Source organism: Tachyglossus aculeatus, chromosome 22 (genome assembly GCF_015852505.1).
Source record: "Tachyglossus aculeatus isolate mTacAcu1 chromosome 22, mTacAcu1.pri, whole genome shotgun sequence".
Lineage (NCBI taxonomy): Eukaryota > Metazoa > Chordata > Mammalia > Monotremata > Tachyglossidae > Tachyglossus > Tachyglossus aculeatus.
The window spans coordinates 29,718,902-29,780,702 of NC_052087.1; the positions used below are offsets into that span (position 1 = coordinate 29,718,902).

Genomic DNA, 61,801 nt, shown 5'->3' on the forward strand with positions numbered 1-61,801 from the left:
AGAAAGATTCCCTCCCGGCCTGGACCGGATAAAGCTGGAAGGCCGGAGTGGTAGAGTGACACAGATCCTTTTAGTAGATAAGTATAGGACACAACGTGATTCCCGTTCTTGTTTGTTGCCTGGTCTTGGTTCAGGTCCCTTGGTCCCCGCCAAGGCCCTCCCCTCCCAACCAAGCGCAGATATTCCCTCTTCTAAACCCAGAACTGCTGCATTGTTAAGAGGCGGGGGATTGGAGAGCTTGCCAGTTTTTGAACGAATCCCACCCACAGACCCAGCAGAGAGAACATTTAAATAATTAGTTGGTGAGAGAGGTTTTTTTTTTTTATTTTAGGAAGAATGAAACCCAGAAAGTCACTATCCCGGGTCGTTCATTGCTCCCGTCCACCTCTTCTCTTCCGAGGGCTCAGCCAGAGGCCCGTCCGTCTCTGGTCAGCGCTCCCTGTAAATCAAGCACACCTCCGCAGTAGACCAGGAAGCCTAATTGTCACTTCAACCCACTTCTTCCCCGATGGGCCTGGGACCCTGGTGACGTCTGGAAAACAGGGGCCGACTGTAGCCCGTGGCCGGGCGGGGATGATTTTCCCCAAGGATCCCTGAGGATCCTTTGCAAAACAACTACTCAAGGGCCTCGAGAGGCCCAAATTAATAATAATAATAATGATGATGGTATTTGTTAAGTGCTTACTATATGCAAAGCACTGTTCTAAGCGCTGGGGAAGTTACAAGGTGATCAGGTTGTCCCCACAGGGGGCTCACATTTTTAATCCCCATTTTCCAGATGAGGTAACTGAGGCACAGAGAAGTTAAGTGACTTGCCCAAAGTCACACAGCTGAAAGTTGGTGGAGCCGGGATTTGAACCCATGAAAGCCCGGACTCTTTCCACTGAGCCACGCTGCTCTTGGTGGAAGCTCCTCCTGTAGACTAAGCTCCTGGTGTGTGGGGATGGCGTCTCCCAACTCCACTGTATCAAACTTCCCCGCGTGCTTAGTAATAATAATACTAATAATAATGATGATGATGGCATTTGTTAAGCTCTTACTATGTGCCAAGCACTCTTCTAAGCGCTGGGGGGATACAGGGTGATCAGGTTGTCTCACGTGGGGCTCACAGTCTTAATGCCTATTTTACAGATGAGGTAACTGAGGCTCAGAGAAGTGACTTGCCCAAGGTCACACAGCAGACGTGGCGGAGCCGGGATTAGAACCCATGACCTCTGACTCCCAAGCCCGGGCTCTTTCCACTGAGCCACGCTGCTTCTCTAGACTGTGAGCCCACTGTTGGGTAGGGACTGTCTCTAGATGTTGCCAACTTGCACTTCCCAAGTGCTTAGTCCAGTGCTCTGCACACAGTAAGCGCTCAATAAATACGATTGATTGATTGATTCTCTAGTACAGTGCTCTGCACACAGTAAGCGCTCAATAAATACGATTGATTGATTCTCTAGTACAGTGCTCTGCACACAGTAAGCGCTCAATAAATACGATTGATTGATTCTCTAGTACAGTGCTCTGCACACAGTGAGCCCTCAGTAATACCGCTGATGAGCCGCCGTACTCTCCCAAGCGTTCAGTCCAGCGCTCCGCATGTAGTAATGACTCAATAAATCCGATTGATTGATTCTCAAGTACAGTGCTCTGCACACAGCGAGCCCTCAGTAATACCGCTGATGAGCCGCCGTACTCTCCCAAGCGTTCAGTCCAGCGCTCCGCATGTAGTAAGGACTCAATAAATCCGATTGTTTTGGGGCTCTCCCCTCCGTGTTGTCCGAGGGAAGGCCCGGATCTGCTCTCTCCGCTGCAGCGAGGGGACATACCTGAGCCTCCGTGACTGCTGCCGCCGACCCTTTCACTGAGGCACTGAATGGGAAAGGAAAATCACCGTCAGCTAGTGGGTCCCTTTCTCTGATCAACCTGCAGCAGGACTTCTCACCGGGGAGGAAATCTCAAGCCTGGGGGAAGGATGGGGTCAGGACAAGTTAGCAGGGTTGCCATCCCACTAGTTTCTGGGGTTATGCCCCTGTGGCATCCTTCCTCCAAGCCCGGGACCCCTCGGCCGCCGGTCCTGCCCGCTAAGCGGCCTTCGCGACCCCCCCGGTCGAGGCCCGCGGCTCCTCACCTCGCACCTCGAGGCGGCACTCACACTGGGCCTCGCCCTGGGGGTTGGTGGCCCGGCAGACGTAGGCACCCCCGTCGAAGGGGCACGGCTTGCGGATCTCCAGGGTCAGCACGCCCTGCTTACTGAACGTGCGGAAGCGGGCATCTTGGCTCAGATCCAGCCCGTTCTTGAACCAGGAGATCTTGGGCTGCAGGCAAAGGCCCGCTCGGTGTCAAGAGGCGGGAGGGCCACCAGCCTTACTGACTCCTCGGGCCCCGGGACCTTATTCAGGGGATGGGGCGCGACCACATTTCGCCCCCTGCCCCGAGGCTGAGGGTGGAAGGCTTGAGTTCGGGAGTGCCCAGGCCTGCCTCGCTCCTGGCTCCCCCTTTTAGACTGTGAGCCCACTGTTGGGTAGGGACTGTCTCTATATGTTGCCAATTTGTACTTCCCAAGCGCTTAGTACCGTGCTCTGCACACAGTAAGCGCTCAATAAATACGATTGATGATGATGATGGCTCCCGGGAGAGACAGCCGAAGGAAGGACGGCCCGGGCTTGACCACGCTGCCCGGCGGGGGTCCACCTACCTTGGGGCTACCACGCACAGCACAGCAGAGGACGGCGTTGTAGCCGGCGATGACCGAGCGGTTCACCAGGGGGTGAGTGAACCTTGGGGCCTCGCTGAAATCTAATTCCTTGTAGATGGGGCGCCGATACACAGTGCCTGGGAACGACAGCCCCATCTCCCTCCTGAACAAACCCCGAAGTCCACCCCTTCCTCCTCTTCCAAAGGCCTTTCCCCGGGCCCCGGCATCAGCCACCTTCACCGGCTTCCCTCCCGGGCCCGGGGCAGCCTCGTTCCCTCCTCCATCGCGGGGAAAGCCGGCACAGTGCCTGGGAACGACACCCCGATCTCCCTCCTGAACAAACCCCGAAGTCCACCCCTTCCTCCTCTTCCAAAGGCCTTTCCCCGGGCCCCGGCATCAGCCACCTTCACCGGCTTCCCTCCCGGGCCCGGGGCAGCCTCGTTCCCACCTCCATCGCGGGGAAAGCCGGCACAGTGCCTGGGAACGACACCCCAATCTCCCTCCTGAACAAACCCCAAAGTCCACCTCTTCCTCCTCTTCCAAAGGCCTTTCCCCGGACCCCGGCCTCAGCCACCTTCTCCGGCTTCCCTCCCGGGCCCAGGCACCCTCGTTCCCACCTCCATCGCGGGGAAAGCCGGCACAGTGCCTGGGAACAACACCCCGATCTCCCTCCTGAACAAACCCCAAAGTCCACCCCTTTCTCCTCTTCCAAAGGCCTTTCCCCGGGCCCCGGCCTCAGCCACCTTCTCCGGTTTCCCTCCCGGGCCCGGGGCAGCCTCGTTCCCACCTCCATCGTGGGGAAAGCCGGCACAGTGCCCGGGAACGACACCCCAATCTCCCTCCTGAACAAACCCCGAAGTCCACCCCTTCCTCCTCTTCCAAAGGCCTTTCCCCGGACCCCGGCCTCAGCCACCTTCTCCGGCTTCCCTCCCGGGCCCGGGGCAGCCTCGTTCCCTCCTCCATCGCGGGGAAAGCCGGCACAGTGCCTGGGAACGACACCCCGATCTCCCTCCTGAACAAACCCCGAAGTCCACCCCTTCCTCCTCTTCCAAAGGCCTTTCCCCGGGCCCCGGCGTCAGCCACCTTCACCGGCTTCCCTCCCGGGCCCGGGGCAGCCTCGTTCCCACCTCCATCGCGGGGAAAGCCGGCACAGTGCCTGGGAACGACACCCCGATCTCCCTCCTGAACAAACCCCGAAGTCCACACCTTCCTCCTCTTCCAAAGGCCTTTCCCCGGGCCCCGGCCTCAGCCACCTTCTCCGGCTTCCCTCCCGGGCCCGGGGCAGCCCCGTTCCCGCCTCCATCGCCAGGAAAGCCTGCCCAGGCCGGGGCCTGACCTGTTTTGGGGATGAGGACGGGTTCCTTTGTGGTGGCGGCCGTCTCGCTGGCTCCCACCATGTTGTGGCTGAAGATCCGGAAATAGTAGCTGTTGCCCAAGATGAGCTCGGCCACCACGCAGTGGGTGCGGTTATAATGTTCCAGGACTGTGAACCACTCCTAGGGAGACAGGCACGGCTGGCTGGCAACCTGGGCTAACGCTTCTTGCTGGGCCTAGCCCATCTCCCCATCCCTCTAGTCTCTAAACTCGCTGCGGGCAGGGACTGTGTCCGCTGGTTCGGTTGTATTTTCCCAAGCGCTTACTAAGGGTGCTCTGCATATAGTATGCACTTGATAAATAATAATAATGATAACAATGGCATTTGTTAAGCGCTTACTATGTGCAGAGCACCGTTCTAAGCGCTGGGGAGGTTACAAGGCGATCAAATTGTCCCACGGGGGGCTCACAGCCTTAATCCTGCATTTTCCAGATGAGGTCACTGAGGCCCAGAAAAGTGAAGTGACTTGCCCAAAGTCACCCAGCTGACAATTGGATTTGAACCCACGACCTCCGACTCCAAAACCCGGGCTCTTTCCGCTGAGCCAAGCTGCTTCTCCTGATACCATCGATTGATATCGATTGATCCTGGCCCTGCTCCTCTCCCTCCCGGGGCCGCCCGCTCCGGCTCGGTGGGGAGGAGTGACCGGCTCCACGGGTTTTGCGGGGACCGGTTTCGAGGGGGTTCATTCTTTCAATTTATTGAGCGCTTACTGTGTGCTGAGCACCGTGCTAAGCGCTTGGGAAGTCCAAGATGGCAACATCTAGAGACGGTCCCTACCCAACAGCGGGCTCACAGTCTAGAAGGGGGAGACGGACAACGAAACAATCAATCAATCAATCGTATTTATTGAGAGCTTACTGTGTGCAGAGCACTGGACTAAGCGCTTTGGAAGTACGAGTTGGCAACATATAGAGACGGTCCCTACCCAACAGTGGGCTCACAGTCTAGAAGGGGGAGGCAGAGAACAAAACCAAACATATTAACAAAATAAAATAAATAGAATAGATATGTACAAGTAAAATAAATAAATGGAGTAATAAGTATGTACAAACATAGGTGCTGTGGGGAAAACAGAGTAATAAGTATGTACAAACATACATACATATATACAGGTGCTGTGGGGAAGGGAAGGAGGTAAGATGGGGGGATGGAGAGGGGGACGAGGGGGAGAGGAAGGAAGGGGCTGAGTGTAGGAAGGCCTCCTGGAGGAGGTGAGCTCTCAGTAGGGCCTTGAAGGGAGGAAGAGAGCCAGCTTGGCGGATGGGTGGAGGGAGGGCATTCCAGGCCAGGGGGATGATGTGGGCCGGGGGTCAACCCACGGCGTTAATAAACAGGACATATTAACACAATAAAATAAGTAGAATAAATATGTACAAGTTAGAGTAATAAATACATACAAACATATATACAGGGGTCGGAGCCGGGATAAATACGTACAAACGTATATAGAGGGTTGAGGGGTGGGAGCCGCGGAGGGCGGGAGGGGCGCCTGGCTCACCATGGTTTTCTTGTCAGCCTTCTGCACCGTGTAGCCCCAGATCTCCGTGTTGCCGTTGTCCAGGGGCGGCTTCCACTCCAGAGCCACATTGAAGCCCCAGGCCTCGACCACCCGCACGTCCCGCGGAGGGCTGGGCTTGTCTGCCAGGAGAACGCTCAGTTCAGAGCCCAGTCGCCCAACCCCTCTCTCGCCCCCCGGCTCTAACCCACCAAACAACCCCGTGTGGCCTAGTGAAAAAGAGCCAAGCGCTTAGTACAGTGCTCTGCACAAAGTAAGCACTCAATAAATACGACTGAATGAATGAATGAAAAAGAGCATGGGTTTGGGAGGCGGAGCGCCTGGGTTCTAATCTCGGCTCCTCCACTTTATAGCAGTGTGACCTTAGTCACTTAACTTCTCTGTGCCTCAGTTACCGCCTCTGTAAAACGGGGATTAAGGAAAAAGAGCATGGGTTTGGGAGGCGGAGCGCCTGGGTTCTAATCTCGGCTCCTCCACTTTCTAGCAGTGTGACCTTAGTCACTTAACTTCTCCGTGCCTCAGTTACCACCTCTGTAAAACGGGGATTAAGGAAAAAGAGCATGGGTTTGGGAGGCGGAGCGCCTGGGTTCTAATCCCGGATCCACCACTTTCATGCTTTGTGACCTTAGGCAAGTCACTTAACTTCTCTGTGCCTCAGTTACCGCCTCTGTAAAATGGGAATTAAGGAAAAAGAGCATGGATTTGGGAGGCGGAGCGCCTGGGTTCTAATCCCAGCTCCTCAACTTTCTAGCAGTGTGACCTTAGTCACTTAACTTCTCTGTGCCTCAGTTACCACCTCTGTAAAACGGGGATTAAGGAAAAAGAGCGTGGGTTTGGGAGGCGGAGCGCCTGGGCTCTAATCCCGGCTCCACCACTTTCTTGCTGTGTGACCTTAGGCAAGTCACTTAACTTCTCCGTGCCTCAGTTACCGCCTCTGTAAAACGGGGATTAAGGAAAAAGAGCATGGATTTGGGAGGCGGAGCGCCTGGGTTCTAATGCCGGCTCCACCACTTTCTAGCAGTGTGACCTTAGTCACTTAACTTCTCTGTGCCTCAGTTACCACCTCTGTAAAATGGGGATTAAGGAAAAAGAGCATGGGTTTGGGAGGCGGAGCGCCTGGGTTCTAATCCCGGCTCCGCCACTTTGGAAGCTGCGTGGCTCAGTGGAAAGAGCCCGGGCTTTGGAGTCAGAGTTCATGGGTTCGAATCCCGGCTCCGCCAATTGTCAGCTGTGTGACTTGGGGCAAGCCACTTCACTTCTCTGGGCCTCAGTTACCTCATCTGTAAAATGGGGATTAAGGTTGTGAGCCCCCCCCGTGGGACAACCTGATCACCTTGTAACCTCCCCAGCGCTTAGAACAGTGCTTTGCACATAGTAAGGGCTTAATAAATGCCACCATTATTATTATTATTATTCTTATTTCGTGCTGTGTGACCTTAGGCAAGTCACTTAACTTCTCCGTGCCTCAGTTACCTCCTCTGTAAAATGGGGATTAAGGAAAAAGAGCATGGGTTTGGGAGTCAGAGCGCCTGGGTTCTTATCCCGGCTCCACCACTTTCTAGCAGTATGACCTTAGGCAAGTCACTTAACTTCTCCGTGCCTCAGATACCGCCTCTGTAAAATGGGGATTAAGGGAAAAGAGCATGGGTTTGAGAGGCGGAGCACCTGGGTTCTAATCCCGGATCCACCACTTTCATGCTGTGTGACCTTAGGCAAGTCACTTAACTTCTTTGTGCCTCAGTTACCGCCTCTGTAAAATGGGAATTAAGGAAAAAGAGCATGGGTTTGGGAGGCGGAGCGCCTGGGTTCTAATCTCGGCTCCTCCACTTTCTAGCAGTGTGACCTTAGTCACTTAACTTCTCTGTGCCTCAGTTACCACCTCTGTAAAACGGGGATTAAGGAAAAAGAGCGTGGGTTTGGGAGGCGGAGCGCCTGGGTTCTAATCCCGGCTCCACCACTTTCTTGCTGTGTGACCTTAGGCAAGTCACTTAACTTCTCCGTGCCTCAGTTACCGCCTCTGTAAAACGGGGATTAAGGAAAAAGAGCATGGGTTTGGGAGGCGGAGCGCCTGGGTTCTAATCCCGGCTCCGCCACTTTCTAGCAGTGTGACCTTAGTCACTTAACTTCTCCGTGCCTCAGTTACCACCTCTGTAAAACGGGGATTAAGGAAAAAGAGCACGGGTTTGGGAGGCGGAGCTCCTGGGTTCTAATCCCGGCTCCGCCACTTTGGAAGCAGCGTGGCCCAGTGGAAAGAGCCCGGGCTTTGGAGTCAGAGTTCAGGGGTTCGAATCCCGGCTCTGCCAATTGTCAGCTGTGTGACTTGGGGCAAGTCACTTCACTTCTCTGGGCCTCAGTTACCTCATCTGTAAAATGGGGATTAAGATTGTGAGCCCCCCCGTGGGACAACCTGATCACCTTGTAACCTCCCCAGCGCTTAGAACAGTGCTTTGCACATAGTAAGGGCTTAATAAATGCCACCATTATTATTATTATTATTCTTATTTCGTGCTGTGTGACCTTAGGCAAGTCACTTAACTTCTCCGTGCCTCAGTTACCTCCTCTGTAAAATGGGGATTAAGGAAAAAGAGCATGGGCTTGGGAGTCGGGGCTCCTGGGTTCTAATCTCGGCTCCTCCACTTTCTAGCAGTGTGACCTTAGTCACTTAACTTCTCTGTGCCTCAGTTACCGCCTCTGTAAAGCGGAGATTAAGGAAAAAGAGCATGGATTTGGGAGGCGGAGTGCCTGGGTTCTAATCCCGGCTCCGCCACTTTCTAGCAGTGTGACCTTAGTCACTTAACTTCTCTGTGCCTCAGTTACCTCCTCTGTAAAACGGGGATTAAGGAAAAAGAGCATGGGTTTGGGAGTCGGGGCTCCTGGGTTCTAATCTCGGCTCCTCCACTTTCTAGCAGTGTGACCTTAGTCACTTAACTTCTCTGTGCCTCAGTTACCGCCTCTGTAAAACGGGGATTAAGGAAAAAGAGCATGGATTTGGGAGGCGGAGCGCCTGGGTTCTAATCCCGGCTCCGCCACTTTCTAGCAGTGTGACCTTAGTCACTTAACTTCTCTGTGCCTCAGTTACCTCCTCTGTAAAACGGGGATTAAGGAAAAAGAGCATGGGTTTGGGAGTCGGGGCTCCTGGGTTCTAATCTCGGCTCCTCCACTTTCTAGCAGTGTGACCTTAGTCACTTAACTTCTCCGTGCCTCAGTTACCGCCTCTGTAAAACGGGGATTAAGGAAAAAGAGCATGGATTTGGGAGGCGGAGCGCCTGGGTTCTAATCCCGGCTCCGCCACTTTCTAGCAGTGTGACCTTAGTCATTTAACTTCTCTGTGCCTCAGTTACCTCCTCTGTAAAACGGGGATTAAGGAAAAAGAGCATGGGTTTGGGAGTCGGGGCTCCTGGGTTCTAATCTCGGCTCCTCCACTTTCTAGCAGTGTGACCTTAGTCACTTAACTTCTCCGTGCCTCAGTTACCGCCTCTGTAAAATGGGGATTAAGGAAAAAGAGCATGGGTTTGGGAATCGGAGCGCCTGGGTTCTAATCCCGGCTCCGCCACTTTCTAGCAGTGTGACCTTAGTCACTTAACTTCTCCGTGCCTCAGTTACCGCCTCTGTAAAATGGGGATTAAGGAAAAAGAGCATGGGTTTGGGAATCGGAGCGCCTGGGTTCTAATCCCGGCTCCGCCACTTTCTAGCAGTGTGACCTTAGTCACTTAACTTCTCCGTGCCTCAGTTACCGCCTCTGTAAAATGGGGATTAAGGAAAAAGAGCATGGGTTTGGGAGGTGGAGCGCCTGGGTTCTAATCCCGGCTCCGCCACTTTCTAGCAATGTGACCTTAGGCAAGTCACTTAACTTCTCCGTGCCTCAGTTACCTCCTCTGTAAAATGGGGATTAAGGAAAAAGAGCATGGGTTTGGGAGTCAGAGCGCCTGGGTTCTAATCCCGGCGCCGCCACTTTCGTGCTGTGTGACTTTAGGCAAGTCCCTTAACTTCTCTGTTCCTCAGTTACCGCCTTTGTAAAACGGGGATTAAGGAAAAAGAGCATGGGTTTGGGAGGCGGAGTGCCTGGGTTCTAATCCCGGCTCCACCACTTTCATGCTGCGTGACCTTAGGCAAGTCCCTTAACTTCTCTGTGCCTCAGTTACCTCCCCTGTAAAATGGGGATTAAGACTGTGAGCCCCACATGGGACAACCTGATCACCTTGTATCCTCCCCAGAGCTTTGCACACAGTAAGCGCTTTTAACAAATACCAAAATTATTATTATTATTATTCTCCATGCCTTGGTTTCTTCAACTGTAAAATGGGGGTTCTAGACTGTGAGCCCACTGTTGGGTAGGGACCGTCTCTAGATGTTGCCAACTTGGACTTCCCAAGCGCTTAGTCCAGTGCTCTGCACACAGTAAGCGCTCAAGAAATACGATTGACTGATTGATTGATTGATTCAATCCCTGTTGTCATTCATTCATTCATTCAATCGTATTTATTGAGCGCTTACTGTGTGCAGAGCACTGGACTAAGCGCTTGGGAAGTCCAAATTGGCAACATCTAGAGACGGTCCCTACCCAACAGTGGGCTCACAGCAGGACAGGGACTTGGACCTGATTAGCTTGTCTCTACCCCAGTGCTTAGAACAGTGTGTGACGCTTAGTGAGCAGCGTGGCCCAGTGGAGAGAGCCCGGGCTTTAGAGTCAGAGGTCATGGGTTCAAATCCCGGCTCCGCCACTTCTCAGCTGTGTGACTTCGGGCAAGTCACTTCACTTCTCTGGGCCTCAGTTCCCTCATCTGGAAAGTGGGGATGAAGACTGTGAACCCCACGAGGGACAATCTGATTACCTTGTAACCTCCCCAGCGCTTAGAACAGTGCTTTCCTTCCTTCCCCTTCCTTCCTCTCCCCCTCGTCCCCCTCTCCATCCCCGCATCTTACCTCCTTCTCTTCCCCACAGCACCTGTATATATGTATAGATGTTTGGACAGATTTATTACTCTATTTATTTATTTATTTATTTATTTATTTATTTATTTTACTTGTACATATCAATTCTATTTATTTTATTTTGTTAGTATGTTTGGTTTTGTTCTCTGTCTCCCCCTTTTCGACTGTGAGCCCACTGTTGGGTAGGGACTGTCTCTAGATGTTGCCAACTTGTATATGTTTGTATGTCTTTATTACTCTATTTATTTAGTTTATTTGTACATATTTATTCGATTTATTTTATTTTGTTAATATGTTGAGTTTTGTTGTCTGTCTCCCCCTTCTAGACCGTGAGCCCACTGTTGGGTAGGGACCGTCTCTAGATGTTGCCAACTTGGACTTCCCAAGCGCTTAGTCCAGTGCTCTGCACACAGTAAGCGCTCAATAAATACGATTGAATGAATGAATGAATGAACTTGTACTTCCCAAGGGCTTAGTACAGTGCTCTGCACACAGTAAGCGCTCAATAAATACGATTGAATGAATGAATGAATGAACTTGTACTTCCCAAGGGCTTAGTACGGTGCTCTGCACATAGTAAGCGCTCCATAAATGCGATTGATGATGATGATGATGCTTTGCACATAGTAAGCGCTTAATAAATGCCATCATTATTATTATTGTTATTACTTAATAAATACCACACTAAAAAAAAAAAAAAACAAACCCGAAATCCTAGAGAAAGATGCCTTGACCTTGCCCGGGAAAACCCAAGGACCAGTCTGAAGGAGCCGGACCCTTGAAGGTGGAGGGGTGGGAGGGTGGGGGACAGGGAGAGGGGCTGGGGGGCTACCAGAGCTGGACCCCCTCTGGGCCCTCCTCTCTCCTGGGTCCCCCCCATCCCCGTAAACCTTACTAACCGATGACCTGCAGGACCAGCGTGGCTTTGTCCTCCATGTTTTCGATGCGTACGGCCACCTGGTAGGTGCCCGAGTGTGCCCGGCGGGCGGCACGGATGAAGAGGATGGTGTCCGTGGCACTGTTGCGGATGCTCACCTCGTCGCCGGCCAGCGGTTGCCCCTCTTTGCTCCAGGTGACTTGGGGCCGGGGTTTCCCCTGGGCGTAATAACAATAATAATAATAATAATAATGACATTGGTTAAGCGCTTACTATGTGCAAAGCACTGTTCTAAGCGCTGGGGGGATACAAGGCGATCAGGTTGACCCGTAATAATAATAATAATGATGGCATTGGTTAAGCACTTACTATGTGCAAACCACTGTTCTAAGCGCTGGGGGGATACAAGGTGACCAGGTTGACCCGTAATAATAATAATAATAATGATGGCATTGGTTAAGCGCTTACTATGGGCAAAGCACCGTTCTAAGCGCTGGGGGGATACAAGGTGATCAGGTTGACCCGTAATAATAATAATAATGATGGCATTGGTTAAGCGCTTACTATGTGCAAAGCACCGTTCTAAGCGCTGGGGGGATACAAGGTGATCAGGTTGACCCGTAATAATAATAGCAATAATTATGGCATTTATTAAGCGCTTACTATGTGCAAAGCACTGTTCTAAGCCCTGGTGAGGTTACAAGGTGATCAGGTTGTCCCATGGGGGGCTCACAGTCTTCATCCCCATTGTACTGATGAGGGAACTGAGGCACAGAGAAGTGAAGTGACTTGCCCAAAGTCACACAGCTGACAATTGGCAGAGCCGGGATTCGAACCGATGACTGCTGACTCCATAGCCCGGGCTCTTGCCACTGAGCCACGCTGCTTCTCTGGGCCTCAGTTCCCTCATCTGTAAAATGGGGATTAAGACTGTGAGCCCCACGTGGGACAAGCTGATCACCTTGTATCCACCCCAGCGCTTAGAACAGTGCTTTGCACATAGTAAGCGCTTAACAAATGCCATCATTATTATTATTATTAAACACTGTTCTAAGTGCTGGGGTAGACACCATTCATTCATTCATTCAATCGTATTTATTAATAATAATACTGATGATGGCATTTATTAAGTGCCTCCTACGTGCAAAGCATCATCATCATCATCAATCGTATTTATTGAGCGCTTACTATGTGCACAGCACTGTACTAAGCGCTTGGGAAGTACAAATTGGCAAAACATAGAGACAGTCCCTACCCAACAGTGGGCTCACAGTCTAAAAGCACTGTTCTAAGCGCTGGGGAGGTTACAAGGTGATCAGATTGTCCCATGGGGGGCTCACGGTCTTAATCCCCATTTTCCAGGTGAGGTCACTGAGGCCCAGAGTCACACAGCAGAATCTCCCTCCCTCCGCCCTCTTCGGGTGTCCGTCCTTGGTGGCGGGTCGGGTCGGAGTTGGGGGCCGGTACCTGGAAGGGGATGAGGAGATTGACAGGCTCCCCGACTTTCCTCAGGACCGTCTGGCGCAGTTGCCGTGGCAGCCGGAGCCGGGGCCGCTCTGCGGACACAAGGCAGGGAAAAACCCGGGTCCGGCCGGGCGACACGGGACCCGACGCGGCGAGGCGCGAAGGCGGGCGGCCACCCCGGCTCACTCACGTAAGATCTCCTGGACGGTGACGGGCTCCTTGGTGCCGGTGGGCTGGCTGGGCCCAGCCAGGTTGTGGGCCCGGACCCGAAAGTGCAGCCTGGCCCCCGTGGGCAGCTCCTTCACCACGAGGGTGGTGCGCTCAATCAGGCCCTGCAAGGCGGGCACCCACTCCGACGCTGCGGGGAGAGGCCAAGGCGGTGGTCCCCCTGCTAGACTGCCAGCCCAACAGGCCGAGCTGCTTCTCACGTCGCGACACACACAACCGCACGCTCCCCACCCTTATCCAGCATCATAGTAGGTGATGCGATGCTGGCCCAAGTCACTGGTTTCAGGGTGCAGCATTGGGGAGGAGGGTTGGGGGAGCAGGGATGGACGGGGTCCTCCTTTATCCCCCATCTCCCAACCACCACCGGTGCATTGCGCCAACTTTTGTCCATAGGCTGATGCTATTTATGGTATCTGTTAAGCGGTGACTGTGGGCTAAGGACTGTGCTAAGTAAGTGGCTGGGGTAGATAAGCATAATCAGACTAGACACAGTCCTTGTCCCTCATCAGGCTCGCAGTCTAAGTGGGAGAGAGAATCAGTATTGAATCCCCATTTTACAGATGAGGAAACTGAGGCCCAGAGAAGTAAAGTGACTTGCCCTTGGGTCCACAGCAGGCAAAGAATAGAACCAAGATCAAAACCCAGGTCCCCTGATTCCCTGGTGGGCTCTACCCAACCAAACGTAAGAACTCAATGCTCCAGCCGGGCCAGCTGTGGTTACGAAGGAGGTTTGTAAGAAGAGTGTAATGCCCGATGTCTTTTAGACTGTGAGCCCACTGCGGGGTAGGGACTGTCTCTATATGTTGCCAATTTGTACTTCCCAAGCGCTTAGTACAGTGCTCTGCACATAGTAAGCGCTCAGTAAATACGATTGATGATGATCTCCCTCGTCCTTCCTCTCCAACACATTCACAGGGAACGGAAAGCTAGATACAGGAGAAAAGGGCACAGGGGGGCTCGGGAGGAGGGCATCATATAGACACAGCACTAGGGTAGGGTGGATGTGGCCAACTTGGACGTCCCAAGCGCTCAATCAATAGGACGGAGCGGTACCCGCCGTAGAGGGGCCCGCATCCGCTCCGGGCGCTGGGGCAGCAAGAGAGGGCAAGAGGGGCAAGGGTGGGACTCGGAGGGGGAGGAAGGAAGACGACGAGGGTGGGGGGTGGCCCAAAGGGAGGGACGGTTGCCCCGGGACTTCCAGGGGGGCACAGGCAGCGTGACTCACAGCCTTCTTTGCAGTACTCCACGCTGTAGCCGTCCAGGCCTCCTGCCCCCAGCCGCTCGGGGGGCCTCCACTTGAGGGAGACGGTCGTGTCCGAGACGTCCTCCACGGCCAGGTGGGTGGGCTCGCCGGGAGGGCCTGCGGGGGCAAGGGGCGGAGGGCCCTAGGTGGGCTCATGGTGCCCTTCTAGCCTGTGAGCCCACTGTTGGGTCAGGCCCGTCTCTAGATGGTGCCGACTGGGACTTCCCAAGCGCTTAGTCCAGTGCTCTGCACACAGTAAGTGCTCAGTAAATACGACTGAATGAAATGGACTCTGGGGGCCGGGATCAGCAATTCACGCTACTTCCAGTCCCTCTATCGCAAAGCTGAGCAGGAGTCAGGCAGGCTACAGCGAGGCCGCGACACCTTCCGCAGCAGACAGGCAGACCCTTCTTCCCAGCCACACTTTCCACCCCACCTCCTCTTCCATAATACTACTATCCTTCTCGTCTGTGAGCCCACTGTTGGGTAGGGACCATCTCTATATGTTGCCAACTTGGACTTCCCAAGCGCTTAGCACAGTGCTCTGCACACAGTAAGCGCTCAATAACTAGCTCTCTTCCTCCCTTCAATGCCCTACTGAGAGCTCACCTCCTCCAGGAGGCCTTCCCAGACTGAGCCCCCTCCTTCCTCTCCCCATCTTCCACCTATCCATCCCCCCCGCCTTACCTCCTTCCCCTCCCCACAGCACCTGTATATGGGTATATATGTTTGTACGTATTTATTACTCTATTTTATTTGTACACATTTATTCTATTTATTTTATTTTGTTAATATGTTTTGTTTTGTTCTCCGTCTCCCCCTTCTAGACTGTGAGCCCACTGTTGGGTAGGGACCGTCCCTATATGTTGCCAACTTGGACTTCCCAAGCGCTTAGTCCAGTGCTCTGCACACAGTAAGCGCTCAATAAATACGATTGAATGAATGAATAAATAAATACGATTGAATGAATGAATTACTGTGAGCCCGTTGTTGGGTAGGGAGCGTCTCTATATGTTGCCGACTCGTACTTCCCAAGCGCTTAGTACAGTGCTCTGCACACAGTAAACGCTCAATAAATACGATTGAATGAATAATTGTGGTATTTATTGATAATAATAATAATGGTATTTGTTAAGTGCTTACTATGGGTGAGGCACTATACTAAGCACTGTGGTAGATACAATCTACTCCCCCTCCTCCCCCTCCCCATCTCCCCCGCCCTACCCCCTTCCCCTCCCCACAGCACCTGTATATATGTTTGTACAGATTGATTTCTCTATTTTACTTGGACATATTTACTATTCTATTGATTTTATTTTGTTAATATGTTCTGTTTTGTTGTCTGTCTCCCCCTTCTAGACTGTGAGCCCGCTGGTGGGTAGGGACCGTCTCTAGATGTTGCCAACTTGTACTTCCCAAGCGCTTAGTACAGTGCTCTGCACACAGTAAGCGCTCCATAAATACGATTGAATGAATGAATGAATGAATGACAACCTGATCACCTTGTAACCTCCCCAGCGCTTAGAACGGTGCTTTGCACATAGTAACCGCTTAATAAATGCCATTATTATTATACAAGCAAATCGGGTTGGACACAGTCCCTGGCCTGCGTGGGGCTCACAGTCTCAATTCCCATTTTACACACGAGGTAACTGAGGCACAGAGAAGTAAAGTGACTTGTCCAAGGTCACACAGCCGATAAATGCCGGAGCCGGGATTAGAACCCATGATCTTCTGACATCTTCAGGCCCATGCTCTATCCACTACGCCATGCTGCTTGTTCATTCATTCATTCATTCAATCGTATTTATTGAGCGCTTACTGTGTGCTGAACACTGGACTAAGCGCTTGGGAAGTCCAAGTCGGCAACATCTAGAGACGGTCCCTACCCAACAGCGGGCTCACAGTCTAGAAGGGGGAGGCAGACAACAAAATAAAACATAGTAACAAAATAAAATCAATAGAATAAATATGTACATATATATAGGTGCTGTGGGGAGGGGAAGGAGGTAAGGTGGGGGGATGGGGAGGGGGAGGAGGGGGCTCAGTCTGTTATATAATCTGTTATATAGTACTCTCCCTAGAGCTTATTACAGTGCTCTGCACACAGTAAGTGCTCAATAAATACAAGTGTTTGGTAATTTTCAGGGAGAAGAAAATAACTCTGCTACTGAGGGAAAAATGGTATTTGGTGCCTGAATTCTTCAGCTTGTCAAACGGTCTGAATTCATTAGGAAATAGCCTAATTTTCTGACTCATAGTGGAGTCCAAGCCTTCAGAGTAGCCCGTAAAAACCCGAACATTCTTCCCTTTCCCTCCAGGGAAGTAGCAGCATTCAATCGTATTTGTTGAGCGCTTACTGTGTGCAGAGCACCGGACTATGCGCTTGGGAAGTCCAAGTTGGAAACATCTAGAGACGGTCCCTACCCAACAGCGGGCTCACAGTCGAGAAGGGGGAGACAGACAACAAAACAACACATATTAACAAAATAAAATCAATAGAATAAATTGGGTACAGACAAAAAAAATAGAGTAATAAATACGTACATACTATGTGCCAGGCACTGTACTAAGTGCTGGGGTAGATACAAGCTAATCAAGGTGGACACAGTCCCTGTCCCAAACTGGGCTCACCATCTCAATTCCCATTTCTCCCCCTTTTAGACCGTGAGCCCACTGTTGCGTAGGGGCTGTCTCTATATGTTGCCAACTTGTCCTTCCCAAGCACTTAGTACAGTGCTCTGCACACAGTGAGCGCTCAATAAATACGATTGATCGATTGATTGATTGATTTTACAGATGAGGTAACTGAGGCGCAGAGAAGATAAGCGACTTGCCCAAGGTCAAACAGCAGACAAATGGTGGAACTGGGATTAGAACCCAGGTCCTTCTGGTTCCCAAATCCAATAGGCCGAGCTGCTTCTCACGTCGCAACACACACACGGACACACAAGCGCACACCCTCCACTCCTATGTCCCTCGTCCTTCCTTCCCAACAAATTCACAGGGAACCGAAAGGTGGATACAGGAAAAAAGGGCACAAGAGGACTTGGGACAAGGGCATAATATAGACACAGCACTAAGTTGGCAACATATATTTTCCCTAGCATTCTGTTCAGTGTTCTGCACACAGTAAGCACTCATTCATTCATTCATTCATTCAATCAATCGTATTTATTGAGCGCTTACTGTGGGCAAAGCACTGTACTTAATAATAATAATGATGGCATTTATTAAGGCTTACTATGTGCAAAGCACTGTTCTAAGCACTGGGGAGATTACAAGGTGATGATGCCGATGAAGATGGCATTTATTAAGCACTTACTATGTGCAAAGCACTGTGCTAAGTGCTGGGGAGGTTACAAGGTGATGATGATGATAAAGATGGCATTTATTAAGTGCTTACTATGTGCAAAGCACTGTTCTAAGCGCTGGGGAGGTTACAAGGTGATGATGATGATGATGAAGATGGCATTTATTAGGTGCTTACTATGTGCAAAGCACTGTTCTAAGCGCTGGGGAGGTTGCAAGGTGATCAGATTGTCCCACGGGGGGGGCTCACAGTCTGAATCCCCATTTTACAGATGAGGGAACTGAGGCCCAGAGAATAATAATAATAATGGCATTTATTAAGCGCTTAGTAGGTGCCAAGCACTGTTCTAAGCGCTGGGGAGGATACAGGGTGATCAGGTTGTCCCACGTGGGGCTCACAGTCTTATTCCCCATTTTACAGATGAGGGAAGTGGGGCCCAGAGAATAATAATAATAATGGCATTTATTAAGCGCTTACTATTTGCAAAGCACTGTTCTAAGCACTGGGAAGGATACAAGGTGATCAGGTTGTCCCACGGGGGCCTCACAGTCTTATTCCCCATTTTACAGATGAGGGAACTGAGGCCCAGAGAAGAATAATAATAATAGGATTTATTAAGCGCTTACTATGTGCAAAGCACTGTTCTAAGCGCTGGGGAGGATACAAGGTGATCAGGTTGTCCCACGGGGGGCTCACCGTCTTATTCCCCATTTTCCAGATGAGGTAACTGAGGCCCAGAGAAGTGAAGTCACACAGCTGACAAGTGGCGGAGACGGGATTTGAACCCGTGACCTCTGACTCCAAAGCCCGGGCTCTTTCCACTGAGCCACGCTGCTTCTGTACTTAGCAGATATATATGTATATATCACCTGTATATATGTATATATGTTTGTACATATTTATTACTCTATTTATCTTACCTGTACATATCTATTCTATTTATTTTATTTTGTTAGTATGTTTGGTTTTGTTCTCTGTCTCCCCCTTCTAGACTGTGAGCCCACCGTCTCTATATGTTGCCAACTTGTACTTCCCAAGCGCTTAGTCCAGTGCTCTGCACGCAGTAAGCGCTCAATAAATACGATTGATTGATTGATTAGCACTTGGGAGAGTACAATATAACAGTAAAGTCCAGTGCTCTTCACACAGTAAGCGCTCAATAAATACGATTGATTGATTGATAAGCACTTGGGAGAGTACAATATAACAATAAAGTACAGTGCTCTGCACACAGTAAGCGCTCAATAAATACGATTGATTGATTGATTGATTAGCACTTGGGAGAGTACAATATAACAATAAAGTACAGTGCTCTGCACACAGTAAGCGCTCAATAAATACGATTGATGATTGATTGATTGATTGATTAGCACTTGGGAGAGTACAATATAACAATAAAGTACAGTGCTCTGCACACAGTAAGCGCTCAATAAATACGATTGATTGATTGACTGATTGATTAGCACTTGGGAGAGTACAATATAACAATAAAGTACAGTGCTCAGCACACAGTAAGCACTCAGTAAATATGATTGATTGATTGACTGATTGATTAGCACTTGGGAGAGTACAATATAACAATAAAGTACAGTGCTCTGCACACAGAAAGCGCTCAATAAATACGATTGATTGATTGACTGATTGATTGATTAGCACTTGGGAGAGTACAATATAACAATAAAGACAGTCCAGAGGGGGAGACAGACGTTAATATAAATAAATCAGAAATCAATGCAATTGATCGGTTGATTGAGGAAGGAGAGGGGAGGGAATATAACAATAAAGTCCAGTGCTCTGCACACAGTAATCGCTCAATAAATACGATTGATTGATTGATTGATTAGCACTTGGGAGAGTACAATATAACAATAAAGTACAGTGCTCAGCACACAGTAAGCACTCAGTAAATATGATTGATTGATTGACTGATTGATTAGCACTTGGGAGAGTACAATATAACAATAAAGTACAGTGCTCTGCACACAGAAAGCGCTCAATAAATACGATTGATTGATTGACTGATTGATTGATTAGCACTTGGGAGAGTACAATATAACAATAAAGACAGTCCAGAGGGGGAGACAGACGTTAATATAAATAAATCAGAAATCAATGCAATTGATCGGTTGATTGAGGAAGGAGAGGGGAGGGAATATAACAATAAAGTCCAGTGCTCTGCACACAGTAATCGCTCAATAAATACGATTGATTGATTGATTGATTGATTGATTAGCACTTGGGAGAGTATAATATAACAATAAGGACAGTTTAGAGGGGGAGACAGACGTTAATATAAATAAATCAGAAATCAATGCAATTGATCGATTGATTGAGGAAGGAGAGGGGAGGGAATATAACAATAAAGTCCAGTGCTCTGCACACAGTAAGCGCTCAATAAATACGATTGATTGATTGATTGCTTGATTAGCACTTGGGAGAGTACAATATAACAATAAAGACAGTCCAGAGGGGGAGACAGACGTTAATATAAATAAATCAGAAATCAATGCAATTGATTGATTGAGGAAGGAAAGGGGAGGGAATATAACAATAAAGTGCAGTGCTCTGCACACAGTAAGCACTCAATAAATACGATTGATGATTGACTGATGGATTAGCACTTGGGAGAGTACAAAATAACAGTAAAGACAGTTCAGAGGGGGAGACAGACGTTAATATAAATAAATCAGAAATCAATGCAATTGATTGATTGAGGAAGGAGAGGGGAGGGAATATAACAATAAAGTCCAGTGCTCTGCACACAGTAAGCGCTAAATAAATACGATTGATTGATGGATTGATTGATGATTGATTAGCACTTGGGAGAGTACAATATAACAATAAAGACAGTCCAGAGGGGGAGACAGACGTCAATATAAATAAATCAGAAATCAATGCAATTGATCAATTGATTGAGGAAGGAGAGGGGAGGGAATATAACAATAAAGTCCAGTGCTCTGCACACAGTAAGTGCTCAATAAATACGATTGATTGATTGATTGATTGATGATTGATTAGCACTTGGGAGAGTACAATATAACAATAAAGACAGTCCAGAGGGGGAGACAGACGTTAATATAAATAAATCAGAAATCAATGCAATTGATCGGTTGATTGAGGAAGGAGAGGGGAGGGAATATAACAATAAAGTCCAGTGCTCTGCACACAGTAAGTGCTCAATAAATACGATTGATGATTGATTGATTGATTAGCACTTGGGAGAGTACAATATAACAATAAAGACAGTCCAGAGGGGGAGACAGACGTTAATATAAATAAATCAGAAATCAATGCAGTTGATCGATTGATTGAGGAATGAGAGGGGAGGGAATATGACAATAAAGTCCAGTGCTCTGCACACGTAAGCGCTCAATAAATACAATTGATTGATTGATTGATTGATTAGCACTTGGGAGAGTACAATATAACAATAAAGACAGTCCAGAGGGGGAGACAGACGTTAATATAAATAAATCAGAAATCAATGCAATTGATCGATTGATTGAGGAAGGAGAAGGGAGGGAATATAACAATAAAGTCCAGTGCTCTGCACACAGTAAGCGCTAAATAAATACGATTGATTGATGGATTGATTGATTAGCACTTGGGATAGTACAATATAACAATAAAGACAGTCCAGAGGGGGAGACAGACGTTAATATAAATAAATCACAAATCAATGCAATTGATTGATTGAGGAAGGAGAGGGGAGGGAATATAACAAAAAGTCCAGTGCTCTGCACACAGTAAGCGCTCAATAAATACGATTGATTGATTGATTGATTAGCACTTGGGAGAGTACAATATAACGATAAAGACAGTCCAGAGGGGGAGACAGACGTTAATATAAATAAATCAGAAATCAATGCAATTGATCGATTGATTGAGGAAGAAGAGGGGAGGGAATATAACAATAAAGTCCAGTGCTCTGCACACAGTAAGTGCTCAATAAATACGATTGATGATTGATTGATTGATTAGCACTTGGGAGAGTACAATATAACGATAAAGACAGTCCAGAGGGGGAGACAGACGTTAATATAAATAAATCAGAAATCAATGCAATTGATCGATTGATTGAGGAAGAAGAGGGGAGGGAATATAACAATAAAGTCCAGTGCTCTGCACACAGTAAGTGCTCAATAAATACGATTGATGATTGATTGATGGATTAGCACTTGGGAGAGTACAATATAACAATAAAGACAGTCCAGAGGGGGAGACAGACGTTAATATAAATACATCAGAAATCAATGCAGTTGATCGATTGATTGAGGAATGAGAGGGGAGGGAATATGACAATAAAGTCCAGTGCTCTGCACACGTAAGCGCTCAATAAATACAATTGATTGATTGATTGATTGATTAGCACTTGGGAGAGTACAATATAACAATAAAGACAGTCCAGAGGGGGAGACAGACGTTAATATAAATAAATCAGAAATCAATGCAATTGATCGATTGATTGAGGAAGGAGAAGGGAGGGAATATAACAATAAAGTCCAGTGCTCTGCACACAGTAAGCGCTAAATAAATATGATTGATTGATGGATTGATTGATTAGCACTTGGGATAGTACAATATAACAATAAAGACAGTCCAGAGGGGGAGACAGACGTTAATATAAATAAATCACAAATCAATGCAATTGATTGATTGAGGAAGGAGAGGGGAGGGAATATAACAAAAAGTCCAGTGCTCTGCACACAGTAAGCGCTCAATAAATACGATTGATTGATTGATTGATTAGCACTTGGGAGAGTACAATATAACGATAAAGACAGTCCAGAGGGGGAGACAGACGTTAATATAAATAAATCAGAAATCAATGCAATTGATCGATTGATTGAGGAAGAAGAGGGGAGGGAATATAACAATAAAGTCCAGTGCTCTGCACACAGTAAGTGCTCAATAAATACGATTGATGATTGATTGATGGATTAGCACTTGGGAGAGTACAATATAACAATAAAGACAGTCCAGAGGGGGAGACAGACGTTAATATAAATACATCAGAAATCAATGCAATTGATCGATTGATTGAGGAAGGAGAAGAGAGGGCGCAACTGTGGCCGGTGGTTGTCACTGGGACTAGTTGGGCCAGTGTGGGTGAGAGGCAGGGACGGGCTGTTCAGGCCCTGAAGGACTGTGAGCCCGCTGTTGGGTAGGGACCGTCTCTATATGTTGCCAATTTGTACTTCCCAAGCGCTTAGTACAGTGCTCTGCACCCAGCAAGCGCTCAATAAATACGATTGATGATGACGACGATGATGACTAGCGCTGGGCTCAATCTCCAGGGCCGGGTCAGCCCGGAGGCCCAGGCCAACAACTCACCCACGGGCATGAAGGGCTGGGAGGCAGGGCTGGGCCGCGACATGCCGATGGCGTTGACGGCGTACACCCGCATCTCGTAAACCACCCCCTCGATCATGCGCCGGGCCTCGTGGCTCAGATCCCGCAGGAGGTCGAAGTTCAGCCGCATCCAGCGGTAGCTCTTCTTCTTCTTCCGCTCCAGGATGTAGCCTGCGGAGAGCGGGAGAGTCATTCATCCCGTCGGATGCGCTGGGCGCGGACTGTGCGCGGCACACTGGGCTAAGCTGGCGACACCGAGGGACGGTCCCTACCCAACAGCGGGCTCACAGGCCCGAAGCGGGAGACGGGCAACAAAACCAAACCTATTCACGAAATAAAATCAGTAGAATAAATATCATCATCATCATCATCAATCGTATTTATTGAGCGCTTACTATGTGCAGAGCACTGGACTAAGCGCTTGGGAAGTACAAATTGGCAACATCTAGAGACAGTCCCTACCCAACAGTGGGCTCACGGTCTAAAAGGGGGAGACAGAGAACAAAACCAAACATACTAACAAAATAAAATAAATAGAATAGATATGTACAAATAAAATAAATAGAGCAAAAATATGTACAAACATATATCCATATATACAGGTGCTGTGGGGAAGGGAAGGAGGTAAAATGGGGGGGATGGAGAGGGGGACGAGGGGGAGAGGAAGGAAGGGGCTCAGTCTGGGAAGGCCTCCTGGAGGAGGTGAGCTCTCAGCAGGGCCTTGTACAAATAAAAGAAATAGAGTGATAAATACTATTAACAAAATAAAATCAATAGAATAAATATGTACAAATAAAATAAATAGAGTGATAAATACGTACGTATATACAGGCCTATACATATATACAGGGAGGCAGCGAAGGAGTTGTGGGGGCAGAGGAACGGGGCATCTGAAGGGTCTGGGGGAAAGCCGCCTAACTAGAGAAGCAGCGTGGCTCAATGGAAAGAGCCCGGGATTTGGAGTCAGAGGTCATGGGTTCAAATCCCGCTCTGTCAGCTGTGTGACAATCATCAATCGTATTTATTGAGCGCTTACTGTGTGCAGAGCACTGTACTTTATTGGTATATTGTACTCTCCCAAGTGTTAATCAATCAATCAATCGTATTTATTGAGCGCTTACTGTGTGCAGAGCACTGTACTTGATTGGGCAAGTCACAGTGCTCTGCACACAGTAAGCGCTCAATAAATACGATGGATTGATTCTCCGTGCCTCAGTTGCCTCAGCTGTAAAACGGAGATGAAGACTGTGAGCCCCCTCTGGGACAGCCTGATGACCTTGTAACCTCCCCAGCACTTAGAACTGTGCTTTGCATATAGTAAGCGCTTAATAAATGCCATTATTATTATTATTATTATTATTATTATTATTATTATTAAGGGAGAGACGGGCCCTTTCAGGGAGCCGGTACATCTGGGAAAGGACAACTTGGAGGAGATGAGACTGGTATTCCTGGAGAGGGGAGGGGGGAGTGGGACCCTTGGGGGCAAGGGCGGGTGGGGTGATGTAGAGGAGATGAAGCATCCTGGAGGGATTAATAATAATAATAATGATGGCATTTATTAAGCTCTTACTATGTGCAAAGCACTGTTCTAAGCACTGGGGAGGTTACAAGGTGATCAGCTTGTCCCCGGGGGGGCTCACAGCCTTAATCCCCATTTTACAGATGAGGTAACTGAAGCACAGACAAGTGACTTACCCAAAGTCACACAGCTGACAATTGGCGGAGCCGGGATTTGAACCCACGACTTCTGACTCCAAAGCCCGGGCTCTTTCCACTGAGCCACACTGCTTCTCTTGCTATGGCACCCTTTGTCCCCTTTCCTGTGTGGCCCGTCCTGGCCCGGGAATTGGCTTTCCGTGGGATCTTTAGATCTTTAGAGAAGCAGCGTGGCTCAGTGGAAAGAGCCCGGGCTTTGGAGTCAGAGGTCAGGGGTTCGAATCCCGGCTCCGCCACGTGTCTGCTGTGTGACCTTGGGCAAGTCACTTAATAATAATAATAATGATGACATTTATTAAGCGCTTACTATGTGCAAAGCACTGTTCTAAGCGCTGGGGAGGTTACAAGGTGATCAGGTTGTCCCACGGGGGGGCTCACAGTCTTAATCCCCATTTTCCAGATGAGGGAACTGAGGCCCAGAGAAGTGAAGTGACTTGCCCAAAGTCACCCAGCTGACAAGTGGGGGAGCCGGGATTTGAACCCATGACTCCAAAGCCCAGGCTCTTTCCACTGGGCCATGCTGCTTCTCTGGGCCTCAGTTACCTCATCTGTAAAATGGGGATTAAGACTGTGAGCCCCCCCGTGGGACAACCTGATCACCTTGTAACCTCCCCAGCGCTTAGAACAGTGCTTTGCCCATAGTAAGCGCTTAATAAATGCCATTATCATTATTATTATTATTATTATCTTTAGCCAGTCCAAGCAGGGGCCGGCTGGGATGAAAACCCGCCCCGTCACCTGGGATGCGTCCAGATGGAGGGGATTCTGTTGCCCGGGGTGGGATGGCGCGTCTTACCCAGGATGGGCTGCCCACCGTCGTAGAGGGGCGGCTGCCACTGCACCGTACAGGAGTCCTCCCCGACGTTGCTGATCTTCGGAGCAGCGGGCGGGTCGGGGACATCTGGGGGAAAACGAGGCAGGGGTCGGTCCGGCGTTGAGCCTTCACCCACGCAAAGTGCCTGCTGGCAACACTGGCAGTCATCCAGTTAATCCAACGAGGGCACCAGGGTGAGCTCCCTAGGTTGGCTCAACCAACGGGCAGGACTGTGGACCGTCTCTATATGTTGCCATCTTGTACTTCCCAAGCGCTTAGTACAGTGCTCTGCACACAGTAAGCGCTCAATAAATACGATTGATTGATTGATGGATGGATGCAGGGCCTCACTCCTACTGGGTTAGAACACCCAGTCAATCAGACGTTCATTCAAGTCAACCCAACTACAATCTGTTATTCCTCTAAACTGTAAGCTAGTTGTGGGCAGGGACTGTTTCTGTTTATTATTGTATTGTATTCTCCCTAGCACTGAGTACAGTGCTCTGCACGCAATAAGTGCTCAATAACTACAACTGAACGAAGTCATTTTCCACCTTACAGGAGCTGCTGCAATCAGGTTCCCTGTGGTAGAAGCTGTGTGTGTTTGTCTATGTTTCTATATACTAGTCTATTGATTTTATTTCGTTAATATGTTTTGTTTTGTCATCTGTCTCCCCCTTCTAGAGTGTATTGTAGTCTCCCTAGCACTGAGTACAGTGCTCTGCACGCAATTAGTGCTCTATAACTACGACTGAACGCAGTCGTTTTCCACCTTACAGGAGCTGCTGCAATCAGGTTCCCTGTGGTAGAAGCTGTGTGTGTTTGTCTATGTTTCTATATACTAGTTTGATTTTATTTCGTTAATATGTTTTGTTTTGTCGTCTGTCTCCCCCTTCTAGAGTGTATTGTAGTCTCCCTAGCACTGAGTACAGTGCTCTGCAAGCAATAAGTGCTCAATAACTACGACAGAACGAAGTCATTTTCCACCTTACAGGAGCTGCTGCAATCAGGTTCCCTGTGGCAGAAGCTGTGTGTGTTTGTCTATGTTTCTATATACTAGTCTATTGATTTTATTTCGTTAATATGTTTTGTTTTGTCATCTGTCTCCCCCTTCTAGAGTGTATTGTAGTTTCCCTAGCATTGAGTACAGTGCTCTGCACGCAATAAGTGCTCAATAACTACAACTGAACGAAGTCGTTTTCCACCTTACAGGAGCTGCTGCAATCAGGTTGCCTGTGGTAGAAGCTGTGTGTGTTTGTATATGTTTCTGTATACTAGTCTATTGATTTTATTTCGTTAATATGTTTTGTTGTCTGTCTCCCCCTTCTAGAGTGTATTGTAGTCTCCCTAGCATTGAGTACACTGCTCTGCACGCAATAAGTGCTCAATAACTACGACTGAACAAAGTCATTTTCCACCTCACAGGAGCTGCTGCAATCCCATTGTTGGGTAGGGACCGTCTCTATATGTTGCCCACTTGGACTTCCCAAGCGCTTAGTACGGTGCTCTGCACACAGTAAGCCCTCAATAAATATGATTGAATGAATGAATGAATGAATGAGCCCCCTTTTTCCTCTCTTCCTCCCCATCCCCCCCACCCTACCTCCTTCCCCATCCCCCCCACCCTACCTCCTTCCCCTTCCCACTTGTATATATATTTGAACAGATTTATTATTCTATTTTACTTGTACGTATTTACTATTCTATTTATTTTGTTAATGATGTAACTTGTACTTCCCAAGCGCTTAGTACAGTGCTCTGCACACAGTAAGCGCTCAGTAAGTACAACTGAATGAATGAATGAATCAGGTTCCCTGTGGTAGAAGCTGTGTGTGTTTGTCTGTTTCCATATACTAGTCTATTGATTTTATTTCGTTAATATGTTTTGTTTTGTCGTCTGTCTCCCCCTTCTAGAGTGTATTGTAGTCTCCCTAGCACTGAGTACAGTGCTCTGCACGCAATAAGTGCTCAATAACTACGACTGAACGAAGTCGTTTTCCACCTTACAGGAGCTGCTGCAATCAGGTTCCCTGTGGTAGAAGCTGTGTGTGTCTATGTTTCTATATACTAGTCTATTGATTTTATTTCGTTAATATGTTTTGTTTTGTCGTCTGTCTCCCCCTTCTAGACTGTGAGCCCGCTGTTGTGTAGGGACCGTCTCTAGATGTTGCCAACTTGGACTTCCCAAGTGCTTAGTACAGTGCTCTGCATACAGTAAGCACTCAATAAATACAATTGAATGAATGAATTCCCTGCCCACAGTGAGCTTACAATCTAGAGGGAGCCCTGTGTGGGTTGGATTTGCAGGGCACAGCCCGGTGATGGACCAGGATGGACCCTCTCTGTTACTCTACATATTTATTTTATTTGTACCTATTTATTCTATTTCTTTTAATTTGTTAATATGTTTTGTTGTCTGTATCCCCCTTCTAGACTATGAGCCCGCTGTTGTGTAGGGACCGTCTCTAGATGTTGCCAACTTGGACTTCCCAAGCGCTTAGTACAGTGCTCTGCATACAGTAAGCGCTCAATAAATACAATTGAATGAATGAATTCCCTGCCCACAGTGAGCTTACAATCTAGAGGGAGCCCTGTGTGGGTTGGATTTGCAGGGCACAGCCCGGTGATGGACCAGGATGGACCCTCTCTGTTACTCTACTTATTTTATTTGTACCTACTTATTCTATTTCTTTTATTTTGTTAATATGTTTTGTTTTGTTGTCTGTCTCCCCCTTCTAGACTGTGAGCCCGCTGTTGGGTAGGGACCATCTCTAGATGTTGCCAACTTGGACTTCCCAAGCGCTTAGTCCAGTGCTCTGCACACAGTAAGCGCTCAATAAATACGATTGAATGAATGAATTCCCAGCCCACAGTGAGCTTACAATCTAGAGGGAGCCCTGTGTGGGTTGGATTTGCAGGGCACAGCCCGGTGATGGACCAGGATGGACCCTCTCTGTTACTCTACTTATTTATTTTATTTGTACCTATTTATTCTCTTTTAATTTGTTAATATGTTTTGTTGCCTGTCTCCCCCTTCTAGACTGTGAGCCCGCTGTTGGGTAGGGACCGTCTCTAAATGTTGCCAACTTGGACTTCCCAAGCACTTAGTCCAGTGCTCTGCACACAGTAAGCGCTCAATAAATACGATTGAATTGAGCGAAATTCTGCCCCGTGCCCAGTTGGCGCACCCACCGGGGAGAGGGACCGTACCCCGTCTTCCCTTCAGCCTCACCAATGACTTTGACGGTGATGTTGACCTGATCCTCGCCGGCCGGGTTCTTCACCGTCACCGTGTAGACTCCCTCATCCTCCTTCTCCGCCCCCTCGATGGTGAAGACGCAGCGATCTTGGTGGGTCTCCACGCGAACGCGGCCCTCTGCCTCGCACAGTAACTAAGGGGCAACCATGCCAATGGGAGCGTGGTCGGTCAAAGGCATGGCCACGACTGAGCCCACGCCCAGAAAAAAGCTCTTGCTGTCCCTGGGCATGTTCCGCTCCTCCTGGCTCTGCCCTCGGGCTCCTGGAGAAGTCAAGCTTGTGATGGGAATCAGGAATTCTCAGCACCCAGGTCTTGGGCAGAAACTCCTCACCCTCGGCTTTAAGGCTGTCCATCACCTGGCCTCCTCCTACCTCACCTCCCTTCTCTCCTTCTGCAGCCCAGCCCGCACCCTCCGCTCCTCTGCCACTAATCTCCTCACCGGGCCTCGTTCTCACCTGTCCCGCCATCGACCCCCGGCCCACGTCAGCCCCCTGGCCTGGAAGCGCTCAATAAATACGATTGAATGAATGAATGAATGAATATGTATATATGTTTGTACATATTTATTACTCTTTATTTTACTTGTACATATTTATTCTATTTATTTTATTTGGTTTATATGTTTTGCTTTGTTGTCCGTCTCCCCCTTCTAGACTGTGAGCCCACTGTTGGGTAGGGACCGTCCCTAGATGTTGCTAACTTGTACTTCCCAAGCACTTAGTACAGTGCTCTGTACACAGTAAGCGCTCAATAAATACGATCGAATGGAATGCCCTCCCTCCCCACATCCGCCAAGCTAGCTCTCTTCCTCCATTCAAGGCCCTACTGAGAGCTCACCTCCTCCAGGAGGCCTTCCCACACTGAGCCCCCTCCTTCCCCTCTCCATCCCCCCCGCCTTACCTCCTTCGCTTCCCCACATCACCTGTATATATGTATATATGTTTGTACATATTTATTACTCTATTTATTTATTTTACTTGTACATATCTATTCTATTTATTTTATTTTGTTAATATGTTTGGTTTTGTTCTCTGTCTCCCCCTTCTAGACTGTGAGCCCGCTGTTGGGTAGGGACCATCTCTATATGTTGCCAACTTGTACTTCCCAAGTGCTTAGTACAGTGCTCTGCACACAGTAAGCGCTCAATAAATACGATTGATTGATTGATTGATTAGGCCCCACCCTCCAGCTCTGCCCTCCATCATCCGGGCATTTCCAGGGCTGATGACTTCAGCCAGCGTGGTCCTGGAAGCTCCAGCTGGAAATGGCCCAGGTTGGAAACTGGGTGGGCAAGGAGTGCTCCAGGGCAAAGAAAGGAAGAGGAGGAGACACCGTGTCCTGGAAAATCATGACTTTCTGGGTTCTAACCCCAGCTCTGCCACTTTTTCATTCATTCATTCATTCAATTGTGTTTATTGAGCGCTTACTGTGTGCAGAGCACTGTACTAAGCGCTTGGGAAGTACAAGTTGGCAGCATATAGAGATGGTCCCTACCCAACAGTGGGCTCACAGTCTAGAAGGGGGAGACAGACAACAAAACAAAACAATGTCTGCTACGTGACTTGGGCAAGTCACTTCCCAGACTGAGCCCCTTCCTTCCTCTCCCCCTCACCCCCCTCTCCATCCCCGCCATCTTACCTCCTTCCCTTCCCCACAGCACCTGTATATATGTATATATGTTTGTACATATTTATTACTCTATTTTACTTGTACATATCTATTCTATTTATTTTATTTTGTTAGTATGTTTGGTTTTGTTCTCTGTCTTTGTTCTCTGTCACAATTAATAATAATTAATAATTGTGGTATTTGCTAAGCACTTACCAGTGCCAAGCACTGTTCTAAGCACTGGGGTAGATACAAAGTAATAAGGTTGGACACAGTCCCTCATGGGGTTCCCAGTCTTCATCCCCACTTTGCAGATGAGATAACAGCGTGGCTTAGTGGCTTAGTGGCAAGAGCCTGGGCTTTGGAGTCAGAGGTCATGGGTTCAAATCCCGGCTCCGCCAACTGTCAGCTGTGTGACTTTGGGCAAGTCACTTCACTTCTCTGGGCCTCAGTTCCCTCATCTGTAAAACGGGGATTAAGACTGTGAGCCCCCCGTGGGACAACCTGATCACCTTGTAACCTCCCCGGCGCTTAGAACGGTGCTTTGCACATAGTAAGCGCTTAATAAATGCCATAATTATTGCTTATTGCTATTGTTATTATAACAGAGGATCAATTTGGGGATAAAATGGGGATGAAGACTGTGAGCCCCCCGTGGGACAACCTGATCACCTTGTAACCTCCCCGGCGCTTAGAACGGTGCTTTGCCAGTCGTAAGCGCTTAATAAATGGCATCATTATTATTATTATTATCATTATGAAGGTCAGGCCCAGGGTTCAGACCCACTCACCTTCTTATCGAACACCCACTCTTCACTGGCCCCAGCGTCTTCGGCATTGTCGGCGGCCCCAGGTGAAGTATCTCTTCCCTGAAGTATCACAGAGGCTGGTCAGAGCGGGATGGAAGGAGGGAGCGAGGGACGGAGGAAGGGATGGGCGGGAAGGAGGGCAGCCAAGCATTTGAGCATAGGGTGGGGAGTCCTGACCTGCTTCACGGTGGGATGACCCTGGGGCTCTCGACACCGGCCTCTGGATCCAGCCCAGATTCCGTTCCAATTTCCTCCTCCATTCCCTGAGTCCCAATAACTACCCCAGGCAAGACCCTGGTCCCACCCGGCCACCCTTCTCAGGTGCCAGGGTTGGGGAGAGCCAAGGGGCCGGTACCTTTTTGGCTTTCTGCCAGATCACAGTGGGCGCGGGGTCCCCGGAGATGGGGACGTCCAGCCTCAGTTTGTTCCCGGCCACGACCACGATGGTGTCGGGCAGCCGGCCCGGGCAATCCAAGTGGATCTTGGGAGGCTCTAAGGGAGGAGGCAGAGATGTGTCTCGTTCTCACCCATCCCGCCGTCGACCCCCGGCCCACATCATCCCCCTGGCCCGGACTGCCCTCCCTCCACACATCCGCCAAGCTCGCTCTCTTCCTCCCTTCAAAGCCCTACTGAGAGCTCACCTCCTCCAAGAGGCCTTCCCAGCCTGAGCCCCCTTTTTCCTCTCCTCCTCCCCAACCTCCCGCCCTACCTCCTTCCCCCCCCACCACAGCACCCGTATATACGTTTGTACAGATTTATGACTCTATTTATTTTACTTGTACATATTTACTATTCTATTTATTTTGTTAATGATGGGCATCTAGCTTTACTTCTATTTATTCTGACGACTTGACACCTGACCACATGTTTTGTTTTGTTGTCTGTCTCCCCCTTCTAGACTGTGAGCCCGTTGTTGGGTGGGGACCGTCTCTATATGTCGCCAACTTGTACTTCCCAAGCGCTTAGTACAGTGCTCTGCACACAGTAAGCACTCAATAAATACGATTGAATGAATGAATGAATGAATCCCTCTTCCTTACCTCCTTCCCCTCCCCACAGCACCTGTATATATGTTTGTACAGATTTATTACTCTATTTATTTTACTTGTACAAATTTACTATTCTATTTTGTTAATGATGTGCATTTAGCTTTTAATTCCATTTGTTCTGACGACTTGACACCTGTCCCCATGTTTTACTTTGTTGTCTGTCTCCCCCTTCTAGACTGTGAGCCCGCTGTTGGGTAGGAACCGTCTCTATATGTTGCCAATTTGTACTTCCCAAGCGCATAGTACAGTGCTCTGCACTCAGTAAGCGCTCAATAAATACCACTGAATGAATGAATGAATGAATGAATTCCTCTTCCTTACCTCCTTCCCCTCCCCGCAGCGCCTGTATATATGTTTGTACAGATTTATTACTCTATTTATTTTACTCGTACATATTTACTATTCTATTTTGTTAATGATGTGCATTTAGCTCTTAATTCCATTTGTTCTGACGACTTGACACCTGTCCCCATGTTTTGTTTTGTTGGCCGTCTCCCCCTTCTAGACTGCGAGCCCGTTGTTGGGTAGGGACCGTCTCTACATGTTGCCACTTTGTACTTCCCAAGCGCTTAGTGCTCTGCACTCAGTAAGCGCTCAGTAAAGACGATTGAATGAATGAATAGCAGCAGGCTGGCAGCGCAGCTGGTAGAGGGTGGGGAGAGTGTTGGGGCTGAGGCTGAGGAGAAGGATTGCTTTTTATAGAGAGAGGATATGGGGGCGGGAGTGAGATTTGCACTGAATTACTTGCCTTAATGTGCACAGTGTGGGAAATAGCATGGACTAAGTGAAGATCTGGGTTCTAATTCTGGGTCTGTCGCATGCTTGCTGTGTGACCTTGGGCAAGTCACTTAACTGCTCTGTGCCTCAGTTACCTCATCTGTAAAATGGAGATTAAGACTTGGAGCCCCATTCCGTGTCCAACCCTGATTAGCTTCTATCTTCCCCAGCACTTAGTATGCTGCCTGGCACCTAGCAAGTGCTTAACCAATACCATTAAAAAAACATGTCTCCGGCCAAATACTTCTCATGCATTTCGACCTAAGGGATTTACTTTCACAGCCTTCAAACAGACGGAGCCAGTCAGGCTTTGACTCCGATCCTGTTCCTGCCTCTCTGCCCCGTTTGGTTCAAATGTTTCCCAAGGAGATTCAGAACTCGCAGGTGTGGAAAGAGGAAGAAGCAGAGCGCTCCTTGAACTGAATCCCCTCTCCCTCTATCTGCTCTGTTCTGCTATTCCCCTCAGCTATGGGAGGCAGAGACGGGCAGAGGAGAATATATCAATAATTTCATTTTGTCTACCCCGTCCGGCCATCCCCTTCAGCTGTGGGAGGCGAGATGGGCAGAGGTGAATATATCAATAATTCTATTTATTTATAATGATGCTATTGACGCCTGTTTACTCGTTTTGATGTTTGTCTCCCCGCTTCTAGACTGTAAACCCGGTGTGGGCAGGGATTGTCTCTCTTTATTGTTGACTGGTACTTCCCGAGCGCTTAGTATACAGTGCTCTGCACACCGTAAGCACTCAATAAATATGATTGAATGAATGCCAGCTAGGCAGGCCCAGGGCTGTGGCCCCTCAGGGCCCTTGACGTCAATTCCGGAGTCCTGAATCGGGGATGTGGGCTGACGATGATGGAGGGAAGCAGAGTAGTGGGATGGGGACAGCGGCCAGGAGGAGTCACGGAAGGAATGGGAACAGGGATTCATTCATTCAGTGGAGGAGGGAGGCTCCGGACTAGGTGGGGGCCGTCTCTATATGTTGCCACATGTACTTCCCAAGCGCTTAGTACAGTGCTCTGCACACAGTAAGTGCTCAATAAATACGATTGAATAAATGAATGAATGAATCTTGGGGCACTCACCTTGTCTAGGCACAAAGTCGATCTTGACCTCTGGAAGAGAATCATAGAATCACAGAGGTGAAAGGGCCCTCAAGAATAAAGGGAGCAAGAGACAAACAGTGTGGCCTAATGGGAAGAGCACGGGCCTGGGAATCAGAGGACCTGAGTTCTAATCCCAGCTGTCCCTTTGGGCAAATCATTCACTCTTCTGTGCCTCAGTTTCCTCATCTGAAAAATGGGGGTCTCAATACTTGTTTCTCCCACCTATTTAGACTGAGAGCAGGCCCCTGGGGGGCAAGGATTGTGTCTGACCTGATTACTTTCCATCTACCCCAGTGCTTAGAACAGGGCATGATGCATATTGAGTGCTTAACGGAGAAGGAGCGTTGCTTCAGCGCTTAGAACGGTGCTTTGCACATAGTAAGCGCTTAACAGATGCCATCATTATTAGTAGATAAAGCACGGGCCTAGGAGACGTGCACTCTGTGCCTCAATTCCCTCATCTGTCAAATGGGGATGAAGACTGCGAGCCCCATGTGGGACATGGATTGTGTCCAATCTGATTAGCTTGTATCTACCCCAGCACTGAGTGCATAGTAAGCGCTCAACAAATACCATAAAAAAGCGATATACCATAATTCTTCTTATTAGGAAAGGCGGGAGCGGAAAGACAATGACCTTCTCCTCCCCTCTGGGCCCTGTGAATCCCAGTTTGATGATCTGGTATGTGGGGAAGGGGCCTGGGGAGGGGTTCTCTTTGGGAGGGAGTTGGCGTGTCCCCCACTAGACGCCCTCGGGACCCTCAGGTCGGTCACTGGCTGTCCCGGGGCCTTCGGAGCCGGACTCACCCATGAAATGGAGCTTGGCAGAGAGATTGCAGGCAAAGCCCTCGGGCACGAAGGTGTAATCGGCCTCATCCGCCGGCGTGACGTCGTCGATGGTCAGCTTGTGGACCCTATCGGTCACCATTTTGCCACTCAGTGGGGGTGCCCCAGCAAGCCAAGGGGGCAAAAATGACACAGGGACCCCCTCGCTCGACCCGCCTGGCTCCTCGCCATCCCCGCCGGGTCCAGAGTGATAGATGAAGGGGCCGTGCCTGGCACGGGGCACGGGAGGGACAAGCTCCGCGGCATCCCACCCACGGGCTGAGCCTCCCCTTGCCCGCTCACCTGCCAATGTGGGAAATTTTCACCCGGCTGTCAGGGACCAGCTCCTGCCCGTTCTTCAGCCAGACGCCCCGCACGTTCTCATCGGACACCTCGCACTTGAATACGGCCTGGTCCCGCGCCCCCACGGTCAAGTCCGCGATGCTCTGGTACACCTCCAGCTTCTTCTCTGGGGGGGTGGGGCCGGCACTGGTTAGTGGGAATAGGCCCCTAGAACCAGGGCACGGATACGTGGCGGCAAGAGAGGCGGCCGGTTGGATAAGGACTGAGCACACCGGCCCCGGATACTGGGGATGCGACTGGGGTGGCTGAACCGGGGCGCGATGGGAGAGACTCTGTGTGTGTTTCTGTGTGGTTGTGGCGCGTTGGGGCGGGGTGATGGGGAGCAGGGGGAGCAGAGTCCGGAGCTGAGGTCCCTCCTCCGTCCCTCACCCTGTACGATGAGCTCTGCCAGGGACTGCCCGCCGCTGGTGCGAATGGCGTAGTGTCCGCTGTCCTCGGCCGTGGCCTCGTTGATGATCAGGTGGTGCTTCTTCCCGTCTTTCTTGAATCGGTACTTGAAGGTCTCTTCCCGGGTCAGTTCTACCCCGTCCTTCAACCTGGGCCAAGCAGCTGGCTCAGCTGGGCACCCACCCCTGACCCTCCCCAGGGCCCTGGTGGTGCTGCCACGGGGAAGGCAAAACTCCGGAAGAGTTTTCCCGCCCGCGAGGGGCCCGCCTCCCTCTCTCCCCGTGCTCTGGGTGCCCACCCTGCCCGAGACGGCCCTTACCATTTTACAGGGGCCCCCTCCTCCGACACCTCACACTCAAACTCCACTCTCTCGCCCACCGTCACCAGCTGGTCCTCCAGGGCCCGGGTGATCAGCACCGGGGGCTCTGCCAAAGCACAACAGCTCCAGCTGAGCACTCCAAGGACAGTGGACAGTGTCCAACAGTGGTATCGGCTGAGTGTTTGCTGTGTGCAGAGCACTGTACTGTCTTCTTGGGAGATAATAATAATGATAATAAGCGCTTACTACGTGCAAAACACTGTTCTAAGCGCTGGGGAGGTCACAAGGTGATCAGGTTGTCCCACGTGGGGCTCACAGTCTTAATCCCCATTTTACAGATGAGGTGACTGAGGCCCAGAGAAGTTAAGCGACTTGCCCAAAGTCACACAGCTGGCAGTGGGTGCCAATTCTAGTCTTCTAGACTGTGAGCCCGCCTTCTAGACTGTGAGCCCGCTGTTGGGTAGGGACCATCTCTACTTGTACTTCCCAAACGCTTAGTACAGTGCTCTGCACACAGTAAGCGCTCAATAAATATGATTGAATGAATGAATTGGTGGAGCCGGGATTTGAACCCATTACTCCTGACTCCAAAGACCGGGCTCTTTCCATTGAGTCACGCTGCTTCTCTACATACGGCTGGTAGCTTGGACTTCCCAAGCGCTTAGTACAGTGCTCTGCATACAGACTGATCCCCCTCCTTCCTCTCCCCCCCATCCCCCCTGCCTTACCTCCTTCCCCTCCCCACAGCACCTGTATATTTGTATATATATTTGTACGTATTTATTACTCTATTTATTTTACTTGTACATATTCTATTTATTTTATTTTGTTAATATGTTTTGTTTTGTTCTCTGTCTCCCCCTTCTAGACTGTGAGCCCACTGTTGGGTAGGAACCGTCTCTATATGTTGCCAACTTGTACTTCCCAAGCGCTTAGTACAGTGCTCTGCACACAGTAAGCTCTCAATAAATGCGGCTGAATGAATGAATGAATTTTATTTTGTTGCTATGTTTTGTTTTGTTCTCTGTCTCTCCCTTCTAGACTGTGAGCCCCCTGTTGGGTAGGGACCGTCTCTATATGTTGCCAACTTGGACTTCCCAAGCGCTTAGTACAGTGCTCTCAGTAAGCGCTCAATAAATGCGATTGAATGAATGAATGAATTTTATTTTGTTGATACGTTTTGTTTTGTTGTCTGTCTCTCCCTTCTAGACTGTGAGCCCGCTGTTGGGTAGGGACCGTCTCTATATTTTGCCAACTTGTACTTCCCAAGCGCTTAGTACAGTGCTCTGCACACAGTCAGCGCTCAATAAATACGACTGAATGAATGAATGAATCATCATCATCATCATCAATCGTATTTATTGAGCGCTTACTATGCGCAGAGCACTGTACTAAGCGCTTGGGAAGTACAAATTGGCAACATATAGAGACAGTCCCTACCCAACAGTGGGCTCACAGTCTAAAAGGGGGAGACAGAGAACAAAACCAAACATACTAACAAAATAAAATAGAATAGATATATGTAGAAATAAATTAAATAAATAAATAAATAGAGTAAAAAAATATGTACAAACATATATATATATATACAGGTGCTGTGGGGAAGGGAGGGAGGTAAGATGGGGGGATGGAGAGGGGGACCCAATACCTGCCCTCGAGGAATCTGCAGTCTACTGGTAGCCCCCAAGGGCTCTCTGGCTGGGATCTGTGGGGGGATCTAGGAGGACCCAAAGTCAGGGAAGGGCAGCAATCGGGCATTCCTGGCCTTACCTTTGACAAAGAGCTCCGTGCTGCTCTTTTCCCCGCCCACCACGCACTGGTAGGCGGCATCGTCTGCCAGGGAGCATTGGCTGATGGTCAGGAAACGCTTGTTCCCCACAGCCTCGAAGATGTACCTGCGGAAGACACCTGCCACTCAGATGGGAGAGACTGGGCCACCCCTACGTCGAAGCACAGGTGTGTTGGGGGCGGCCTGGGGTGAACACACACGTGAAAGGGGCAAACTAGGCCATATCACTCCAACGAACTTGTGGGGAGGGCTATCTGGGCTTAGCCTAGCCCAAAGAAGCCCAGGGTCGGGGCAGGATATCAGTCTCTCTCCCTTTCAGGGGCATGGAGGGAGATGGGGGAAGACACAGATTCCCGAGCTGGTCCACTCTGCATGGCGTCTGGGGGAAACGAGGGCAGGGCATCCCACGAAAGCAAGAGATAAATGGGTCTTCCCACTTGGCATTGGGCTCAAGAGTTCCCTGGGAGAGTTCCGGCTGCCGGCTGAGGGTGGGTGATTTAGGGGAAATTTTGGTAGCGCCAATTAAAATGACAGCTGGTGGCCATCTTCCTGGTCACCATCCAAGGGACCCTGTGGGAAGACTGTGAGCCCACTGTTGGGTAGGGACTGTCTCTATACGTTGCCAGTTTGCACTTCCCAAGCGCTTAGTACACTGCTCTGCACGCAGTAAGCGCTCAATAAATACGATTGATGATGATGATGATGATTTCCCACCGGTGACCTCCCCGCCAGGCCGGGGCTTCCAGGTGACCTGACTCCCACAGCCCACGGGACCCGGCAGCTGGGCCCGCGTCGGACTCACTTGCTGCGGAGCAGAAGTCGGAGAACAATCCGTGGGCAGCCGGAGAGGTGGGGACAGAGACATAGCGGTGAGAACAGAAACTTGAGGCCCCTAAGCCTTCTCTCCCTCCGTCCTCCACCCCTCTCCCGGGCTGCCAGTGGGCTTCTCCGTACCCCTCCCGCCTCCATTCCCTTTTCCACCTGCCGCTCATTTGGATCTCCTGGCCGTTCTTCAGCCACTTGACCTCGGCGTCTGGGTCGGCCACCTCCACCACCAGCTTGATCTTATGGCCCTTGGGCACCTGGTAGGCGGGGTCCAGCTTCTTCTGAAAAGCTGTGGCCGGACACACTGGGCCTCAGCCCCCGGCCCGGCCCGGCCTTCTTCCACGTGGGCCGGGAAGAGTGAACCGATGCCCTGTGCCGTGCCAAGCCGGTACCCGAGGTGAGCGCGGTGGGAACGCTTGTGGAACCGGGGACCCCCCCCCCCCCACGAACCTGTGCTTTTCTTCTCCTCCTTCCGCATGCCCTTGAGGCGCTTGAGCATGCCCCGCAGGTCGGTGATGCCGTGCTGGAAGGCGATGCGCTCGTACTCGGACGGGGAAGCGTTGCGCAGGATGTTCCACACGTCCTCCTCCGCCGGGGCTTCCAGCTTGGGGTCCCTGGCATCCAGGCCCCAGCCCCGGCCCCGGGGAGAGGGACAGGGAGACGGGGACAAGGGGACAGAGGGGATGGAAGGAGACACACACAGACAGACACACAGACAGATGGACAGACGGACAGATAGACAGACAGAGGGGGAGGCTGAGCAGGGCCGCCAGGGGGCGCCCCGGCCCGGCCTCCCCGCACCCCCCACCGAGGACCCGCCCGACACCAGGGGGCGCCCTTTCGTTCGTTCATTCATTCGTTCATTCTTTCTACATTCATTCGTTCGTTCGCTCATTCATTCATTCAGTTGTGTTTGTTGAGCGCTTACTGTGTGCACAGCACTGTACTAAGCGCTTGGAAAGTACAAGTTAGCAGCATCTAGAGACGGTCCCTACCCAACAGTGGGCTCACAGTCCAGAAGGGGGAGACGGACAACGAAACAAAACATATTAACAAAATAAAATAAATAGAATAAATATGGACAAGTACAATAGAGTAATATGTACAAACATACACACACACATATATATATGTGTGTGTGTATACATATGTGTGTATGTATATATGTGTATATATACACATATATATGCATGTGTATGTATATATGCATATGTGTGTGTATGTATACGTATATATGTGTGTATATATGTATATGTGTGTGTATATATGTGTGTGTATATGTATATATATATATATTCGTTCGTTCTTCATTCATTCATTCGTTCATTCTTCATTCATTCATTCGTTCATCCTTCATAAATTCGTTCCTCATTCATTTATTCTTCATTCATTCATTCGTTCGTTCTTCATTCATTCGTTCATTCTTCATAAATTCGTTCTTCATTCATTCTTCGTTCATTCGTTCTTCATTCGCTCATTCGTTCCTCATTAATTCGTTCTTCATTCATTCATTCGTTCATTCTTCATAAATTCGTTCTTCATTCCTTCATTCGTTCATTCTTCATAAATTCGTTCTTCATTCATTCATTCGTTCATTCTTCATAAATTCGTTCTTCATTCATTCATTCATTCATTCTTCATTCATTCTTCATAAATTTGTTCTTCATTCATTTATTCATTTTTCATTCATTCGTCATTCATTCATTCGTTCGTTCATTCATTCATTCTTCATTCATTCGTTCATTCTTCATTCATTCTTCATAAATTCGTTCTTCATTCATTTATTCTTCATTCATTAATTCATTCATTTGTTCATTCTTCATTCGTCATTTTTAACTCGTTCGTTCATTCGTTGTTCATTCATTCGTTCATTCTTCATTCATTCTTCATAAATTCATTCTTCATTTATTTTCATTCATTCATTCGTTCATTCTTCATTCATTCGTTTGTTCTTTCATTCGTTCACTCTTCATTCATTCATTCGTTCTTCATAAATTCGTTCTTCATTCATTCATTAGTTCATTTTTCATTCATTCGTTCATTCTTTATTCATTCATTCATCATTCATTCGTTCTTCCTTCCTTCCTTCATTCATTCAATCTTTTTTATTGAGTGCTTACTGTGTGTGCAGAGCACTGTACTAAGCGCTTGGGAAGTACAAGTTGGCAACACATACATCGAGAGACAGTCCCTACCCAACAACTGGCTCACCTTCATTCATTCTTCATTCATTCATTCATCGTATTTATAGAGCGCTTACTGAGTGCAGAGCACTGTACTAAGCACTTGGAAAGTACAATTCGGCAACAAATAGAGACAATCTCTGCCCAACAACAGGCTCACAGTCTAGAAGGGGGGGGACAAGCATCAAAACAAGTAAACAGGCATCGATAGCATCAATATCAATAAATGGAATTATAGATAATAATGTTGATATTTGTTAAGCGCTTACTATGTGCTGAGCACTGTTCTAAGCGCTGGGGTAGATACAAGGTCACCAGGTTGTCCCACGTGGGGCTCACAGTCTTAATCCCCATTTTACAGATGAGGGAACTGAGGCCCAGAGAAGTGAAGTGACTTGCCCGAAGTCACACAGCTGACAAGTGGTGGAGCTGGGATTAGACCCCCACAACCTCTGACTTCCAAGCCCGGGCTCTTTCCACTAAGCCATGCTGCTTCTCTGCATATCATTAATAAAATAAATAGAATAATAAATATGTACATATATACAAAAGTCAGAAGCAGTGTGGCTCAGTGGAAAGAGCACGGGCTTGGGAGTCAGAGGTCATGGGTTCTAATCCCGGCTACGCCATTTGTCGGCTGTGTGACTTTGGGCAAGTCCCTTAGCTTCTCTGGGCCTCAGTTACCTCACCTGTAAAATGGGGATTAAGACTGTGAGCTCCACGTGGAACAACCTGATTACCTTGTATCCCCCCAGCACTTAGAACAGTGCTTGGCACATAGTAAGCGCTTAACAAATGCCATTATTAAAAAAGTGCTGTGGGGCGGGGAGGGGGGTAGAGCAGAGGGGAGCGGGTCGAGATGATGGGGAAGGGAGGAGGAACAGAGGAAAAGGAGGGCTTAGTCTGGGAAGGCCTCAATTCATTCTTCTTCTTCTTAAGTAAGCACTTAACAAATACCATCATCATTATTATTATTATTATTAGTTCATTTTTTCATTCATTCATTCTTCTTCTTAAGTGCTTAACAAATACCATCATTATTATTATTATTATTCGTTCATTTTTTCATTCATTCTTCTTCTTCTTAAGAAAGCGCTTAACAAATACCATCATTATTATTATTATTATTATTCATTCTTTTTTTCATTCATTCATTCCTTCATTTGTCTTTCATTCATTCTTTCCTTCATTCATTCTTCACTCATTCAGTCGTATTTATTGAGCGCTTACTGTGTAGAGCACTGTACTAAATGCCTGGGAGAGTACAATGCAACAATAAACAGTTGCATTTCCTGCCCACAACGGGCTTACAGTCTAGGTCGGGGGGGAGACAGACATCACCAGCGTTAGGGCGTTTCTGGAGGGCTGCCCTAAATTGGCCCCTCTCAGAGAGGAGGGTAGAGGGGCGAGGGGACCCTGAGGGGGTGCAGAGAGGGTGGGGTGCCCAGGGCATCCGGGGGGGGGGTCCCTGGAGCTGTAGGGGGCCCCCTGGGAGGTCATGGATTCGAATCCTGCCTCCGCCACATGTCTGCTGTGTGACCTTGGGCAAGTCACTTAACTTCTCTGAGCCTCAGTTCGCTCATCTGTAAAATGGAGATTAAGACTGTGTGCCCCAGGTGGGACAAACTGATCACCTTGTACCCACCCCACCAGGGCTTAGAACAGCTTCGTACATAGTAAGCGCTCAACAAATGCCATCATTATTGTTATTATTATGAGCAGGAGGGCCTGGCACAGCACGGGTGGACGGAGGCACTCACCGTGGCGTGCGCAGGAAGCTGCTGAGCTCCGAGGCAGGGGTGGGGCGGGTGGAGAGAGCAGCAGGACAACGTCAGGGTGCCCCAATGCCATCCTCTTGGGATCCCCCCTCCTCCCTGGCAGCCCTCCTCCAGGCCCTAGGCCCTGTTCCCACCCCGCCATCCGCCTGCCCACCCAACAGGGGAGGCCAGCACAGCCCCGGCAGTGAGTTCAGACCAGATCAGACCCGTTCAGACCCGGATGGGCAGCTCTGCCCACTCCACCCCACTCCCCGAACAGCAGCCGAGATGATCCATCCTTACTCTCTGGTCAGTGATGGTGGCGAGGGGCCGGCAGGTGACACGGAGGGGCGAGAGAAGAAAGAAAGAGAGGTAGGGGTATCACACCCCTTAGTGAGACCCCTTGATTCTCCCCTGGCATTCATTCATTCAATCGTATTTATTGAGCGCTTACTGTGTGCAGAACACCGTACTAAGCGCTTGGGAAGTCCAAGTTGGCAACATCTAGAGATGGTCCCTACCCAACAGCGGGCTCACAGTCTAGAAGGGGGTCCCTACCCAACAATGGGCTCACAGTCTAGAAGGGGGAGACGGACGACCAAACAAAACATGGGGACAGGTGTCAAGTCATCAGAACAAAGAGAATTAAAGCTAAATGTGCATCCTCAACTAAATAAATAGAATAGTAAATATGTACAAGTTAAATAGAGTAATAAATCTGTACAAATAGATATACAGGTGCTGTGGGGAGGGGAAGGAGGTAGGGCGGAGGGGATGGGGATAAGGAGATATTTATTTATTTATTTATTTTACTTGTACATATCTATTCTATTTATTTTATTTTGTTAGTATGTTTGGTTTTGTTCTCTGTCTCCCCCTTTTAGACCGTGAGCCCGCTGTTGGGTAGGGACCGTCTCTATATGTTGCCAACTTGTACTTCCCAAGCGCTTAGTACAGTGCTCTGCACATAGCGCTCAATAAATACGATTGATGATGATGATGATCCTTAACAAAATAAATAGAATAGTAAATATGTACAAGTTAAATAGAGTAATAAATCTGTACAAATAGATATACAGGTGCTGTGGGGAGGGGAAAGAGGTAGGACAGAGGGGATGGGGATAAGGAGATATTTATTTATTTATTTTACTTGTACATATCCATTCTATTTATTTTATTTTGTTAGTATGTTTGGTTTTGTTCTCTGTCTCCCCCTTTTAGACCTTGAGCCCGCTGTAGGGTAGGGACCATCTCTATATGTTGCCAACTTGTACTTCCCAAGTGCTTAGTACAGTGCTCTGCACATAGTAAGCGCTCAATAAATACGATTGATGATGATGATGATGACAATCCTTAACAAAATAAATAGAATAGTAAATATGTACAAGTTAAATAGAGTAATAAATCTGTACAAATAGATATACAGGTGCTGCGGGGAGGGGAAGGAGGTAGGGCGGAGGGGATGGGGATAAGGAGATATTTATTTATTTATTTATTTTACTTGTACATATCTATTCTATTTATTTTATTTTGTTAGTATGTTTGGTTTTGTTCTCTGTCTCCCCCTTTTAGACCGTGAGCCCACTGTTGGGTAGGGACTGTCTCTAGATGTTGCCAACTTGTACTTCCCAAGCGCTTAGTACAGTGCTCTGCACACAGTAAGCGCTCAACAAATTTGATTGACTGAGAGGAAAGAGGGGGCTCAGTGTGGGAAGGCCTCTTGGAGGAGGTGAGCTCTCAGTAGGGTTTTGAAGGGAGGAAGAGAGCGAGCTTGGCGGCTAGTTGGCATCCCACCCTCTCCCCCCAGCTTCTTAGCCATGAAGACCAGGCCTCCCCCAACAGTCATTAGGGGTGTGGGATGAGGGGTGGGGAAAGAGGGGGGGATGGCTCATCAACCTCGAGCTCTCACCTCTTTTTCAGCAAAGAACTGAAGTCCAGCTCCCCACCATCCTCGTGGCCTTCACGCCTAGAGAGAGAGACCCCCAAGGGGTTAGAGAAATACGGGAAATGGGAGGGAATGGGGGGCAGGGGAGGTACTGACAGGCTCGGAGGAGCAAAGAGGGGAAGCCTGACCGTCCCCGGGGTTATTTCTGAGGGGCACGGGCTATCAATCTGGGAAAGCCCCAAGCCTTCCAGCCCTTTGGCAACCTGGGGACTGCCTGGGCCCCGCCTGGGTCTGTGGCCTTAGCCCACGAGATTGGAGGTTTTTCTTTTAATGAGATTTATTAAGTGCATACTAAGTGCCAAACACTGTACTAAGCCCTGGGGTAGATACCAGTTAATCAGGCTGAACGCAGTCCCTGACCCACACGGGGCTCACAATCTGAGTAGGATTGAATCTCCATTTTACAGATGAGGTAACTGAGGCATCCCAGCTCCGCCAACTGTCGGCTGTGTGACTTCTCCGTGCCTCGGTTCCCTCCTCTGTAAAATGGCGATTAAAACCGTGAGCCCCCCGTGGGACAACCTGATCACCTTGTAACCTCCCCAGAGCTTAGAACAGTGCTTTGCACATAGTAAGCGCTTAACAAATACCATCATCATCATCATCATCATCACAGAGAAGTGAGCGGCTTGCCCAACACAGCAGACGAGGGGCAGAGCTAGAGTGTAAGCTCGTTGTGGGCAGGGAATGTGTCTGTTCGTTGTTATATTGTACTCTCCCAAGCGCTTAGTACAGTGCTCTGCACATTCATTCATTCGATCGTATTTATTGAGCGCTCACTGTGTGCAGAACACCATACTAAGCGCTTCATTCATTCATTCTTTCATTCAATCGTATTTATGGAGCGCTTACTGTGTGCAGAACACTGTACTAAGCACTTCATTCATTCATTCAATCGTATTTATTAAGTGCTTACTGTGTGCAGAGCACTGTACTAAGCGCTTGGGAAGTCCAAGGTGGCAACATATAGCGACGGTCCCTACCCAACAGTGGGCTCACAGTCTAGAAGCAGCGTGGCTCAGTGGAAAAGAGCCCGGGCTTTGGAGTCAGAGGCCATGGGTTCAAATCCCAGCTCCGCCACTTGTCAGCTGTGTGACTTTGGGCAAGTCACTTCACTTCTCTGGGCCTCAGTTCTCTCATCTGTAAAATGGGGATGAAGACTGTGAGCCCCACGTGGGACAACCTCATGACCTTGTATCCCCCCAGCGCTTAGAACAGTGCTTGGCACATAGTAAGCGCTTAATAAATGCCATCATTATTATTATTATTATTATTAGAAGGGGGAAAAGCGTTTGGGAAGTTCAAGTTGGCAACATATAGAGACGGTCCCTACCCAACAACGGGCTCGCAGTCTAGAAGACTGCACACAGTAAGCGCTCAATAAATACAACTGAATGAATGAATGAATGGAATTTGAGCCAGGTCCTCTGACACCCATGCCCGTGCTCTTTCCACTAGGCCACCGGGCTTCACTTTTCCCCTAATGGCAGGTGACAAGTAGGAGATGGTAGAAACCAGCCTGGGGGATAGCTAGTCCACAGGGCACTGCCAGCCAGATTTCTGTAAAGGGACAAAAATGAGGAGTTGTAACCCCCTCCTAACCCATGTGCATGTACTACTCGCCCTTGCCTCCCCTACTGCAGGCTCCCCAGGGGTCTCCTGACCATAGGTCTTACACACAAACACACACACACACGGAAAGGGAACTGGCATGTAGGTGCCGAGGTTTGCACAGCACCAGGGGACAGCGGATACTCACGCACGTCGGAAGGCTGAGCGAAGGTCCAGGTCTCCAGCACTAATAGCCTCTGTGGGGGACCGAGAGAGGGATGAGAAAGCCCAGGCTTTCCCATACCTGTAGACAATACCACTCTTCTCCCAATCTCACAAGCCCATATCCTCGACATTATCCTCAGCTCATCTCTCCAACCCACAGAGTCAGTCTGTCTCCAAATCCTGAAGGTTGTGCTTTCACGACAACTCTAGAACCTGCCCCTTCTTTTCCATCTAAAGCGCTACCATGCTGATCCCCCTTCTACTGTCTCCAAATCCTGAAGGTTCTGCTTTCACGACAACTCTAGAACCTGCCCCTTCTTTTCCATCTAAAGTGCTACCATGCCGATCCCCCTTCTAGACTGTGAGCCCGTCGTTGGGTAGGGACCGTCTCTATATGTTGCCGACTTGTATTTCCCAAGTGCTTAGTACAGTGCCCTGCACACAGTAAGCGCTCAATAAATACGATTGAATGAATGATCCAAGCACGTCCCAAATCCCACTTTACTGCATCAGCCTCTTCTCTGATTTCCCTGCCTCCTGTCTCTCTCCCCACTCCACTCGATCTATTTCCTGGATCATTTTTCTAAGAAAGAAAGCACTCAGTCCACCTCTTCCCTCTCCTCGAACTTCCAATGGTTGCCCATCCATCTCCACAACAAACAGAAACTCCGTACCCTCAGCTTTAAGGCTCTCAATCAGCTCTTCCCCCTCCTACCTCACTTACCTCACAGATTTTTTTAACGGTATTTGATCAGCGCTTCCTATGGACAGGCACTGAACTAAGCACCCCAGTAGATATAAGGTAATTCATTCATTCATTCCTTCAATCGTATTTATTGAGCACTTACTGTGTACAGAGCACTGTACTAAGCGCTTGGGAAGTACAAGTTGGCAACATATAGAGACGGTACCTACCCAGCAGCGGGCTCACAGTCTAGAAGGAGGAGACAGACAACAAAAGAAAGCATGTGGACACGTGTCAAACTCTATCATATTGTCCTTTCCCAAGTGCTTAGTGCAGTGCTCTGCATTTAGTGAGTGGCCAGTAAATACTGTTGATTGATTGATTCATTGACCCAGGTGTTGCAGTGAACAAACGTCACCACCCCATCATCTTCTGCTACAATAACGGGAATGCAAATCTCTAGCCTCTCTTTTCCTCTCCCCGGGAATCTCAAAGCACTTTCCCGGCCTGCTTTTTCCTCTGCCCTCCCCCACACAATCCCTGATTCCGGGAGTGGTGTGGACGAGCATTCCCAGATGGAGCGATCAGGGCTCAGATGGGAGTCAGGATCAGAGGCAGAGTCTTAGCTCCCCAACTGGGGCAGGGCCCGGCGAGCCCGGCTCCTTGCTCTCACCGTGGACGACGAGGTTGAAGTTGCAGCTGTCGAACTTGTCCTTGGTGGAGACCTCACAGCGATAGCCACCGGCGAAGGCCAGCTGAGCCTCCGTGATGTGCAGCTCAAAAAGGTAAACCTGAGGAGGGGGGAGACCCCGGAGCCCTCCGAACCGTTTGGATGGGGTGCGGGGACACGGCAGGTCAGAGGGCGAGGAAAATCGGACGGCATGGCGGGACGGGGAAGTGGCGGATCGGACGGCATGGCAGGGATAAGAGGGGAGAGGGCACGGCAAGATGAGAGAGAAGAGCGAGGGAGGGGGCACAGCTGGTGGCTCTCCCCTCGCCTCTAGCATCTGCTTCCCCTTCCCTCCCTCAGCTGTCCTCCCACCATTTTCCGGATCCCCCTATCTCCTTCCCACTCATTGCCCTTCTGTTCAAGAGGCTCAGGCCCCACCTTGCTGCTCCGGTCGTAGCTGTCGTGCAGCTGCAGGTGCTTCCCCACTTTGCTGCTCAGGTCCATCCACTTCCCCTTGAACCACTTCACCGTCGGGGGTTTGAGGAGGCTGGCGCCCGCCACCCGGGCTGAAAAATTGACGCTGCCCCCTGGTCAGGGGGGAGAGGTGGTTAGGGAGGAAGCGGGTGGGTGGGCCCGGTGTCCATCAGGATCTCCTTGGCCCCGACATCTGGCCCCTTCCCCACTAGACCTCTGCTCACCTACGGTCACCTCGCCATCCCGGGGTCGGGTCACGAAGAGTCCGATGGGGTCAGCGGGGGCGGCTTCTTGGGGGGCTGAATCAATCAATCAATCAATCGTATTTATTGAGCGCTTACTGTGTGCAGAGCACTGGACTAAGCGCTTGGGAAGTACAAGCTGGCAACATATAGAGACAGTCCCTACCCAACAGTGGGCTCACAGTCTAGAAGGGGGTGACAGAGAACAAAACCAAACTTATTAACAAAATAAAATAAATAGAATAGATAGGTACAAGTAAAATAAATAAATAAATAGAGTAATAAATCTGTACAAACATCTATACATATATACAGGTGCTGTGGGGAAGGGAAGGAGGTAAGATGGGGGGATGGAGAGGGGGATGAGGGGGAGAGGAAGGAAGGGGCTCAGTCTGGGAAGGCCTCCTGGAGGAGCTGAAGCAGGCGGATCCCCACAGAGGAGTCCTGTCAGTCCCTCTCCGACCCCTCACCTTTTTCCCCCCGCTCCATGGCTCCTTTCTCCCCAGGGGATCCCACCCCTAGCTCACTTTCACTTCCAGAGCTCCAGGAACTTCCTTCTGGATCGCGGCCCAGGGCCTCCGCGGCATCTGCTGAGGGCACGGGGGCGTCTGCTGATGGCACAGGGCTGTCACTGGAAGGAGGGGCCGGGGTGGGCTCCGCCGTCTCTGCAAGGGCCCAGAACAAGGGGAGACGGGATCAGGAGACTCGGTTTTCCCTGTCCCCAACTCTCCGGCCTGGTTGAGAGTCAACGCCCAAATTCCAGCTCTCGGAGGCCGAGAATGGAGGAGAGGGCAGGGAACCAAGACCTCCTCCTCACAATCTCCCTCCTCCAAGGGACAGGGATCCCTCGGTCCAGGCTCAGAACAAAGGCGGATGCCCGGGACAACTGCGGCCCTTTCCTGGGACTCCTCTTGATTCTCCTCCTCAGCAGGGAGGCAGTGTGGCTCATCATCATCATCAATCGTATTTATTGAGCGCTTACTATGTGCAGAGCACTGTACTAAGCGCTTGGGAAGTACAAATTGGCAACATATAGAGACAGTCCCTACCCAACAGTGGGCTCACAGTCTAAAAGGGGGAGTCAGAGAACAAAACCAAACATACTAACAAAATAAAATAAATAGAATAGATATGTACAAATAAAATAAATAAATAAATAGAGTAATAAATATGTGCAAACGTATATACATTTATACAGGTGCTGTGGGGAAGGGAAGGAGGTAAGATGGGGATGGAGAGTGGGACGAGGGGGAGAGGAAGGAAGGGGCTCAGTCTGGGAAGGCCTCCTGGAGGAGGTGAGCTCTCAGCAGGGCCTTGAAGGGAGGAAGAGAGCTAGCTTGGCTCAGTGGAAAGAGCCCGGGCTTTGGAGTCAGCGTTCATGGGTTCGAATCCCGGCTCCGCCAGTTGTCAGCTGGGTGACTTTGGGCAAGTCACTTCACTTCTCTGGGCCTCAGTTACCTCATCTGTAAACTGGGGATTAAGATCGCGAGCCCCCCGTGGGACAACCCGATCACCTTGTAACCTCCCCAGCGTTTACAGCAGTGCTTTGCACATAGTAAGCGCTTAATAAATGCCATCATCATCATCATCATCATCACCTCAGGGGGCAAAAGGGCCTTGTCCAGCCCCACCCCACCCCGTTACAGAACTGGGTCTCTCAGGAGAAGCCCAGGCTCAATGGAAAGAGCCTGGGCTTTGGAGTCAGAGATCAGGGGTTCAAATCCTGACTCCTCCAGTTGTCAGCTGTGTGACTTTGGGCAAGTCACTTCACTTCTCCGTGCCTCAGTTACCTCATCTGTAAAATGGGGATTAAGACTGTGAGCCCCACGTGGGACAACCTGATCACCTTGTAACCTCCCCAGCGCTTAGAACAGTGCTTTGCACATAGTAAGCGCTTAATAAATGCCATTGAAAAAAAAAAAAGCCCCAGAACCAGCCCCTTGGGAGCCCGTGACTTCCTGGACCCAGAGAGCGTCGAGAAACCCAGCCAGTTCAGGGGGTGGCGGGGGCCCCCGCAGAGGCTGACATCTCCGGGGCTGGAGCGGCTGAAACCACTAAATGAAAGGACTTCTAGACTGTGAGCCCACTGTTGGGTAGGGACCGTCTCTAGATGTTGCCAACTTGTACTTCCCAAGCGCTTAGTACAGTGCTCTGCACACAGTAAGCGCTCAATAAATCCGATTGAATGAATGAATGAATGAACCTGTTGGAGGTCTTTTAGACTGTGAGCCCACTGTTGGGTAGGGACTGTCTCTATATGTTGCCAATTTGTACTTCCCAAGCGCTTAGTACAGTGCTCTGCACATAGTAAGCGCTCAATAAATACGATTGATGATGATGATGATGATGGAGAACATGAGAAGCAGTGAATCTTCGGGCCCGGCCCAGTCTCGGCACTGCTGAGGGGACGCTGGGAGAGAGCAGAGGCCGGCGGGATGGGCTTAGCTGCTCTGCCCTTTAGACTGTAAGCTCCCTGTGGGTAGGGAATGTGTCTGTTATAGGGTAATCTCCCAAGCGCTTAGTACAGCGTTCTGCACACAGTAAGAGCTCAATAAATGCGATTGATTGATGGATTGATTGATCCCTGGCAAGAGGGGACAGGGCTGAGGGGCGTCCCAGGGGCCCGGGGCTGGACAGAAGACCTGGCACTTAGTACAGCGTTCTGCACACAGAGCTCAATAAATACGATTGATTGATCGATTGATTGATCCCTGGGAAGAGGGGACAAGGCTGAGAGGCATACCAGGGGCCTGGGGCTGGGCAGAAGACCTGGCACTTAGTACAGCATTCTGCAAACAGTGCTCAATAAATCATCATCATCATCAATCGTATTTATTGAGCGTTTACTGTGTGCAGAGCACTGTACTAAGCGCTTGGGAAGTACAAATTGGCAACATATAGAGACAGTCCCTACCCAACAGTGGGCTCACAGTCTAAAAGGGGGAGACAGAGAACAAAACCAAACATACTAACAAAATAAAATAAATAGAATAGATATGTACAAGAAAAATAAATAAATAAATAAATAAATAAATAAATAAATGCAGTAATAAATATGTACAAACATATATACATATATACAGGTGCTGTGGGGAAGGGAAATACGATTGATTGATGGATTGATTGATCCCTGGGAAGAGGGGACAGGGCCGAGGGGTGTCCCAGGGGCCCGGGGCCGGACAGAAGACCTGGCACTTAGTACAGCGTTCTGCACACAGTGCTCAATAAATACGATTGATTGATGGATTGATTGATCCCTGGGAAGAGGGGACAGGGCCGAGGTACGTCCCAGGGGCCTGGGGCCAGACAGAAGACCTGGCACTTAGTACAGCGTGCTGCACACAGAGCTCAATAAATACGATTGATTGATGGATTGATTGATCCCTGGGAAGAGGGGACAGGGCCGAGGGGCGTCCCAGGGGCCCGGGGCTGGACAGAAGACCTGGCACTTAGTACAGCATGCTGCACACAGTGCTCAATACAGCATCTGTATATATGTATATATGTTTGTACATATTTATTACTCTATTTATTTATTTATTTTACTTGTACACATCTATTCTATTTATTTTATTTTGTTAGTGTGTTTGGTTTTGTTCTCTGTCTCCCCCTTTTAGACTGTGAGCCCACTGTTGGGTAGGGACTGTCTCTATATGTTGCCAATTTGTACTTCCTAAGCGCTTAGTACAGTGCTCTGCACATAGTAAGCGCTCAATAAATACGATTGATGATGATGGTGATGGATTGATTGATCCCTGGGAAGAGGGGACAGGGCTGAGAGGCATCCCAGGGGCCTGGGGCCGGGCAGAAGACCTGGCACTTAGTACAGCGTTCTGCACACAGTGCTCAATAAATACAATTGATTGATGGATTGATTGATCCCTGGGAAGAGGGGACAGGGCCGAGGGGCATCCCAGGGGCCTGGGGCCGGACAGAAGACCTGGTAAAGTGGCTGCCACATGGGAGCCTGGGCAAGGCAAATGCCACAGGCGAGCTACCTATCTGGCCCAGTGGGGGAGGGAAAGCAGCGTTACTGACCTGCCTCTTTGACCTTCAGCTCAAATTTGACCTTGGAGGTGCCGGCGATGACGGCATAGGGCCCCTGGTCGGCCGGCCCCACGTCCCTGATGGTCAGGACGTGCCGAGCTCCCTCGGCGGTCAGCGCGTACTTGTCGCTGGCGGCGATGTCGGTGCCCCCGCGCTGCCAGCGCAGCTTCAGGCCGGCCCGCTCCGTCTCGGCCTCGAATACCGCCACGTCTCCCGCCACCACCTCTGTCGTCTTGGGTTTCTTGGTGAACGCTGAAACTGAGAGAAGGTCCGGCCTAAGCCCAGCCCATCCGGGAACCCCCCAGAACTGCACCCCTGCCCCACCAGGCCCCCTCAAATTTTTTTTCATTCAATAATATTTATTGAGCGCTACTGTGTGCAGAACACTGTACTAAGCGCTTGGGTAGTACAAGTCGGCAACATTTACAGATGGTCCCTACCCAACAACGGGCTCACAGTCTAGAATGGCACCCCAGTTCTACTGGAATCTCTGGAATAATAATAATAATGATAATGGTATTTGTTAATAATAATAATAATGTTGGTATTTGTTAAGCGCTTACTATGTGCCAAGCACTGTTCTAAGTGCTGGAATAGACACAAGGTGATCAGGTTGTCCCACGTGGGGCTCACAATCTTCATCCCCATTTTACAGATGAGGTAACTGAGGCACAGAGAAGTGAAGGGACTTGCCCAAAGTCACACAGCGGACAAGTGGCGGAGCGGGATTAGAACCCATGTCCTCTGACTCCCAAGCCCGGGCCCTTTCCTGTAAGCCACACTGCTTGCGCTATGTGCCAAGCACTGTTCTAAGCGCTGGGGTGGATACAAGATAATCGGGTTGTCCCACGTGGGGCTCACAGTCTTAATCCCCATTTTATAGATGAGGCGACCGAAGCACAGAGAAGTGAAGGGACTTGCCCAAAGTCACACAGCTGATAAGTGGCGGAGCCGGGATTAGAACCCAAGACCTCTGAGTCCCAAGCCCGGGCTCTTTCCACTGAGCCACACCATGGCACGCCACCTTAAGAGAATTCCACCCCTGCCTCACCAGGACCCCAGAATATGTCCCCTTCCCCACCAGACCTCCAGAATAACACTACCACCCCATTAGCCCTCCCCAGAATAGCATCTCTGTCCCACTGGGCCCCCCAGAATCAATCAATCGTATTTATTGAGCGCTTACTGTGTGCACAGCACTGTACTAAGCGCTTGGGAAGTACAAGTTGGCAACATATAGAGACGGTCCCTACTCAACAGTGGGCTCACAGTCTAGAAGATGGTACCCCTGTTTCACCAGACCCCCCTAAACGGTGTCCCCGTCCCACTGGGTGCCCCTCAGTGGGGCCCTGGAAACCATAGAACCATTAGAGAAGCAGCCTGGCTTGGTGGAAAGAGCCCGGGCTTTGGAGTCAGAGGTCATGGGTTCAAATCCTGGCTCCGCCCCTCTTAGCTGGGTGACTTTGGGCATCATCATCATCATCATCAATTGTATTTATTGAGCACTTACTGTGTGCAGAGCACTGTACTAAGCGCTTGGGAAGTACAAGTTGGCAACATATAGAGACAGTCCTTAACTTCTCTGTGCCTCAGTTCCCTCATCTGGAAAATGGGGATGAAGACTGTGAGCCCCCCGTGGGACAACCTGATCACCTTGTAACCTCCCCAGTGCTTAGAACAGTTCTTTGTGCATAGTAAGCGCTTAATAAATGCTATCATTATTATTATTATTTGGAGAAATGCTTGTTGTTGGGTAAGGACTGTCTCTATATGTTGCCAACTTGTACTTACCAAGCGCTTAGTACAGTGCTGTGCACACAGTAAGCGCTCAATAAATATGACTGACAGAATGAATGAATGAAATGCCCTCACCACCCCCAGAACTCCTCCCTCAGTTTCCCCGATTTGGGGGGCCTGGCCCTGTACTTACTCCTAGGGCCGTGCTGGGGAGGGAGAGTGGGGAAACGTGTAAGGTGGAAGGCAGAGAGGAAGAAGAGTGAGTAGAGCGAGGAAATGAGGTAGAAATAAAGATGGAAGCGAGAATCAATCAGTCGTATTTATGGAGTGCTCTGTACTAAGACTCGGGGAGAGTACAATACAACAGAGTTCATTCATTCAATCGTATTCGTTGAGCGCTTACTGTGTGCAGAACACTGTACTAAGCTCTTGAAAAGTACAATTCAGCAATAAAAAGAGACAATCCCTGCCCACACTAAGCTTACAGTCTAGAGTTGGTTAGCACAGTCCCTGACCACAAAGAGCTTACTGTCTGGAGGGAAGGGAAAGAAAGAGGGGAGGGGAGAAGATTGCTCAGTTGCCTGTAATTTGGCTAAATTTATCCCCTCCAGAGGCCCATGCTGATAAGGAGCAGAGTGTGATAAGAGAATCCAGGGCTGGAGGGAGGGAGAAAGGGGAGGGAAGGAGGAAAAGAGGGAGGGAGAAACGAGAGAGTATAGTATGTGGCTGGAATTTCTCTCCTCCCCCTCCAAAGAACTGTGCCCATCTAATGGGAAGCAGTTCAGGACAGGGACAAGAGTTTTCTCTAGGCCTGCCTCAGTTTTTCCTGCGTGGAGAAGCGGCTGTCTTGGCAAGTCACAGCCCCTTTGGAACGGGATGGGTAGAAGTAATAGTACCCATTAAGCCCTTACTTTGTGCGGAGCACTGTTTTAAGGGCTGGGGAAAAGTCCCCAGGTGGGAATTAGTCAAGCGCTTAGTCCAGCGCTCTGCACACAGTCAGCGCTCAATAAATACGATTGAATGAATGAATTAGACCCAGTCTCTGCCCCTCGGGGGGCCCACAGTATGAAAGATGGGGGCTGCCCACAGCCTGGGGCGGGCAGGAGAGGGGGACCAGTCTGTTCAGAATTCCGTCTCTCCACTCTTGGTCCCAGTCTCGCCCCTCATCCGGGCGGTGACTCCCGTTCTTCCCAGCGCCGAGGCTCCGGGGCCTCAGCCGGAGGTGACGGTTTCACCGGCCAGGAGAGAGGGCAGGAAACCCAGGAAGGAGTGCGGGACAGGTGTGAGGGAGATAATGCTACCCTCTCTGGACTGGGCATCCCTGGACACTGCCCACTGAATCCATCTCACCACAAGCTCCAGGTCCTGATTTCTGCTTTCTCCTACTCCATCGTCCCCAGACATAACTCCTGCCCTGCGGACTCCAATCTTCCCTCTGAGCCACTGGCCCCAACCCCTCACAATTTCCCCTTTTTTAGGTCATCCCCTGCCTCTCCCCTACCCCCAGAACCCTCCTGGCTCCCCTCTCACATGGGTCTATACCTGGTTTCTTCAATGGCTCAGGCATTTTCACAGGAGTCTCGGGCCAAGCCCCAACGGTGCAGAGAGTCCAGGAAGAATGAACGGGCAGTGGGTCCCAGTGTCTATAAAAGAGGTGCCCCCCTTACCCTCCCCTCCCTTATCATCAGTGGCTCCTTATCACCCCTCAGGTCCACAGCAGGGACAAATATAGCCAAATTCCAGGGATCGGAGAACTCCCCTCCTCCCCCGGCACTTACCAGAGGCAGGTCCGGCCAAGGGCGGTGGACTGGCGAGAGAGGGGACTGAGCCCTTGGCCAGCTGGGACAGAGGCTGGGCCACTGGTAGGGAGGGGAGAGAATAATAATAATAATAATAATAATAGTAATAATAATGCCAACAGTGGCATTTGTTAAGCGTTTACTACGTGCAGAGCACTGTTCTAAGCACTGGGGGAGATTACAAGGTGATCAGGTTGTCCCACGCTCACAGTCTTAATCCCCATTTTCAGATGAGGGAACTGAGGGCCAGAGAAGTGAAGTGACTTGCCCGAAGTCGCATGGCTAAGTGGCGGAGCCGGGATTTGAACCCATGACCTCTGGCTCCCAAGCCCGGGCTCTTTCCACTGAGACACGCTGCTTCTCCAGCGTGACAGAAGGGGGTGAGGAAATGAGAGAAAGTGAGAGAGCCAGGGGAAAGAGGGGGAGTCTAGAGGGGGAGGCGGACGTTACCATAATCAATCAATTGCATTTATTGAGCACTTACTGTGTGTAGAGCACTGTGCTAAGCACTTGGGTGAGTATGACGTGACAGAGTTGGTATATATATTCCCTGCCTACAGTGAGCTTACAGTCTAGAGGGAGCCCTGTGCGGGTTGGATTTGCAGGGCACAGCCCGGTGATGGACCAGGTTGGACCCTCTCTATTACTCCATTTATTTATTTTATTTGTACATATTTATTCTATTGATTTTATTTTGTTAATATGTTTTGTTTTGTTGTCTGTCTCCCCCTTCTCGACTGTGAGCCCGCTGTTGGGTAGGGACCATCTCTAGATGTTGCCAACTTGGACTTCCCAAGCGCTTAGTCCAGTGCTCTGCACACAGTAAGCGCTCGATAAATACGATTGAATGAATGAATTCCCTGCCCACAGTGAGCTTACAATCTAGAGGGAGCCCTGTGTGGGTTGGATTTCAGGGCACAGCCTGGTGATGGACCAGGATGAACCCTCTCTATTACTCTATTTATTTGTTTTATTTGTACATATTTATTCTATTTCTTTTATTTTGTTAATATGTTTTGTTTTGCTGTCTGTCTCCCTCTTCTCGACTGTGAGCCCACTGTTGGGTAGGGACCGTCTCTAGATGTTGCCAACTTGGACTTCCCAAGCGCTTAGTCCACACAGTAAGCGCTCAATAAATATGATTGTATGTTGAATGAAAGGGGAAGGGGCAAGGAGGGGAGGCAGATCTGGTCCTGGGGGTTCTTCCTCAGTCCCGTGGCCCGGGCTGGTCTAGACGAAGCCCGTGGAGGGTAAGAAGGGGAAAGACCCCAATGCTCCAAAGAGGCCCATGTCTGCCTACACGCTGTGGTTGAATGCCAGCCGGGAGAAGATCAAGGCCGACCACCCGGGCATCACCGGTCTGTCCAAGAAAGCAGGAGAAATCTGGAAGGGAATGACCAAGGAGAAGAAAGAGGTAACGGGGCAGGAGAGAGAAGCAGCGTGGCTCAGTGGAAAGAGACCGGGCTTGGAAGTCAAAGGTCACGGGTTCTAATCCCAGCTTCGCCACGGTGCCCTCATCTGGAAAATGGGGATCATCATCATCATCATCATCAATTGTATTTATTGAGCGCTTACTATGTGCAGAGCACTGTACTAAGCGCTTGGGAAGTACAAATTGGCAACATATAGAGACAGTCCCTACCCAAAAGGATATGGGACGATAACTAGAAGGCGAGGTGGGGTCAAGAGAGGGTTTTTTTAGGATGGGAGAGACATGGGCATGTTTGAAGGCAGAGGGAAAGGAACCAGTGGAGAGTGAGCGGTTGAAGATGGAAGTTAAGGAGGGGAGAAGGGATGGAGCGAGAGATTTCATGAGATGAGAGGGAATGGGGTCAGAAGCACAGGTGGCCGGAGTAGCACTTGAGAGGAGGGAGGATGGAGACTGTGAGCCCCACGTGGGACAACCTGATCCCCCCCAGCGCTTAGAACGGTGCTCGGGACACAGTCAGCGCTTAAAAAATGCCATCATTATCCTAGGATGAGGAGGAGGAGGAGGCCAGAACCTGTATAAACTGGTCAGTGGGAGTGGGGAATGAGGAGGTGGGTGAGGGGAAAGGCTTCAGCGGAGGGAGTGTTAGGGCCTGGTCTGCCTCACCAGTTCCACTGTGGTAAGTAGACTTCAGCAGGTCAAAGACCAAAGGCGCCCGGAGAAGGGGGGCGGTCTATAGGGTCCCAGCCGGCATCATGGCTCTGGAAGACAGAAGACAGAGAAGCAGCGTGGCCTAGTGGGTAGAACACAGGCCTGGGGGTCAGAGGGCCTGGGTTCTAATCCTGACTCTGCCACTTTTTCTATGGCATTGGTCGCTGCGTGCCAGGCACCGTACTAAGTGCTGGGGTAGATACAAGAGAGACTTCTAGACTGTGAGCCCACTGTTGGGTAGGGACTGTCTCTATATGTTGCCAACTTGTACTTCCCAAGTGCTTAGTACAGTGCTCTGCACACAGTTGGCGCTCAATAAATACGATAGATTGATTGATTGATTGATTGAGAGAAGCAGCGTGGCTCAGTGGAAAGAGCCCGGGCTCTGGAGTCAGAGGTTGTGGGTTCAAATCCCGGCTCCCCCAATTGCCAGCTGTGTGACTTTGGGCAAGTCACTTCTCTGGGCTTCAGTTACCTCATCTGTAAAATGGGGATTAAGACTGGGAGTCCCCCGTGGGACAACCTGATTGCCTTGTAACCTCCCCAGCGCTTAGAACAGTGCTTTGCACGTAATAAGTCTTTAATAAATGCCATCATTATTATTATTATTTTTGCACATAGTAAGCACTTAATAAATGCCATCATTATTATTATTTGCACATAGTAAGCATTTAATAAATGCCATCATCATTATTATTATTATTGTTATACAAGACAATCAGGTTGGACACAGTCCGTGTCCCACATGCGGTTTACAGTCTTAATCCTCATTTCACAGATGAGGTCACTGAGACCCAGAGAAGTGACTTCCCCAAGGTCACACGCAGAAAAGTGGTGAAAGCAGGATTAGAACCCAGAACAGTCTGACTCCTAGGCCCCTCCTCTAGCCACTAGACCACTCGGCTTCCCACTTGCTGGCTGTGTGATCTTGGACAAGTCGCTGAACTTTCCCGTGCCTCCGTGCCCTCAACTGTAAAATGGGGATTCAATACCCGTCCTCCCTGCTCCTGAGACTGTGAGCCCCACGTGGGACAGGAACTGTGTCCGACCCGATTAACTTAATGAAACTTGTCAGAAGTGATCATCGGCACAATTTAGAAAATGATACCATCGAAGGGGGCAAGGAACTGAAAAAAAGGACAAAAGCTTCATTGACTACAGGATGATAGCTGTTGGGGATGTGGAATAATCTCGGATGTGTTTCATTTTGTGCTTTGAAGCCTTCTTGAGTCATAAACTAACCCTGCTACCCCATCGTTTTTCGATTAAGGACCGTTTAAAGATCCATTGACTCCCTTTCTCAAAGGAAAGGATAAGTGGGTGAAAATTTGCTCCCCCCAAAAATGTAGTGGCATTGTGATGAGAACAAGAATGCTCTTTGGGTCTCCTGAATTTTAAGCGCTTAGTACAGTGCTCTGCACACAGTAAGCGCTCAATAAATACGATTGATGATGATGCAGTCAGCGCTTAGAACAGTGCTTTGCACACCGTAAGCGCTTAACAAATACCATTAGTAGTAGTAAAGCCGGGAGACCCAGTCTAGGCCAGAATTGGTTTTACCTGCAGCCAGAAATACGGTGAATTGTATTCTGGACAAAAAAAAAAAAATGTAAGCTCACGGTGGGCTAAGCTGCTGACTATTGTATTGTCCTCTCCCAAGAGTTTAGTACAGTGCTCTGCACATAGTAAGCGCTCAATAAATACCATTGATTGATTGATTGATCTCCCCTGGGACTTGGAATATTGCTCGGCTCGTAGGACGCACTTGACAAATGCCATTAAAAGAGGGTCCTCCTCCTTGTGTCCCTTCAATCAATCAATCAATCGTATTTATTGAGCGCTTACTGTGTGCAGAGCACTGTACTAAGCGCTTGGGAAGTACAAGTTGGCAACATATAGAGACAGCCCCTACCCAACAGTGGGCTCACAGTCTAGAAGACTTCAGGGTTTCTACCCAGGGCTAAGCTAGCTCTCAATGACCCAAGGAGGACGGTGCCATTTTTCCAAGTTGGGGTGGAGGGTAAGCACTTCCTCCCATCCCCAACTTCACTCCCACCCTTCTCCAGCCCGACATCTCTCCCTCTCAGCCAAGCCCAGGGCGATAAAAGCCGAAACAAACAACATTTGGCTCCATATTTCCCCGAGCACCTTGTCTGCTGCCTCAGACCAGCAGAGGAGCATGGGAGAGGGGCATTTACCACAGCTAGCTTAGAGAAGCTAGCTTAGAGAAGCAGCTGCTTAGAGAAGCAGCGTGGATCAGTGGAAAAGAGCATGGGCTTTGGAGACAGAGGTCATGGGTTCAAATCCCAGCTCCACCAAGTGTCAGCTGTGTGACTTTGGGCCAGTCACTTAACTTCTCTGTGCCTCAGTTACCTCATCTGGAAAATGGGGATGAAGTCTGTGAGCCCCCGTGGGACAACCTGATCACCTTGTAACTTCCCCAGCGCTTAGAACAGTGCTTTGCACATAGTAAGCACTTAATAAATGCCATCATTATTATCATTATTATTATTATTATTAGCTAGCACGACCACAGCCATTTAAACGGGCCTCTCCCCCACCCTCATCCCCTCTGCCAAATCTTTGAAAATTTCCCAGTCCGTCAGCGGGCTGTGCCCTGCCAATCCAACCCACACAGGGCTCCCTCTAGATTGTAAGCTCACTGTGGGCAGGGAATGCGTATACCAACTCCGTCACGTCACCCGAGTGCTTAGTACAGTGCTCCTACACACAGTAAGTGCTCAATAAAGGCAATTGATGGGTTATGTTAACGTCCGCCTCCCCCTCTAGACCGTAAGCTCATTGTGGGCAGGGAATTCTGTTGTACTGTACTCTCCCAAGTGCTTAGTACAATGCCCTGCACACAGCAAACAATAAATACAATAGATGGATTTGTTTTCTTAAGCTATTTCACCCCACTGAGTAGGGTGAAGCCCGACTGTGAGCTCCTCCGCCTTTGAGAGTAAGGATTATGTCTATTCACCCTATTGTGCTTTCCCGAGCGGTTAGTACAGCGCTCTGCATATAGGATGCATTCAATAAATACCATGGATTAGGTAGAGGCTGGACTACTGAAGGAGGAATGAGAGACTTCTTGGCCCAGATTGGCGTGGTCTGCTCCGAGAGGAGGGGAAGACGATGGTTTCAGCCACCGGCACTCAGCCCCAAATTCATTCATTCATTCAATCGTATTTATTGAGCGCTTACTGTGTGCAGAGCACTGTACTAAGCGCTTGGGAAGTACAAATTGGCCCAAACATACTTAGGGGGATTCGGATAATCCACCCACCGGCTGCTTTTCTCGCAGACTGTGGGAGCCATCTGTTGAAACTGGCTTTGTCCCTGCAAGTGCTTTAATAATTGTGTGTTCTGGGGTTCTCACACACGCCAGTGACCCGGGTGGGGGCCGGTTGTTCCCGACTGGCCCAAGATCGGCTCAAGTGAGACTCTGAAAGGGAATAGTGATGGTATTTATTAAGCGCTTACTATGTGCAAAGCACTGTTCTAAGCACTGGGGGGATCCAAGGTAATCAGGTTGTCCCACGGTCACGGTCTTAATCCTCATTTTCCAGATGAGGGAACTGAGGCCCAGAGAAGTGAAGTGACTTGCCCAAAGTCACCCAGATGACAATTGGCCGAGCCGGGATTTGAACCCCTGACCTCTGACTCCAAAGCCCGGGCTCTTTCCGCTGAGCCACGCTGCTTCCCT

General features: G+C 49.6%; 1 protein-coding gene across 1 annotated transcript; it reads right to left on the reverse strand.

Annotated features, from left to right (window-relative positions):
* Positions 1–299: 299 nt before the first annotated feature.
* Positions 300–55,773, reverse strand: MYBPC3 (myosin binding protein C3). Its single transcript, XM_038764649.1, has 34 exons — positions 55,696–55,773; positions 52,408–52,674; positions 48,897–49,034; positions 48,352–48,426; positions 48,092–48,240; positions 47,657–47,774; positions 46,282–46,330; positions 44,487–44,543; positions 42,881–42,883; positions 42,581–42,601; positions 39,088–39,251; positions 38,794–38,926; positions 38,615–38,617; positions 37,794–37,918; positions 36,024–36,129; positions 35,687–35,853; positions 35,258–35,423; positions 34,937–35,043; positions 34,110–34,139; positions 31,551–31,687; positions 31,178–31,255; positions 28,752–28,911; positions 25,502–25,606; positions 22,969–23,157; positions 14,304–14,438; positions 13,041–13,208; positions 12,854–12,942; positions 11,409–11,604; positions 5,560–5,699; positions 4,020–4,179; positions 2,684–2,820; positions 2,117–2,303; positions 1,815–1,857; positions 300–439 (listed from the first exon to the last, which is right to left on the reverse strand). The coding sequence occupies exons 1-33, from the start codon at positions 55,718–55,720 to the stop codon at positions 1,847–1,849; spliced, it is 3,795 nt and encodes a 1,264-aa protein (XP_038620577.1). The 5' UTR covers positions 55,721–55,773; the 3' UTR covers positions 300–439; positions 1,815–1,846.
* Between the last annotated feature and the right edge of the window lie 6,028 nt (positions 55,774–61,801).

Bases quoted from the DNA above. Each gene is read 5' to 3' on its own strand.
- MYBPC3 (XM_038764649.1), bottom strand. From the start codon at position 55,720: ATGCCTGAGCCATTGAAGAAACCAG. The intron at 47,775-48,091 runs GTGGGGCCTGAG...CCCCCTCCTCAG, and splicing joins GCTACGACCGGAGCAGCAAG to GTTTACCTTTTTGAGCTGCA. The intron at 23,158-25,501 runs GTAAGACGCGCC...CGCTCTCCGCAG, and splicing joins CGGTGGGCAGCCCATCCTGG to GCTACATCCTGGAGCGGAAG.